General features: G+C 47.8%; 5 protein-coding genes across 5 annotated transcripts; 3 read left to right on the forward strand and 2 right to left on the reverse strand.

Annotated features, from left to right (window-relative positions):
• Nucleotides 1-7,056: 7,056 nt before the first annotated feature.
• Nucleotides 7,057-8,004, forward strand: LOC102455831 (olfactory receptor 52M1-like). The gene has a single exon (XM_006110500.2). It carries the CDS (start codon nucleotides 7,057-7,059, stop codon nucleotides 8,002-8,004), a length of 948 nt encoding a protein of 315 aa, XP_006110562.2.
• Nucleotides 8,005-19,959: 11,955 nt separating this feature from the next.
• On the forward strand, nucleotides 19,960-20,907 carry LOC102456315 (olfactory receptor 52E4-like). Its single transcript, XM_075899869.1, has one exon. The coding sequence runs from the start codon at nucleotides 19,960-19,962 to the stop codon at nucleotides 20,905-20,907; it is 948 nt and encodes a 315-aa protein (XP_075755984.1).
• A 9,568-nt stretch (nucleotides 20,908-30,475) lies between these two features.
• LOC142818650 (olfactory receptor 51E1-like) lies at nucleotides 30,476-33,732 on the forward strand. Its single transcript, XM_075899986.1, has 2 exons — nucleotides 30,476-30,608; nucleotides 32,792-33,732. The coding sequence occupies exons 1-2, from the start codon at nucleotides 30,476-30,478 to the stop codon at nucleotides 33,730-33,732; spliced, it is 1,074 nt and encodes a 357-aa protein (XP_075756101.1).
• A 7,386-nt stretch (nucleotides 33,733-41,118) lies between these two features.
• LOC142818688 (olfactory receptor 52E4-like) lies at nucleotides 41,119-42,153 on the reverse strand. Its single transcript, XM_075900042.1, has one exon. The coding sequence runs from the start codon at nucleotides 42,151-42,153 to the stop codon at nucleotides 41,119-41,121; it is 1,035 nt and encodes a 344-aa protein (XP_075756157.1).
• A 6,063-nt stretch (nucleotides 42,154-48,216) lies between these two features.
• On the reverse strand, nucleotides 48,217-49,274 carry LOC142818699 (olfactory receptor 52R1-like). The gene has a single exon (XM_075900144.1). The coding sequence runs from the start codon at nucleotides 49,162-49,164 to the stop codon at nucleotides 48,217-48,219; it is 948 nt and encodes a 315-aa protein (XP_075756259.1). The 5' UTR covers nucleotides 49,165-49,274.
• Between the last annotated feature and the right edge of the window lie 20,797 nt (nucleotides 49,275-70,071).

Consider the following 70,071-nt stretch of genomic DNA (forward strand, 5'->3'; position numbering starts at 1 on the left):
TTGTGTCATCCGCAAATTTTATCAGGACACTTCCACTTTTGGTGCCAAGGTCAGCAATAAAAATATTAAATAAAATTGGCCCCAAAACTGATCCCTGAGGAACTCCGCTAGTAACCTTCCTCCAGCCTGACAGTTCACCTTTCAATATAACCCGCTGTAGTCTCCCCTTTAACTAGTTGCTTATCCACCTCTCAACTTTCATATTAATCCCTATCTTTTCCAATTTAACCAATAATTCCCCATGTGGTACTGTATCAAATGCCTTACTAAAATCGAGTTAGATTAGATCCACTGCATTTCCTTTATCTAAAAAATCTGTTACTTTCTCAAAAAAGGAGAGCAGGTTGGTTTGGCACGATCTACCGTTTGTAAAACCATGTTGTAATTTGTCCCAATTGCCATTAGCCTCAATGTCTCTAACTACTTTCTCCTTCAAAATTTTTTCCAAGATCTTGCATACTACAGATGCCAAAATAACAGGCCTATAGTTACCTGGGTCGCTTTTTTTCCCTTTCTTAAAAATAGGAACTATATTAGAAATTCTCCAGTCAAATGGTAAAACCCCTGAGTTTAGAGATTTATTAAAAAATTTTGCTAATGGACTTGCAAGTTCATGTGCCAGTTCCCTTAATATTCTTGGATGAAGATTATCTGGCCCCCGATTTACTCCCATTAAGCTGTTCAAGTTTGGCTTTTACCTCGGATATGGTAATAGCTACCTCCACATGCTTAGTCCCATTTGTTATGTTACCATTATCCCTAAGCTCTTCATTAGCCTCATTAAAGACTGAAGCAAAGTATTTGTTTAGATATTGGGCCATTCCTAGATTATTCTTAACCTCCACTCCATCCTTAGTAATTAGTGGTCCTACTTCTTCTTTTTTTGTTTTTTTCTATTTATATCACTATAAAACCTTTTACTATTGGTTTTAATTCCCTTTGCAAGATCCAACTCTACCTGACATTTAGCCTCTCTCACTTTGTCCCTACATGCTCTAACCTTAATAAGGTAGCTTTCTTTACTGATCCCTCCAAATGTTCAGCAGGAGGCAACCCCATCTCAGGGAGGGGAGGAGGCGCAGCATCTGCCAGGGACATACCTGTCCCAGGTGTTGGCTGTGAGCCCGTCCTTTCTGAGCAGGGGACAGACACCACCTTAGAGCACAGGGGTTTGTGTCTGAGGGGGCAGGGAAGGAAATCGGGGGATTGCTGGAGCGCTACAATGTCTCCTCACTCATCACTCAGCAGAGGTTGCTCAGAACAAAATGGCTGATGCGGCCTCTGTGCAATCAGGCCCCCAAACCTGCTGGAGAGGAGCGATCACACCCTGGCCCCTTGGGGATGGGGAGTGCTATGGTGGAAGTACTCTAATCCAGGCCCTGATTTTCCATGAAATTTTTAAATACACTTTTGAAATAAACCCTCCGTCCCTTTAAGACAGGGTGCCTCTCATGCTGAGCAAGTGCCTGTCTGTGGAAACACTAAGGATCATCCAATAGAGGTGAGGACTATATTAGCCGGGCAGCTAGGCAGCATGGATGAGAGGGCTCAGAGGTAACCGCATTGGAGTTTGCACTCTGCCCAGTTGTGATGCTATTTCTCTCCTCTCATACATACAATGACCGAGAGAGAGGATAGTCAGGACTCCTGGGGTTGGGTTCTCATTCCCTGTGTGCTCTTCTGTGAGTCGCTCACTCTTTGCCTCAGGTCAACTTCCTTGTAATCTCAGTGTCTACACAGTGCTGTTCCCTTGACAGCTGCATTGAAGCTTCTTCAGTGAACTATTGATTTGTGATCCCTTAGCAACAGCCCCGAGTGCCTGTGGAAAGTGTTTGTGTCTCCCCTCAGCTGTCTGTCTGCAGATCTGTCTCTACTGTCTGCCCAGCCATCCTGGGTATTTCCCTGTCAGCAGATCAACTCTAGAGCACTAGGCATCAACCCTCCGTTCCTTGTTTCTTTTACTAATCGATTATAGTTTTGGACACAAACACACAGAGCAGCCAATTCCTTTGGGGCTCAGCAGAGATTCTGAATCATCCCATCTCCCGCTGGGAAGTCCCGTAATGACTGTTCAGAGCTAAACCTGGCTAATGAGCCCAGAGGCACAGACATGGAGACAGAGACCCTGTCCTGAGTGTCCCCAGTCTCCAGCCTGTTTACATCCAGCTGTCACTTCCCCTAGCGCTGAGCGATGCCCAATGGGATGGCCCAGAGCTGCCTTATAGACGTTTCATTCTCTGCTACAGCTCTTACTTGCTGCAGACGGTGCAGTGAGAGAGGTGCGGGACGTGGCTGCATGAGACAGATTCCCTGGGAAGAGACTTCCACCTCAGGATTCACAGGTACCATCCTCTCCTCCTAGATCCCCAATGCGCTATGCGTGTGCTGGGTGTGCTGGGAGGGGAAGTTAGTCTGGTCTTTTTTGCACTGCACAGACCCTGAACCTCTCAGGGCCCTTCCCATTCTTACGTAAGAACACAAGAACGGCCAGACTAGGTCAGACCAACAGTCCATCCAGCCCAGTGTCCTGTCTGCTGACCATGGCCAATCCAGGTGCCCCGGAGGGATGGAAAAGGATAGTTAAACCTCACATGATCCCTCCTCTGTCACCCAGCTGTAGAGAACAGAGCCCAGGGACACCATTTCCTGCTTCTGCATCCTGGCTGACACCTTCAGCTCTAAGGTTGGGGTATTTCTGTGGCCCAGGGGATCCGTCAGGAGGAAAGGTGTCAGTAGCTGTACGATACAAAACTCTCAGGCTGTGGCCCATGGGTTGCTCAGGCTCTACGGAGGGAAAACTCTCCTTGGAGGAAGAACAGAACAAAGCCCTAGGGGGCCAGAGGTGTGTTCATGCCCAGACACTGTCACCTCCTCCCCTCACATCTCAGGGCTCTGGCTGCTAACAGGGTGGCTGTTTCCTTACTTGTATCTGTTGCAAAGCCAGGAGGTGATGGGGCTCCTCACTGTTACAGATTGAAGGATTTTCCAATGTGGGCCACAAACCATCTCTCCTGTCTCATTAGAGGAGCAGGCTGAACTGTCATGTCTGAAACTTTCTAATAACTAGCCACACCGCAGCAGGCCTCTATTGGGGCAAAATTTCAGTCCAAATGATTAACAATAGTCAAAGTGATTAACAATTAAAATGAGACCTTCTAATTGACAGTGCCAGACTGTCTGCACTCAATGTGATACTCCCAGCAGCTTCCATGGTCAATCCATTGCTTGCAAACAGAGCGATTTCAAACAGGAGGAAGTTTTGCGAGGGGCGGTGTCCTGGTGAAGTAGGGCAATTTACAGAAGTTTGGGGTAAGTGGCTCTCTGGAGTGTGTGTGTTTGTGTTTGGGGGTTCTGGGCTTGTGTTCATTTGTTTGGAGATTCCTGTGCTGCGCTGTTGGTTTGTTTGAAAGGCCGTCTGCTCAGGCTGGCATATGGAAGCTTTGAGCCTTAATTAGGATTTGAAATCTAAAACTCTCTGCCCATTGGTCGAGCTGAAGCCAAAGGGAGGGGCTATCAGGAAGGCCAGAGCTTATACAGCCTGCTAGTAAGCAACTAGGGAATCTTGGGAACTGGGCGATGGCAAACAGGAGGGAATTTTGAGAGGGGAGTGTAGAAGGGGCGCTTAGAGGGAGCAAGCTTCTTTAGACACTCTTTGAAACTTGAGACTAAACTATATCCCAAACATTTAAATAACCCCCCATATAGAACCTTATTATTCATAGGAGAAAATTCAGGCAGAAGCCGAGCAGCAGAGTGGGGGCTATCCTCTTTATTGCATCTAGTGTAATATGTATTATTATCTGCCCGATGGTTGGGTGGTGTATGTGTGCACCAAATGCAAGGAGCTCCTAACCTTCAGAGACTGAATGCAGGCTCTGGAGGCCAGGGTGGCTGAACTGGAGGAGCTAAAGGAGGCAGAGAGGTATGCCGATGATGCTTTCTGGGAAAATGTAGAATTGTCCCACCTCCAGTCTGACAGCCCCTGTGCTATTTAGGAGGATGAAAGGCTCAGGGAAGGAGAGCAGTCAAGGAGAGCAGAGGAAAACCTTCCCATAGTTGAAACCCTCCTTCCAGATGATTTTGGGGTATCCTCTTGCAATGAGATTATGTTTCTGGGGGAGGGAACTCCAGTCATTAGGACAAGGCAGGTGTTAGTAATGGGGAGATTCTATCATGAGAAACGTAGATAGCTGTGTTTGTGATGACCGGAAGAACTGTGTGGTGACTTGCCCGCCTGGTGTGAAAGTTGCAGATCTCTCGAGGCATCTAGATTGACATATGTGTCATGCTGGGCAGGAGACAGTGGTCATGGTACATGTACGGAAAGGTAGGAGAGAGGTTGTGGAGACCAAATTTAGGCTTCTAGGAAAGTGACTGAAATCCAGGGCCTGTATGGTGGCATTCTCAGAAATGCTTCCAGGTCCACGTGCAGAGCCAGATAGGCAGGCAGAGCTTCAGAGTCTCAAAGCATGGATGAGACGATGCTATAGGGAGGAGGTGTTTAGTTTTATTAGGAACTGCGGACACTTTTGGGAGAGGGGGAGCCTTTTCAGGAAGGATGGGCTCCACCTAAACCAGGGTGGATGCAGACTGCTGGCCCTAAACATTAAAAAGGTCGTAGAACAGTCTTTAAACTAAGAGATGAAGGAAAGTCGGTTGGTGCGGAGGAGCACATGGCTCAGGTAGTGATTTCTCTAAGAGGAGAGTCTATTGACAGAGATTCTCTAGGTTTTAGGCAGAAGGAGTGTATGGAAGAGTATAAAGTATGGGCCAAATCATATGGGAAACAATTACATACAAATAGGAGGCTATTGACATAATAGGCATCAAAAAACCTGGTGGAATGAGGACAAACAGTGGGACACAATCATACTGGGATATAAAATATATTGGAAGGCTAGAATAGGCCATGTGGGTGGTGGAGAGGCACTATATGTGAAAGATGATGTGGAATCAAATGAAGTAAAAAATCATAAATGAATCAAAATGTTCTATAGAATCTCTATGTACAGTAATTCTATGCTCTAATCAGAGTATAGCAGTAGGGATCTATTATCGACCACCTGATCAGGACAGTGATCGTGACTATGAAATGCTAAGGGTGATTAGAGAGGCTATCAAAACAAAAAACTCAGTAATAGTGGGGGATTTCAATTATCCCGATATTGACTGCGTATACGTCACCTCAGGAAGAAATGCAAAGATAAAATTCCTGAATACCTTAAATGACTCTTTCTTGGAGTAGGCAGTACAGGAACCCACAAGGGGAGAGGCAATTCTTGATTTAGATCTGTGCGGAGTGCACGATCTTGTCCAAGGGGTAATTATAACAGCACCGCTTGGGAACAGTGACCTTATTATAATAACATTTAACATTCCTGTGGTGGGAAAAACACCTCAGCAGCCCAGCATCACGGAATTCAATTTCAGAAAGGGGAACTACACAACAATGAGGAGGTTAGATAAACAGAAAATAAAAGGTAGAGTGACTAAAGTAAAATCCCTGCAAGCTGCATGGACACTTTTGAAAGACACCATGATAGAGGCCCAACTTAAGTGTATACCCCAAATTAAAAAATACAGAAAAAGAGCTGAAAAAGAGCCACCATGGGTTAACAAGCATGTAAAAGAAGCAGTAAGAGATAAAAAGGTATCTTTTAAAAAGTGGAATTCTAAACCTAGTGAGGTAAATAATGAGTATAAACACGGCCAATTTAAGTGTACAAATGTAATAAGAAAAGCCCAAAAGGAGTTTGAAGAACAGCTAGTCAAAAACTCCAAAAGTAATAACAAAATGTTTTTAAGTACATCAGAAGTAACAAGCCTGCTAAACAACCGGGGGAGGGAGGGGCGGTGGAGGGCTGTATGATCCAGAGGCTAAACGAGTACTCAAAGATGTTAAAGCCATTGAGGATGTTAGGGAGGTTTCCAAATCTGAGCCATCCTTTGTAGGTGACAAATCGGAGGAACTATCCCAAACTGAAGTGTCATTAGCAGAAGTTTTGGTACAAACTGATAAACTTAACAGTAAGACGTCATTGGGACAAGATGGCATTTACCCAAGAGTTCTGACACGTAGATGGTATCGTGAGCTTTTGTGGGCACAACCCACGAATTCAGAAGACCGGAATTTTGAGTTTAGGTTGTGCAGAGCCAAAATAGAGGAGAAGGAAGAGGGGGGAAGGAAAAAAAAGGAATGGGGTGGGAAACAAGGACCAGAGGGTATGAAAATACCAAAGGGAAAAACAAGTAGGCAGAACTGGTAAACTATAAGCACCTGAAGATTGGATAGTGAAAAGGAAGCAGATAAGGATCAAAGGATATCAATTGAACTGTTCAGTCTGTCCATAGACGTCAGCCTCCGCATTTCTCACAGCCTGTCTCGTAAGCCTCCTTTACATCAGCTGTGTCCTTTGCAGAGACTGGGGGATGAAAACTGAGCAGATGTCCTGAGCAAATTCTTCTTCATCCCAGTCCTTTGGCATCCCACAACTGTCCTGGTTTAGGTCCTGGCTGTGACTGAGCAGGGGTTTCTGTGCAGTCGGTAGCTGTCACAAGCTTTTCACCGAGGGTTGTTCTAATTGGGATGGGTTTGGGTTTGGGTATATTTCCCACTCTCACATTTTCAGCAACCTGGCGAATGAGGGACTCTCTACAGCATGGAATATCTAGCCTAACATTCCAGGCATTGAGAACCAAAGGTGGGTAACAAGGGCCCCAACACCCTCTTTGCAGCTGGTGCCTATTAAGGTTTCCAAGGTGATGACACATTATTGAGCATGGAGCTCCATTAAATATGGAATTCACATTAGAAAATCCAGCTGTGTATCAATCATTTCTGTGAACAATTTAACTGTTACATTTCAGTGTGTGAATAGACCAATCTGACAAAACCATAACACCAGATGTGTTGTCTGAAATGAACATTGTCTCTCCTTCCAGGATTTCTCCTACAACCCTCATCCTAGGCCAAGAGCAATAGGAAGTCCGGAGAAATTACAGTGCACACAGGAGGCATTGCTCTAACTCACAGTTCAACCCATTCTCCTTTGTCGCATGTCGGATTTCAACTCAACCAAGGTCACCAACCCCTCCACCTTCATCCTGCAGGGCATTCCGGGCCTGGAGACAGCTCATGTCTGGATCGCCATCCCCTTCTGCACCATGTACATTGTAACCCTCTTCGGGAACTTCACCATCCTGTCTATCGTGAAGATGGAGTTGAGCATTCATGGGCCCATGTACTATTTCCTCTGCATGCTGGCCATGACTGACCTGGGTCTGTCCACATCCATCGTACCCAAAGCACTGAGCATCTTCTGGTTCAATTCCAGGGAGATCAATTTCAGTGCCTGCCTCACCCAGATGTTCTTCATTCACTGCTTCATAACAATAGAGTCTGGAATCCTTGTGGCCATGGCTGTGGATCGCTACGTGGCCATCTGCCATCCCCTGAGACACTCCACCCTCTTGACAAGTGCTACAGTAACCAAAATTGCCCTGGCCGTGGTGCTGCGTGGTGCCTTGATCACATTGCCCTATGTCCTCCTGGCAAGGCTGTGGTCATACTGCGGAACTAACATAGTCCCCCAGCTGCACTGTGCGCACATGAATGTAGTGTGGCTGGCGTGTGGTGACACCCGAGCCAGTAGTCACTACGGCTTATTTGTGCTTCTCTGTCTGAAGGGTCTGGATGTGTTTTTTATTGTTGTGTCCTATATTCAGATCCTCAGGGCCATCTTCAGCCTCCCCACAAAGGACGCCCGGCTCAAAACTTTTGGGACCTGCACCTCCCACCTCTGTTCCATTTTAGTGTTTCACATCCCAGGTCTCTACTTCTCCCTCTCGGGACGATTTGAGGAGAAGAAGCCTCCCCCTGTCCAAGTTCTTATTGCCAACATGTACTACGTGATGCCCCCCTCGCTAAACCCCATCATCTATGGTGTGATGACCAAACAGATCCGGAACCGGATGCTGCATTTCTTTGTTCACAAAGGTGCCTAAGTGCTCTGGCTCGCAGACCATGGCTTGTGCAGAACTGACTCGGGAGATGGTGCTTGGCCCTATTCACTGAGTTGGTCAGTCAGAGAGTCATTCAATCCTGTCCTGATCTTACTAGTGCTCTGTCAACGAGACTAACTGGGTTATTGGTCTGGGTGGAATTCGTTAACACTTCAGGTGTCCAAGTGTCCAATTTCTTGTAATTGTCTCCCTGCTTCCCTGATTAGTTCCTCAAATCCTTGCCCCTACACAACTTTAATCCCGTCAGGCACATTCATTTCTTCATTGTATCCCCCAGGTCTCCACCTCCGTTCTGACACTCCCATCAAAGTCCAGCACTTTTGTTCACTCTTCTCCTCCCCTTCTATCCCTCGCTGGAACATCCTGACCTCTGTCCTCACCAGCCGGGCTCTCTCTGAACCAGGGTTAGGACGGAAGCTGCTACAAACCGACAAGGAGACTTTCGCAAGGATACAGCTCTGGAGGCAGTAGGACAGACAAGAGTGGGGGGGTAAAATCATGCAAGTTTGGCTTCAAATGGTGTGGAAGAGGAGCTGGCTGCATCCATGATGACTGCAATTGGCAAAACAGAGATTGTTGGTTTGTGCGTATTGTTCTGTGATCCATGTGAAGGCAAATGTAGTTTAACCCGAGTGTAATTGTCTTACTGGTTTGCAGCCTTTCAGTGGATTTTCATTATCAATAATCGTACTGTTCCTTGGAAACAGGGGTCTGCACTCAAATGTTCCAGCGCTGATCTAGGTTCCTTTGCTGCCCTCTCATCTTTGAATTTGAACTTTTCACTCATCTCTGCATCATTGCGTTGAGGAACTGTTGTTTTATTTTTCAGATATCTTGTTTTGAACCACAATTCCATTTCTGGTTTTTCACAAGTATGCTACTTTCCGGACTGATACCTGATACATTTTTGAAAAAAGCACTAGATTCCGCTTCAATCCATACTTTTCTCCTGACAATAATGAGTAATAAATCCATCATAGATCGATTTGCTGTATTGTCACAAAACCATGCACTGGGCCTAATTCCCTAATTATAGGTGACTCCCAGCCCTTTAGTGAGCTGGTGTGGCCTCCCACATATGCAGAGGGGGAAGGACAGGCTCAAATCCACAACACTTGGTGAAGAACGTGGGCAGTGTACCAACCCTTATAATAACGGGTCCTGTACACACAGCACAGAAAGTGTGCCTAGTTGAAGATATGGAGGTTTGGTCCAAGCAGGCCAACCTCCAGGGAAGTTGTGAAGCCACTCCTTCCCCGTTGTCCATACGGTTTTCCAAGATAAGACGTCTTGATGACACTAAAGCCTTTTTTTTAATCTTTCAAGTGGGACACAGCAGTAGATGGGGTGGAGGACTGTAGCACTCAGCAACCCTCTTGATCCCTTACCTCATGGGAACCCACCATATGGTCTATGCATGGCTCCAAATTGTATTAAGAGGAGGCCTGAAACATTAGCCCATGTATCACAGGACTGCTCAGGGGCCTGAGGCCTCAACAGCAATTTTCAGACTGTGTTAATATAAAGTAGCCGTGGCCAACCCGCAGCTCCTGAGCCGCATGTGGCTCTTGCCACCCAACAGTGCAGCTCGTGAAGCCATTCCTGCACCCCCAATATCCCACACCCCACGCCAGTTCCCTCTGCCTGCAGCTTCCCTGTGCTTACCAGGTCAGAGCTGCGGGTCTCAAAAATGACATCCAAGATGGTGGCCTTCTTTCAATTTTTTCAGTTGTTTTTGTTTTTGCTCGGAAAATTCTGTTTGGGGGGGCACTTTTTTTTCTGCTTGACAATTCTGAAGCGGCTCTTCACATTTTTTCTGCCGTTTTGTCTCTCTTTGGTACATGGGTTGGCCACCCATGATATAAAGCAAAGTGAAGCTGTGAGCAAGAGGCAGGTTCCCGCTCACAGAAGCAAAGATTGAGGGGGTATTTGATAGCAGCTTTCAACTTCCTGAAGGGAGGTTTCAAAGAGGATGGAGAGAGGCTGTTCTCAGTAGTGACAGATGCAGAACAAGGAGCAATGGTCTCAAGTTGCGGTGGAAGAGGTCCAGGTTGGATATTAGGAAAAACTATTTCACTAGGAGGGTGTCTACACTTCACCCCTTTTCTGGAAAAGGGATGCAGATTACACACATCGTTATTGAAAATGAAGCAGGGCTTTAAATCTTCATTTGTATAAGCATGGCTGACCCTTTTCTCTGGCTCGGGGCTTTCCCATAATAAAGCGCCAGTCTAGACGGGGATCTTTCGTAAAATAAAGCTTTTTCCGAAAGATCCCTTATTCCTCTTAAAAAAGCGGCAGCCATGTTTATACAAATGAAGCAGGGGAGATTTAAATCCCCGCTTCATTTGCAATAACAATGTGTCTAATCTGCATCCCTTTTCCGTAAAAGTGGTGAAGTGTAGACACAGCCCTAGTGAAATAGTTTTTCCTAATATCCAACCTGGACCTCTTCCACCACAACTTGAGACCATTGCTCCTTGTTCTGCCATCTGTCACTACCGAGAACAGCCTTTCTCCATCCTCTTTGGAACCTCTCTTCAGGAAGTTGAAGGATGCTATCAAATCCCCCCTCTATCTTTGCTTCTGCAGACTAAACAAACTCAATTCCCTCAACTTCTCCTCCTAGGTCATGTGCTCCAGAAAAGGGGTGCAGTGTAGAAGTGTGGTGAAGCACTGGCTTGGGATAACTAGGCCAATAGTGGAGTCTCCATCCCTAGAGGTTTTGAAGTCTCGACTTGACAAAGCCCTGGCTGGGTTGATTTAGTTGAGATTGGTCCTGTCTAGAGCAGGGGGCTGGACTCAATGTCCTTCTGAGGTCTCTTCCAGTTCTATGGTCCTAGGATCTCTTTAATGAAGCACTTTTTGATTGCTGAGACCCTCTATGACCAGGAGCCCAAGTCCCTGCTTCCACACCCGGTTTGATGCTCCCAGCCTGGCAACGAAGCCTTGGCCCATGGCTGAACGATGCTCTGCAGTACAAATTCAGAACATCAAAGCCACTTATACCCATTGGCAGCCCGAGCCCACCTGGCACAGATATTCTGGTGGCTCTAACAGGGTCACGATTGACTCAACTCTTTGTCGCTCTTCTCCATATAGGAGTGTCCAATTCTTACCTTAACCAGGAGGACGACCCCACCCTCCCCTGGGTTTAGGAACAGGTTCACAGAGACGTGACACAAGCTCTCAGAATTTCACAGTGGCCCCGACATGAGCTGACAGGGGATCCCCACCATCACATGGATTGAAACCCCCAACTCAGGAAGCCAGGACCCAGCTGGTTCTCCCCTGCTGTCTTTGGCACACCCAGAAGTTCTCCCAGAATATTCCACCCGCTGGCTATTTAGGAGAATAGGAGACACCGATTGAAATCTCACTTCTTCTGTCTGGGAGTCCATTTTGAGGTGAGACATGATGGTAGTTCCTGCCCTAAGGACCAATTAGCTGCCCCATTGGTAGTGTCAGAAGCTGCTGAGGTCCCCTTGTCTGTAGTGAGAATCCTCATTCAGAGGGTTATACTGGATCTGGTGGGACCTCCTGAGCCAAACGGAACAAAAGGAGCAGACCTACCATGTCACTCCCTGGAAGCTTTAGTGAGCACGATAGACTTTTGAGTACTCTGTGTGCCCCTGCAAGGCCTGTCTCTATCTTCCTAATGTGCTTAGAACTGATGAGACACAAACAAATTGATGAAATAAAACATTATACTTTGTGAGCACCAGGTGACATTTACCTAAGAGTTTTGAAAGGACTGTAGTTTGTAACCCAGACCTTAGATCAACTTCTGTGCCTCTCCAGCATCATTAGCCACCAATCATGCTGCCTCCCTTCCCACTACTACCAGGCCTTCTAGGCCCAGAACTGCACCCGCACAGCAGGCTCCTTGTCAATCAATGGCAGCTCCTGTCCCAACCCTGGGGGTGGAGGGATCCGAGATGGTGAGAATGTGGCTGAGGATGGTCCAGTGAGGGATGGAGCAAGGGGAATGTCATAGCTTCCTAACAGTCAGGATGGCTAACTATTGGAAAAGATGCCCTGGGAGGTTCTGGAATCTCTATCACATGAGATATTTCATAGCAGGTTAGAAAGGCACCTGTCAGGGATAATCTAGATGATCCTGAGTCCTACCGCACAGGCAAGGACCTGGACTTGATGACCTCTCAAATTCTCTTCATGTTCTAGTGTTCTATGATTACATGAAAATGGCAGATGAATTGTAATATTAATAAATACAAAGTGTATCACTCTTAAAAGCACCTAATCAGAGATTCTGAGGATATGTTGAAGAAGGTAGAATTCCAAGTGACTAGGAGAGATTGTGAACTGTTCTTCTGCCAAAAAAAAAGTGATCCAACAGATGTTCACGACTGTTAACCCATCTTCCTTCTTTCTCATCTTTATAAGCTTTTATCAGAATGATCTTTGCTGACATTAAGGGTGTCCTTGAGGAAAACATAAGAATATAAGAGTGTAAGAATGGCCATACTGTGCATTTCCTCCTGCACAGCACTGAAGCCAATAGCCAGAGGGGAGAGAAGTGTTTGGGGCAGGGAGCTATTTCCCCACTCTGGAGGCAGTAAGATGGTAAGATCCAGCCCCATCTGGCCACTCTCCTGGTGGTGCATCTGCCCCAGATACTCACCCTGCAGGATAGCTCCCCTCTGCAGGATTGCAGCCCCAATGACAGCTTTCAGTATCACACCCCTACAAACAGCTCTTCCCTTTCCATGTTATAGGAAACAGTCCCACTCCCAGCTCCTCCCATTTTCCTGGCACAGTCTAAGCTTTGCTTTCATTTACAGTAAGAGGACTCTGTAAGACAAATGTTCAGCAGGAGGCAACCCCATCTCAGGGAGGGGGGGAGGTGCAGGGTCTGCCAGGGACATACCTGTTCCAGGTGTTGGCTGTGAGCCCGTCCCAGCTGAGCAGGGGACAGACCCCAGAGTTCTGCACTTGGGACACAAGAATCCCAAACATTGTTAAAGGCTGGGGACCAACCGGCTAAGTAGCAGTTCTGCAGAAAAGGACTCGGGGGTTTCAGTGGATGAGAAGCTGGGTATGAGTCAACACAGGGTGCCCTTGTAGCCAAGAAGGCTAATGGCATATTAGGTTGCATTAAGAGGAGCATTGCCAGCAGATTCAGCAGTAGTGGAGTCTCCGTCCCTAGACGTGTTTAAGTCTCGGCTTGACAAAGCCCTGGCCGGGTTGATTAAGTTGTGTTTGGACCTGCCTAGAGCAGGGGGCTGGACTTGATGACCTTCTGAGGTTTTTTCCAGCTCTCTGATTCTAGGATCTCTTTAATGAAACATTTTTTTATTGCTGAGACCCTCTAAGCCCAGGAACCAAAGTCCCTGCTTCCACACCCGGTTTGATGCTCCCAGCCTGGCAACGAAGCCTTGGCCCATGGCTGAACGATGCTCTGCAATATAAATTCAGGACACCAAACGCACTTATACCCACAGGCAGCCTGAGCCCACCTGGCACAGACCTTCTGGTGGCTCTAACAGGGTCAAGATTGACTCAACTCTTTGTCACTCTTCTCCATATATGAGTGTCCAATTTTTACCTTGGGTAGTAGGACGACCCCACCCTTCCCTGGGTTTATGAACAGGTGAGGATGTGGCTGAGGATGGTCCAGTGAGGGATGGAGCAAGGGGAGTGTCATAGCCAGGAGGGCTAACCAGCACCTGGGGACTAAAGGGTTGAGTGGGTCTCCTGTCCCTAGCCTGGTATCTGGTCAGCCAATAGGAATGCAGGCAGGGATTTCAAACTAGGACAAAGGATTTTTATTTTTCCCTGCTTTGTCTGGGTCAGAGCAGTTTCTTCCAAGTAACAGGGAGATGGGAGGCCCATCTCTCTCCAAGGACGGACTCAAGGTGTAAAAAGGGAAAAGTTCTCCTTGGCCTCGGATGATAGTCAAGAAGCAAAGGGCGTAAATTGCAGCAAAGGGAGGTTCAGACTGGACACTAGGAAAAGCTTCCTAACAGTCAGGATGGCGAACTATTGGAATAAGTTGCCCTGGGAGATTCTGGAATCTCTATCACTTGAGATGTTTCAAAGCAGGATAGATAGACACCAGTCAGGGATAATCTAGATGGTAATAAGTCCTACCGCACAGGCAGGGACCTGGACTTGATGACCTCTCAAATTCTCTTCATGTTCTAGTGTTCTACGGTTACATGAAAATGGGAGATGAATTGTAATATTAATAAATACAAAGCACCTCTTAAAAGCACCTAATCAGAGATTCAGAGGATATGTTGAAGAAGGGAGAATTCCAAGTGACTAGAAGAGATTGTGAACTGTTTTTCTGCCAAAAAAGTGATCAAACAGATGTTCACAACTGTTAACCCATCTTCCTTCTTTCTCAACTTTATAAGCTTTTATGAGAATGATCTTTGCTGATATTAAGGGTGTCTTTGAGGAAAACATAAGAGCATAAAACGTCCATACTGTGCCTTTCCTCCTGCACGGCACTGAAACCAATAGCCATAGGGGAAAGAAGTGTTTGGGGTAGGGAGCTATTTCCCCACTCTGGTGGCAGTAAGATGGTAAGATGCAGCCCCACCTACCCACTCTCCTGGTGGTGCATCTGTGACGGACCGGGCCGTGTCTGGGCACAGCTGAGGGCGTCCGCTCAGCGTGAATTGCTCAAATCCGGGGCTCCTTACAGCCCCCAGACTGATGACCTCTCCAAATAGGCCACAAACCAGCCCCACAGAGCGCTTCAGCTGCCTGCCTGAAGCCTCAGGAGCAAAACCCCTCCGACACCCCAGCAATATCCGTGCCCCAGATGGCCCCGGGCCTGTACAGAGGTGGGGGGTCCTAGCACCCAATCCCACCTACCCCGAACAAGTTCTGTCCGGTCCCAAGAAACCAGCCACAGATCCCTGGTCAATTTACCCTTTGGATCTTATCCACAAATCACCCTGGGCCAATCCTTTAGCATCTAACATCTAAAGCTTTATTATTACAATATAGAAACGCATGAGAGTAAGGTTGTTAAAGGAATAGTACATTACATTCATCGAATCACTCAGTTCTCGATGCAGGCTCTAGCAGAGATGTTACAGCTGTTGGTTTAAAAGTTCTCGTTGCACATGCTAGCATCAGGATGGGTTCACAGGTCTCCCGGGCTCTTCAATCCCTGCAATGCTGCCTCTGGGATGAAGTGCTGAGCTGAGAACAAGATGGCGTCAACCACATGGCCTCTTTATCCCTCCTTCCTGGTCCCTTCTTGACTGTAGCAGGTCACCTGGCCAGAGGCCAATCTCTGTGCTCCCTGCTGGCAGCTCTCAGGTGACAGCCCCCATTCTTTAGGTGTGTCCTTGGCCCATTGAGAGCCATTGTCCCAAAGGACCTCGCTAATTAGCATGTCCACGGTAATAATTGCATACACAGACATTACACAAACACATGAACAGCGTACATAGAATTATCAGACAGTAAGCTTCTATTCAAGACCTCACATGGCCCCCTTCTATACCATTTTTGGGGCCAACATCCCCACCTATGGGTGCATCAGTGATCTGGCTGCTTCCCTCAAGACCCAGTAACGTGACAGCATTTGCCCCAGGATAGCTCCACTCTGCAGGATTGCAGCCCCAATGACAGCTTTCAGTATCACACCCCGATGAACAGCTCTTCCCTTTCCATGTTATGGAAAACAGTCCCACTCCCATCTCCTCCCATTTTCCTGGCACAGTCTAAGCTTTGCTTTCAGTTACAGTAAGAGGAATCTGTAAGACAAATGTTCAGCAGGAGGCAACCTCATCTCAGGGAGGGGGGGAGACGCAGCGTCTGCCAGGGACATACCTAATACCTGTCCCAGGTGTTGGCTGTGAGCCACTCCTAGCTGAGCAGGGGACAGACCCCGCCATACAGCACTGGTGTTTGTGTCTGAGGGGGCAGAGGAGGAAATTGGGGGATGGAGGGAGAGCTGCAATGTCTCCTTACTGGTCAGTCGGCAGAGGTTGCCCAGGACAAAATGGCTGATGCGGCCTCTGTGCGATAAGGCCCCCAACTCTACTGGAGAGGAGCGATCACACCCCTGGGCTCTCGGGGATGGAGAGTGCGATGGTGGAAGTACCCCAATCCAGGTCCTGATTTTCCAGGAAATTTTTTAATACACTTTTGAAATAAACCCTCCGTCTCTTTAAGACAGGGTACCTCTCATGCTGAGCAAGTGCCTGTCTGTGGAAACACTAAGGACCAGCCGATAGAGGGGAGGACGATATTAGCCGGGCAGCTAGGCAGCATGGATGAGAGGGCTCAGAGGTAACCGCATTGGAGTTTGCTCTCTGCCCAGTTGTGATTCTATTTGTCTCCTCTCATACATACAATGACCGAGAGAGGGGAGAGTCAGGACTCCTGGGGTTGGTTTCCCTGTGTGCTCTTCTGTGAGTCGCTCACTCTTTGCCTCAGGTCAACTTCTTTATGATCTCAATGTGTTCACGGTGCCGTTCCCTTGACAGCTGCAGTGAAGCTTCTTCAGTGACAGGTGCTGCATGGTGGGATGATAAATACAGGCAAGAACTATTGATTTGTGATCCCTTAGCAACAGCCCTGAGTGCCTGTGGAAAGTGTTTGTCTCCCCTCAGCCACCTGTCTGCAGATCTGTCTCTACTGTCTGCCCAGCCATCCTGGGCATTTCCCTGTCAGCAGATCAACTCTAGAGCACTAGGCATCAACCCTCGGTTCCTTGTTTCTTTTACTAATTGATTATAGTTTTGGACACAAATACACAGAGCAGCCAATTCCCTTGTGGCTCAGCAGAGATTCTGAATCATCCCATATCCCCGTAATGACTGTTCAAAGCTAAACCTGGCTAATGAGCCCAGAGATATAGACATGGAGACAGAGACCCTGTCCTGAGTGTCCCCAGTCTCCAGCCTGTTTACATCCAGCTGTACCTTCCCCTAGGTGCTGAGCGATGCCCAATGGGATGACCCAGAGCTACCTTATAGACTTTGCATTCTCCACTACAGCTCTTACTTGCTGCAGACGGTGCGGTGAGAGAGGTGCAGGACAGATTCCCTGGGAAGAGACTTCCACCTCAGGATTCACAGGTACCGTCCTCTCCTCCTACATCCCCACTGCATTATGGGTGTGCTGGGAGTGCTGGAAGAGGGAGTTAGTCTGGTCTTTTTTGCACTGCACAGACCCTGAACCTCTCAGGGCCCTTCCCATTCTTACATAAGAACATAAGAACAGCCAGGCGGGGTCAGACCAACGGTCCATCCAGACCAGTGTCCTGTCCACTGACAGTGGCCAATGCCAGGTGCCCCAGAGGGAGGGAAAAGGACAGTGATCAAAACTCTAAAGCTGTGGCCCATGGGTTGCTCAGATTCTACGAAGGGAAAACTCTCCTTGGAGGAAGAATTGAACAAAGCCCTCGGTGGCCAGCTGTGTGTTCATGCCCAGACACTGTCACCTCCTCCCCTCACATCTCAGGGCTCTGGCTGCTAACAGGGTGGCTGTTTCATCACTTTTATCTCTTGCAAAGCCAGGAGGTGACGGGGCTCCTCACTGTTACAGATTGAAGGATTTTCCAATGTGGGCCACAAACCTTCTCTCCTGTTGCATTAGAGGAGGAGGCTGAACTGTCATGTCTGAAACGTTCTAATAACTATCTACACCGCAGCAAGCCTCCCTTGGGGCAAAATTTCCATCCAAATGATTAACAACAGTCAAAGTGATTAACAACTATAATGAGACCTTCTAATTGACAGTGCCAGACAGTCTGCACTCAGTGTGAAGTAGGGGAATTTACAGGAGTTTGGGGTAACTGGCTCTCTGGAGTGTGTGTGTTTGTGTTTGGGGGTTCTGGGCTTGTGTTCGTTTGTTTGGAGTTTCATGTGCTGCGCTGTGGAGAAACATAGATAGCTGGTTTGTGATGACTGGAAGAACTGTCTGGTGACTTGCCCGCCTGGTGCTAATGTTGCTGATCTCTCAAGGCATCTAGATCGACATATGTGTCATGCTGTGCAGGAGACAGTGGACATGATACATGTATGGAAAGGTAGGAGAGAGGTTGTAGAAACCAAATTTAGGCTGCTAGGAAAGTGACTGAAATCCAGGGCCTATATGGTGGAATTCTCAGAAATGCTTCCAGGTTCGCGTGCATGGCCAGGTAGGCAGGCAGAGCTTCAGAGTCTCAAAACATGGATGAGATGGTGCTGTAGGGAGGAGGGGTTTAGATTTATTAGGAAGTGAGGACACTTTCGGGAGAGGGGGAGACTATTGAGGAAGGATGGGCTCCACCTAAACGAGGGTGGATCCAGACTGCTGGCACTAAACATTAAAAAGGTCGTAGAACAGTCTTTTAATTAATTGATGAAGGAAAGCCGGTTGGTGTGGAGGAGCACATGGCTCAGGTCGTGATTTCTGTAAGAGGAGAGTCTATTGACAGAAATTCTCTAGGTTTTAGGCAGGAGGAGTGTATGGAAGAGGATAAAGTATGTGCCAAATCATATGGAAAACAATCACATAAAAAAAGGAGGCTATTGACATAATAGGCATCAAAAGAACCTGGTGGAACGAGGACAATCAGTGGGACACAATCATACCGGGATATAAAATATATCGGAAGGCTAGAATAGGCCATGAGGGTGATGGAGTGGCACTATATGGGTACGTCTACACTACATGCCTCTGTCGGCAGAGGCATGTAGATTTGTTTGTTCAGCAAAGGCCAATGAAGCCGCGATTTAAATGATCGCGGCTTTATTTACATTTACATGGCTGCCGCACTGAGCCGACAAACAGCTGATCAGCTGTTTCTCGGCTCGCGCGCTAGTCTGGACGTTCCCCCTGTCGACATCAAAGCCCTTTGTCGGCAGCCCCGGTAAACCTCATTCCACGAGGAATAACAGGGCTGCCAACAAAGGGCTTTGATGTCGACAGGGGGAACGTCCACACTAGCACGTGAGCCGACAACCAGCTCATCAGCTGTTTGTCAGCTCAGCGCGGCAGCCATGTAAATGTAAATGAAGCTGCGATCATTTAAATCTCGGCTTCATTTGCCTTTGCCTATGTGTCTAATCTACATGCCTCTGCCGACAGAGACATGTAGTCTAGACACAGCCTATGTGAAATATCATGGAGAATCAAAGGAAGTAAAAAACTGGTAATCTATAAGCACCTGAAAATTGGATAGTTACGAAGAAGCAGATAAGGATCAAAGGATATCAATTGGATAGGATTGAATTGTTCAGTCTATCCAGAGAAGTCAGCCTCCGCTTTTCTCACAGCCGCTCTCACAAGCCCCCTTTACATCAGCTGTGTCTTTTCTAGAGACTGGGGGATGAAAACTGAGCAGATGTCCTGAGCAAGTTCTTCTTCATCCCAGTCCTTTGGCATCCCACAACTGTCCTGGCTTAGGTCCTGACTGTGACTGAGCAGGGGTTTCTGTGCAGTCGATCGCTGTCACCCCCATTGCTTTTCACCGAGGGTTGTTCTAATTAGGATGGGTTTGCGTTTGGGTATTTTCCTACTCACATTTTCATCAACCTGGCGAACGAGGGACTCTCTACAGCATGGAATATCTAGCCTAACGTTCCAGGCATTAAGAACCAAAGGTGGGTAACAAGGGCCAAAACACCCTCTTTCCAGATGGTGCCTATTAAGGTTTCCAAGGTGATGACACATTATTGAGCATGGAGCTCCATTAAATATGGAATTCACGTTAGAAAATCCAGCTGTGCATCAATCATTTATCTGAACAGTGAAATTGTCATATTTCAGTGTGTGAATAAACCAGTCTGACCCAACCATAACACCAGCTGTGTTGTCTGATATGAACATTGTCTCTCCTTTCAGGATTTCTCCGACAACCCTCATCCTAGGCAAAGAGCAACAAGAAGTCCGGAGAGCGTACAGTGCACACAGGAGGCATTGCACTAACTCACAGTTCAACCCATTCTCCTTTGTCCCATGTCGGATTTCAACTCAACCAAGGTCACCAACCCCTCCACCTTCATCCTGCAGGGCATTCCGGGCCTGGAGACAGCTCATGTCTGGATCGCCATCCCCTTCTGCACCATGTACCTTGTAACCCTCTTTGGGAACTTCACCATCCTGTGTATCGTGAAGATGGAGTTGAGCCTTCATGGGCCCATGTACTATTTCCTCTGCATGCTGGCCATGACTGACCTGGGTCTGTCCACATCCATCGTGCCGAAAGCACTGAGCATCTTCTGGTTCAATTCCAGGGAGATCAATTTCAGTGCCTGCCTCACCCAGATGTTCTTCATTCACTGCTTCATAACAATAGAGTCTGGAATCCTTGTGGCCATGGCTGTGGATCGCTACGTGGCCATCTGCCATCCCCTGAGACATTCCACCATCTTGACAAACGCTACAGTAACCAAAATTGCCCTGGCCGTGGTGCTGCGTGGTGCCTTGATCACATTGCCCTATGTCCTCCTGGCAAGACAGTGGTCTTACTGCAGAACTAACATAGTCCCCCAGCTGTACTGTGCACACATGAATGTAGTGTGGCTGGCGTGTGGTGACACCCGAGCCAGTAGTCACTATGGCTTATTTGTGCTACTCTGTCTGAAGGGTCTGGATGTGTTTTTTATTGTTGTGTCCTATATTCAGATCCTCAGGGCCATCTTCAGCCTCCCCACAAAGGACGCCCGGCTCAAAACTTTTGGGACCTGCACCTCCCACCTCTGTTCCATTTTAGTGTTTCACATCCCAGGTCTCTACTTCTCCCTCTCGGGACGATTTGAGGAGAAGAAGCCGCACCCTGTCCAAGTTCTTATTGCCAACATGTACTACGTGATGCCCCCCATGCTAAACCCCATCATCTATGGTGTGATGACCAAACAGATCCGGAACCAGATGCTGCATTTCTTTGTTTACAAAGGTGCCTAATTGCTGTGGCTCACAGATCTTGGTTTGTGCAGAGTTGGCTGGGGAGATGGTGCTCAGCCCTCTTCACTGAGTTGGTCAGTCAGAGAGTCATTCAATCCTGTCCTGATCTTACTCTGCTCTGTCAACAAGAATAACTGGGCTATTGCTCTGGGTGGAACTCGTTAACTCTTCAGGTGTCCAAGTGTCTAATTTCTTTTAATTGTCTCCCTGCTTCCCTGGCTAGTCCCTCAAACCCTGGCGCCTACACCACTTTAATCCCATCGGGCTCATTCCCTTCTTCATTGTATCCCCCAGGTCTCCACTTCTGTTCTGACACTTCCATCAAAGTCCAGCACTTTTGCTCACTCCTCTCCTCCCCTTCTATCCCTCTCTGGAACATCCTGATCTCTGTCCTCACCAGCCAGGCTCTCTCTCTACCAGGGTTGGGATGGAAGCTGCTACAAACCGACAAGGAGTCAGTCAGAAGGATACAGCTCTGGAGCCAGCAGGACAGCCAGGAGTGGGGGATAAAATCATGCAAATTTGGCTTATTGTGGTGTGGAAGAGGTGCAGGCTACATCCATGACCACTGCAATTGGCAAAACAGAGATTGTGGCTTTGTGCATCTTGTTCACTGATCTATGTGAAGGTTAATGTAGTTTAACCTGAGTGTAATTGTCCTAGTGGTTTGCAGTCTTTCAGTGAATTTTCATTATCAATAATTGTACTGTTCCTTGGAGACAGAGGTCTGCACTCAAACATTCCAGTGCTGATCGATGTTCCTTTGCTGCACTCTCATCTTTGAATTTGAGGGGAAGCTCAGGGAGTTGGTTTTGTTTAGTCTGCGGAAGCAAAGAGTAAGGGGTGATTTGATAGCAGCCTTCAACTTCCCGAAGGGAGGGTCCAAAGAGGATGGAGAGAGGCTGTTCTCAGTGGTGGCAGATGGCAGAACAAGGAGCAATGGTCTCAAGTTTTGGTGGAAAAGGTCCAGGTTGGATATTAGGAAAAACTATTTCCCTAGGAGGATGGTGAAGCCCTGGGATGGGTTACCTAGAGAAGTAGTGGAGTCTCCATCCCTAGAGGTGTTTAAGTCTTGGCTTGACAAAGCCCTGGCCGGGTTGATTTAGTTGGGATTGGTCCTGCCTAGAGCAGGGAGCTGGACTTGACGACCTTCTGAGGTCTCTTCCAGCTCTACGATTCTAGGATCTCTTTAATGAAGCATTTTTTCATTGCTGAGACCCTCTAAGTCCTGGAGCCCAAGTCCCTGCTTCCACACTCGGTTTGATGCTCCCAGCCTGGGTATGAAGCCTTGGCCCATGAGTGAACAATGCTCTGCAGTACAAATTCAGTACACCAAAGTCACCTTTACCCATTGGCAGCCTGAGCCCATGTGGCACAGACATTCCGGTGGCTCTAACAGGGTCAAGATTGACTCGACTCTTTGTCACTCTTCTTCATATAGGACTGTCCAATTTTTACCCTGGCCAGGAGGACGACCCCACCCTCCCCTGGGTTTAGGAACAGGTTCACAGAGACGTGACACAAGCTCTCAGAATTTCACAGTGCCCCCGACATGAGCCGACAGGGGATCCCCACCATCACATGGATTGAACCCCCCAACTCAGGAAGCCAGGACCCAGCTGGTTCTCCCCTGCTGTCTTTGGCACACCCAGAAGCTCTCCAAGAACATTCCACCCGCTGGCTATTTAGGAGAATAGGAGACTCCGATTGATGTCTCACTTCTTCTGTCTGGGAGTCCATTTTGAGGTGAGACATGATGGTAGTTCCTGCCCAAGCACCAGCTAGCTGCCCCATTGGGAGTGTCATCAGTTCCTGAGGTCCCCTTGTCTGTAGTGAGAATCCTCATTCAGAGGGTTATACTGGATCTGGTGGGACCTCCTGAGCCAAACGGAACAAAAGGAGCAGACCTACCATGTCACTCCCTGGAAGCTTTAGTGAGCACGATAGACTTTTGAGTACTCTGTGTGCCCCTGCAAGGCCTGTCTCTATCTTCCTAATGTGCTTAGAACTGATGAGACACAAACAAATTGATGAAATAAAACATTATACTTTGTGAGCACCAGGTGACATTTACCTAAGAGTTTTGAAAGGACTGTAGTTTGTAACCCAGACCTTAGATCAACTTCTCTGCTTCTCCAGCATCATTAGCCACCAATCATGCTGCCTCCCTTCCCACTCCTACCAGGCCGGCTGGGCCCAGAACTGCACCTTCACAGCAGGCTCCTTGTCAATCAATGGCAGCTCCTATCCCAACCCGGGGAGTGGAGGGAGCCGAGACGGTGAGGATGTGGCTGAGGATGGTCCAGTGAGGGATGGAGCAAGGGGAATGTCATAGCTTCCTAACAGTCAGGATGGCTAACTATTGGAAAAAGTTGACCTGGGAGGTTCTGGAATCTCTATCACATGAAATATTTCATAAAAGGTTAGATAGACATCTGTCAGGGATTATCTAGATGGTAGTGAGTCCTACGACACAGGCAGGGACCTGGATTTGATGACCTCTCAAATTCTCTTCATGTTCTAGTGTTCTATGATTACATGAAAATGGCAAATGAATTGTAATATTAATAAATACAAAGTGTATCACTCCTGAAAGCACCTAGTCAGAGATTCTGAGGATACGTTGAAGAAGGGAGAATTCCAAGTGACTAGAAGAGATTGTTCTTCTGCCAAACAAAAGTGATCAAAGAGATGTTCACAACTATTAACCCATCTGCCTTCTTCCTCATCTTTATAAGCTTTTATGAGAATGATCTGTGCTGACATTAAGGGTGTCCTTGAGGAAAACCTAAGAACATAAGAACAGCCATACTGTGCCTTTCCTCCTGCACAGCACTGAAGCCAATAGGCAGAGGGGAGGGAAGTGTTTGGGGCAGGGAGCTATTTCCCCACTCTGGCGGCAGTAAGATGGTAAGATCCAGCCCCATCTAGCCACTCTCCTGGTGGTGCATCTGCCCCAGGTAGTCGCTCTGTAGGATATCTCCCCTCTGCAGGATTGCAGTCCCACTGACAGCTTTCAGTATCACACCCCTACCAACAGCTCATCCCTTTCCATGTTATGGGAAACAGTTCCACTCTCAACTCCTCCCATTTTCCTGGCACAGTCTAAGCTTTGCTTTCAGTTACAGTAAGAGGACTCTGTAAGACAAATGTTCAGCAGGTAGCAACCCCATCTCAGGGACGGGGGGAGGCGCAGCGTCTGCCAGGGACACTTGTTCCAGGTGTTGGCTGTGAGCCCGTCTTATCGACAAAGAGCATCCAGACACATTGAGTTCTATCGACAAAGGAACCCTGTAGTCTAGACACAACCCTACAGTCTAGACGCAACCCTACAGGCAATAACACCTTCTGTCAACAGAACTCTGTCGACAGAAGGTGTTATGCCTCGTAAAATGAGGTATACCAGCGTTGACAAAACTGCTGAGTTCTGTCGACGTTATGTATAGTATATTTTTGTCGACAAAAGTCCACTTTTGTCGACAAAACTCAGTAGTCTAGACACACCCTATGAGTCGCTCACTCTTTGCCTCAAGTCAACTCTTTTATAATCTCAGTGTGTTCATGGTACTGTTTCCTTGACAGCTGCATTTACGCTTCTTCAGTGACAGGTGCTGCACAATGGGATGATAAACACAGGCAAGAACTATTGATTTGTGATCCCTTAGAAACAGCCCCGAGTGCTTGTGGAAAGTGTTTCTGTCTCCCCTCAGCTGTCTGTCTGCAGATCTGTCTCTACTGGCTGACCTGCCCTCCTCGGTATTTATCTGTTAGGAGATCAATTCTAAATCACTAGGCATCAACCCTCGGTTCCTTGTTTCTTTTACTAACCTACTATAGTTTTGGACACAAATACACAGAGCAGCCAATTCCCTTGTGGCTCAGCAGAGATTCTGAATTGTCCCATCTCCCACTGGGAAGTCCCGTAATGACTATTCAGAGCTAAACCTGGCTAACGAGCCCAGAGGTATAGACATGGAGACAGAGACCCTGTCCTGAGTGTCCCCAGTCTCCAGCCTGTTTACATCCAGCTGTCACTTCCCCTGGGTGCTGAGCGATGCCCAATGGGATGGCCCAGACCTGCCTTATAGATGGAGCAATTCCTGCGATGGCTCTTTGCACGGGCCGCTGCTGCAGACGGTGCGGTATGAGAGTTGTGGGACGTGGCTGCGTGCGCTAGATTCCCTGGGAAGAAACTTTCACCTCAATATTCACAGGTACCCTCATCTCCTCCTAGATCCCCAATGCATTGTGGGTGAGCTGGGTGTGCTGGGAGTGGGAGTTAATCTGTGGTCTTTTTTGCACTGCACAGACCCTGAACCTCTCAGAGCCCTTCCCATTATTCTTCATAAGAACACAAGAACAGCCAGACTGGGTCAGACCAACGGTCCATCCCGTTCAGTGTCCTGTCTGCTGACAGTGGCCAATGCCAGGTGCCCCAGAGGGACGGAACAGGACAGTTAAACCTCATGGCTACGTCTATTCTGGCATGATTTTCTGGAAATGTTTTTAACGGAAAAGTTTTCCGTTAAAAGCATTTTCAGAAAATTTCGCCTAGATTGGCAGGACGCTTTTCCACAAAATCACTTTTTTCAGAAAAGCATCCGTGCCACTGTAGATGCGCTTTTCTGCAAAAAAGCCCCGATCGCCATTTGTGCCATCTGGGCTTTTTTGTGGAAAAGAAATCTCTGCTGTCTACTCTGGCCCTTTTGCGCAAAAGTCTTTCAGAAAAAGACTTTTGCCCAAACGGGAGCAGCATAGTATTTCCGCAAAACCACGGACAATCTTACATGAGAGCGTTAGTGCTTTTGCGGAAATTCAAGCGGCCAGTGTAGACAGCTGGCAAGTTTATAGAGCCAGAGTTTATAGAGCCTGCTAGTAAGCAACCAGGGAATTTTGTGAACTGGGCGATGGCAAACAGGAGGGAATTTTGAGAGGGGAGTGTAGAAGGGGCGCTTAGAGGGAGCTAGCTTCTTTAGACACTCTTTGAAACTTGAGATTAAACTATATCCCAAACAATAAATATCTCCCCCATATAGAGCCTTATTATTCATAGGAGAAAATGCAGGCAGAAGCCGAGCAGCAGAGTGGGGGCTATCCTGTTTATTGCATCTAGTGTAATATGTATTATTATCTGCCCGATGGTTGGGTGGTGTATGTGTGCACTCAATGCAAGGAGCTCCTAAGTTTCAGAGACTGAATGCAGGCTCTGGAGGCCAGGGTGGCTGAACTGGAGGAGCTGAGGGAGGCAGAGAGGTATGTAGATGACACTTTCTGGGACACTGTAGAACTGTCCCCCCTACAGTCTGACAGCCCCTGTGCTATTAAGGAGGATGAAAGGCTCAGGGAAGGAGAGCAGTCAAGGAGAGCAGAGGGAGATACCTTCCCATAGTTGGAACCCTCCTTCTAGATGATGTTCGGGTATCCTCTTGCACTGAGATTATGTCTCTGGGGGAAGGAACTCCAGTCATTAGCACAAGGCGGGTGTTAGTAATGGGGAGATTAATCATGAGAAACGTAGATAGCTGGGTTTGTGATGACCAGGAGAACTGTGTGGTGACTTGCCTGCCTGGTGCAAAGGTTGCAGATCTCTCGAGGTATCTAGATTGACATATGTGTCATGCTGGGCAGGAGACAGTGGTCATGGTACATGTACGGAAAGGTAGGAGAGAGGTTGTGGAGACCAAATTTAGGCTGCTAGGAAAGTGACTGAAATCCATGGCCTGTATGGTGGCATTCTCAGAAATGCTTCCAGGCCTGCGTGCAGAGCCAGGTAGGCAGGCAGAGCTTCAGAGTCTCAATGCGTGGATGAGACGATGGTGTGGAGAGGAGAGGTTTGGATTTATTAGGAGCTGGGGAAACTTTTGAGGGGGGGGGCTATACAGGAAGGATGGACTCCACCTAACCCAAGATGGATCCAAACTGCTAGCACTAAACATTAAAAAGGTCATAGAAGAATCTTTAAACTAAGAGATGGGGGAAAGCCGGTTGGTGTGGAGGAGCACATGGCTCAGACAATCATAGAATCATAGAATACTAGGAATGGAAGGGACCTCGAGAGGTCATCGAGTCCAGTCCCCTGCCCTCATGGCAGGACCAAGTACTGTCCAGACCATCCCTGATAGACATTTATCCAACCTGCTCTTAAATATCTCCAGAGATGGGGATTCCACAACCTCCCTGGGCAAATTATTCCAGTGTTTGACCACCCTGACAGTTAGGAACTTTTTCCTAATGTCCAACCTAAACCTCCCTTGCTGCAGTGTAAGCCCATTGCTTCTTGTTCTATCCTCAGAGGCCAAGATGAACAAATTTTCTCCCTCCTCCTTATGACACCCTTTTAGATACCTGAAAACTGCTTTCATGCCCCCCTCCCCCAATCTTCTCTTTTTTAAACTAAAGAAACCCAATTCCTTCAGCCTTCCCTCATAGGTCATGTTCTCTAGACCTTTAATCATTCTCATTGCTCTTCTTTGGACCCTTTCCAATTTCTCTACATCTTTCTTGAAATGCGGTGCTGAAAACTGGACACAGTACTCCAATTGAGGCCTAACCAGAGCAGAGTAGAGCGGAAGAATGACTTCTCGTGTCTTGCTCACAACACACCTGTTAATACATCCCTGAATCATGTTTGCTTTCTTTGCAACAGCATCACACTGCTGACTCATAGTTAACTTGTGGTCCACTATAACCCCTAGATTCCTTTCTGCCTTACTCCTTCCCAGACCATCGCTTTCCATTCTGTGTGTGTGAAACTGATTGTTCCTTCCTAAGTGGGACACTTTGCATTTGCCTTTATTAAACTTCATCCTATTTATCTCAGACCATTTCACCAGTTTGTCCAGGTCATTTTGAATTATGACCCTATCCTCCAGAGCAGTCGCAACCTCTCCCAGCTTGGTATCATCTGCAAAATTAGTAAGCGTACTTTCTATACCAATAGCTAAATCGTTGATGAAGATATTGAACAGGGTCGGTCCCAAAACAGACCCCTGCGGAACCCCACTTGTTATGCCTTTTCAGCAGGATTGTGATCCATTAATAACTACTCTCTGAGTATGGTTATCCAGCCAGTTATGCACCCACCTTATAGTAGCCCCATCTAAGTTGTATTTACCAAGTTTATTGATAAGAATATCATGCAAGACCGTATCAATTGACTTACAAAAGTCTAGGTATACCACATCCACCGCTTCTCCTTTATCCACAAGACTCGTTATCCTATCAAAGAAAGCTATCAGATTGGTTTCATGTGATTTGTTTTTTACAAATCCATGCTGTCTGTTCCCTATCACCTTGGCACTTTCCAAGTGTTTACAGATGATTTCCTTAATTACTTGCTCCATTATCTTCCCTGGCATAGAAGTTAAACTAACTGGTCTGTAGTTTCCTGGGATGTTCCTATTTCCCTTTTTATAGATGGGCACTATATTTGCCCTTTTCCAGTCCTCTGGAATCTCTCCTGTCTCCCGTGATTTTCCAAACATGATAGCTAGAGGCTCAGATACCTCCTCTATCAGCTCTTTTTGTATTCTAGCATGCAATTTATTAGGCCTTGGTGACTTACAGGTATCTAACTTTTCTAGGTGATTTTTAACTTGTTCTTTTTTTATTTTAGCTTCTAAAATTACCCCCTTTCCACTAGCATTCACTATGTTAGGCATTTCTTCAGACTTCTCGGTAAAGACCGAAACAAAGAAGTCATTGAGCATCTCTGCCATTTCCAAGTTTCCTGTTACTGTTTCTCCCTCTTCACAGACCAGTGGGCCTACCCTCTCCTTGGTCTTCCTCTTGCTTCTAATGTATTTATAAAACGTCTTCTTGTTTTCCGTTATTCCCGTAGCTAGTTTGAGCTCATTCTGTGCTTTTGCCTTTCTAATCTTGCCCCTGAATTCCTGTGCAGTTTGCCTATATTCATCCTTTGTAATTTGTCCTACTTTCCATTTTTATCAGACTTCTTTTGTTATGTTTAGATCATTCAAGATCTCGTGGTTAAGCCAACACGGTCTTTTGCCATATTTTCTATCTTTCCGACACATTGGAATAACTTGCTTTTGGGCCCTTAACAATGTCCCTTTGAAAAACTGCCAACTCTCCTCAGTTGTTTTTCCTCTCAGTCTCGATTCCCATGGGACCTTACCTATCAGCTCTCTGAGCTTATCAAAATCCGCCTTCCCGAAATCCATTGTCTCTATTTTGCTGTTCTCCCTTCCACCCTTCCTTAGAATTGTGAACTCTATGATTTCATGATCACTTTCACCCAGGCTGCCTTCCACTTTCAAATTCTCAACCAGTTCCTCCCTAATTATTAGGCTCAAATCTAGAACAACTTCCCTCCTAGTAGCTTTTTCAATCTTCTGAAATAAAAAGTTGTCTCCAATGCAGTCCAAGAACTTATTGGATAGTCTGTGCCCCACAGTGTTATTTTCCCAACGTATATCTGGATAGTTGAAGTCCCCCATTACCACCAAATCTTGGGTTTTGGTTGATCTTTTTAGTTGTTTAAAAAAGCCTCATCCACTTCTTCCACCTGGGGAGGTGGCCTGTAGTAGACTCCTAGCATGACATCACCTTTGTTTTTAATCCCTTTTAGGCTAACCCAGAGACTCAACACTTCCGTCTCCTATGCCCACCTCCACCTCACTCCAAGTGTGTTCATTTTTAACGTATAAGGTAACACCTTCTCCCTTTTTTCCCTGTCTATCCTTCCTGAGCAAGCTGTACCCTCCTATACAAACATTCCAATCATGTGTATTATCCCACCAAGTTTCTGTGATAGCAACAATGTCCTAATTGTACTTATTTATTAGCACTTCCAGTTCTTCCTGTTTATTACCCATACTTCTCACATTTGAATATAGGCACCTAAGATCCTGATTTGACCTTGCCTCCCAGTTTTGCCCTGACCCTCCTTTCTCTCTGCCATTGTAGCCCATGCTCCCTCCTATTTCTGACCCATCTCCCAGATCTCCATGTTCTCCACTTACCCATGGACTTTGCTTACCTGTCCTAATCGAACCTAGTTTAAAGCTTTTCTGGAATAGCAGCCCATGGTCAAGGAATCCAAAGCCCTCCTGGTGGCACCATCTTCGCAGCCAGGCATTCACCTCCAGGATGCACCTGTCTCTGCCCGGGCCCCTACCTGCGACAGGAAGGATCGAAGAGAATACCACCTGTGCTCCTAACTCCTTCACCCGTACTCCCAGAGCCCTGTAGTCACTCTTGATCTGCTCAGTGTCACACCTCGCAGTATCATTTGTGCCCACAGGGATGAGTAGCGTGGAGTAATAGTCAGAGGGCCGGATGTTCCTCAACAATGCCTCCATAACATCTCGGATATGGGCCCCGGCAGACAGCATAACTCACAGTTTCTGTAAGAGGAGAGTCTATTGACAGAGATTCTGTAGGTTTTAGTCAGGAGGAGAGGATGGAAGACTTTAAAGTATGGGCCAAATCATATGGGAAAGAATCACATAAAAAAAGGAGGCTATTGACATAATGACCCAGAGGCTAAATGAGCACTCAAAGATGTTAAAGCCATAGTGGAGAAACCAAGGCTGTGTCAAGAGGAATGCCCCAAAATTCAGTTCTGCGGCCAGTTTTGTTGAACATCTGTATTAATGACCTGGATGAAGAGCTAGATTACACCCTCGGCAAGTTGGCAGATAATGCAACCCTAGTGCAAGAGGAGGATATGCTGGAGGGTAGGAATAGGATCCACACTGACCTACACAAACTGGAGGATTCGGCCACAAGAAAGATGATGAGTTTCAACAGGGCCAAGTGGTATGCTTTGGTTATGTGCTCAGTTTCGCCAGGGAATAGCAGGTAGAATGGGAATTGTGAGGCAGGCTCTGAGATCAAGCGAGGTGTCATATACAGCTAGACTGAGAAGTCTTAGGAAGACAGAGGAGAGGAAAGAAAATGGAACCTGTTACATTCCATTCTTATCGAGAAACTGAGAAGAGTTGCCAATCAGTAATATCTATAGTGACTAACTGATATGAAAGTGATGGGGGACATTATAGATATGAGGGAAAAGCCTTGGTAGGGTTACGAATCGAAAGAGGCTTGCAGTCTAGACATAGCCTATGTGTGAAACTGATTGTTCCTTCCTAAGTGGAGTATTTTGCATTTTTCTTTATTGAATTTCATCCTATTTCCCTCAGACCATTTCTCCAGTTTGTCCAGACCATTTTGAATTAGGACCCTGTCCTTCAAAGTAATTGCAACTCCTCCCAGCTTGGTATCATCCACATCATCCATAAACTTTATAAGCATACTCTCTATGCCAATATCTAAATCATTGATGAAGATATTGAAAAGAGCCAATCACAAAACGGATTCCTGCAGAACCCACTTCCTATGCCCTCTTTGAGAGCGGTTATCCAACCAGTCATACACCCATTGTATACTAGGGAGCTGTGTCTACATTGGCACCCCTTTCCGGAAAAGGGATGCTAATGAGACACTTCGGAATTGCAAAAGCCGCGGGGGATTTAAATATCCCCTGCAGCATTTGCATGAACATGGCTGCCGCTCTTTTCCGGCTCAGGGTTTTGCCGGAGAAAAGCGCCAGTCTAGAAGGGATCTTGTGGAAAATAAGCCCTTTTCTGGAAGATCCCTTATTCCTACTTTCAAGGAATGACGCAAACAATTCATTGACTTAATGTCCATAGATATAAGAAGTTGGGAATTTTCCCTCTTTTCTTCATGTTAGTGCAATGATATTATTTATCATCCTCTCCTCTATTGTATTCCCCTGGTTTGTCTCCTCCCTAAACTAAACAGTCCCTGATACCTCAGAGGGTAGCCCACTTAGTCTGTACAGGATAATCTTAAAAAACAACAAATGGTCTGGTAGCACTTTGTAGACTAACAAAACATGTAAATGGTATCGTGAGCTTTCGTGGGCACAACCCACGTCTTCAGATGACGGGAGTTTTGAGTTTAGGATGTGCAGAGCCACAATAAATAGAGGAGAAGGAAGAGGGGGGAAGGAAAAAAAGGAATGGGGTGGGAAACAAGGACCAGAGGATATGAAAATATCAAAGGGAAAAACAAGCAGGCAGAACTGGTAATCTATAAGCACCTGAAGACTGGATAGTTACAAAGAAGCAGATAAGAATCAAAGAATATAAATTGGAAAGGATTGAACTGTTCAGTCTGTTCATAGAAGGCAGCTTCTGCTTTTCTCACAGCCTCTCTCACAAGCCTCCTTTACATCCGCCGTGTCCTTTGCAGAGACTGGGGGATGAAAACTGAGCAGATGTCCTGAGCAAATTCTTCTTCATCCCAGTCCTTTGGCATCCCACAATTGTCCTGGTTTAGGTCCTGGCTGTGACTGAGCAGGGGTTTCTGTGCAGTCGGTAGCTGTCACAAGCTTTTCACTGAGGGTTGTTCTAATTGAGATGGGTTTGCGTTTGGGTTTTTTCCTACTCTCACATTTTCCGCAACCTGGCGAATGAGGGACTCTCTACAGCATGGAATATCTAGCCTAACGTTCCAGGTATTAAGAACCAAAGGTGGGTAACAAGGGCCCCAACACCCTCTTTCCAGCTGGTGACTATTAGAGTTTCCAAGGTGATGAAACATTATTGACCAGAGAGCTCTATTAAATATGGAATTCACATTAGAAAATCCAGCTGTTCATCAATCATTTATCTGAACAGTGAAACTGTCACATTTCAGTGAGTGAAGAGACCAATCTGATCTTACCATGACACCAGCTGTGTTGTCTGATATGAACATTGTCTCTCCTTTCAGGATTTCTCCGACAACCCTCATCCTAGGCCAAGAGCAACAGGAAGTCTGGAGAACATAGAGTGCACACAGGAGGCATTGCTCTAACTCACAGTTCAACCCATTCTCCTCTGTCCCATGTCAGATTTCAACTCAACCAAGGTCACCAACCCCTCCACCTTCATCCTGCAGGGCATTCCGGGCCTGGAGACAGCTCATGTCTGGATCGCCATCCCCTTCTGCACCATGTACATTATAACCCTCTTGGGGAACTTCACCAACCTGTTCATTGTGAAGACGGAGTCAAAGCTCCATGAGCCCATGTACTATTTCCTCTGCATGCTCTGCGTCACCGACCTGGGTCTCTCCACATCCATCATGCCCAAAGCAATGAGCATCTTCTGGTTCAATGCCAGAGAGATCGATTTCAATGCCTGTCTCACCCAGATGTTCTTCATTCACTGCTTCATAGCAATCGAGTCTGGGATCCTCGTGGCCATGGCGATGGATCGCTACGTGGCCATCTGCCATCCCCTGAGACATTCCACCATCTTGACAAATGCTACAGTAACCAAAATTGCCCTGGCCATGGTGCTGCGTGGGGCCTTGATCACATTGCCCTTTGTCCTCCTGGCGAGGCAGTGGTCATACTGCAGAACTAACATAGTCCCCCAGCCGTACTGTGTGCACTTGCCAGTGGTGGGACTAGCATGTGGTGACACCCGAGCCAGTAGTCACTACGGCTTATTTGTGCTACTCTGTCTGAAGGGTCTGGATTTGATTTTTATTCTTGTGTCCTATATTCAGATCCTCAGGGCCATCTTCAGTCTCCCCACAAAGGACGCCCGGCTCAAAACTTTTGAGACCTGCAGCTCCCACCTCTGTTCCATTTTAGTGTTTCACATCCCAACTCTCTACTTCTCCCTCTCAGGACGATTTGAGGAGAAGAAGCCTCCCCCTGTCCAAGTTCTAATTGCCATCATGTACTACGTGATGCCCCCCATGCTAAACCCCATCATCTATGGTGTGATGACCAAACAGATCCGGAACCGGATTCTGCATTTCTTTGCCCACAAAGGTGCCTAAGTGCTCTGGCTCGCAGACCATGGTTTGTGCAGAGCTGGCTGGGGAGATGGTGTTTGGCCCTGTTCACTGAGTGGGTCAGTCAGAGAGTCATGCAATCCTGTCCCGATCTTACTGTGCTCTGTCAATGAGAATAACTGGGCTATTGCTCTGGGTGGAACTCGTTAACACTTCAGGTTTCCAAGTGTCTAATTACTTGTAATTGTCTCCCTGCTTCCCTCACTAGTCCCTCAAACCCTGGCGCCTACACCACTTTAATCCCACCGGGCACATTCCGTTCTTCCTTTGTATCCCCCAGGTCTCCACCTCTGTTCTGACACTTCCATCAAAGCCCCAGGACTTTTGCTCACTCCTCCCCTCTCCTTCTATCCCTCGCGGGAACATCCTGACCTCTGTCCTCACCAGCCGGGCTCTCTCTGAACCAGGGTTGGACCAGGAGCTGCTACAAACTGTCACGGAGACTGTCGTTAGGATACAGCTCTGGAGCCAGCAGGACAAACAAGAGTGGGGGGTAAAATCATGCAAATTTGGCTTCAAATGGTGTGGAAGAGGAGCTGGCTGCATCCATGATCACTGCAATTGGCAAAACAGAGATTGTTGGTTTGTGCGTATTGTTCGCTGATCCCTGTGAAGGCTAATGAAATTTAACCCTAATGTAATTGTCTTACTGGTTTGCAGACTTTCAGTGGATTTTCATTATCAATAATCGTACTGTTCCTTGGACACAGAGGTCTGCACTCAAACGTTACAACGCTGATCGATGTTCCCTTCATGCCCTCTCATCTTTGAATTTGAACTTTTCACACATCTCTGCATCATTGGGTTGAGGAACTGTTGTTTTATTTTTCAGATATCCTGTTTTGAACCACAATTCCATTTCTGGTTTTGCACAACTATGCTACTTTCCGGACTGATACCTGATACATTTTTGAAAAAGCACTAGATTCTGCTTCAATCCATACTTGTCTCCTGACAATAATGAGTAATAAAACCATGCACTGGGCCTAATTCCCTAACTGTAGGGGTACGTCTAAACTACATGCCTCCGTCGACGGAGGCATGTAGATTAGCCAGATCGGCAGAGGGAAATGAAGCCGCGATTAAAATAATCGCGGCTTCATTTAAATTTAAATGGCTGCCCCGCTCTGCAGATCAGCTGTTTGTCGGCAGATCGGGGCAGTCTGGACGCGACACGCCGACAAAGAAGCCTTTCTTGATCGGCACAGGTATGCCTCGTGTGGTATATGCCTTATTCTTTGATAAGATAACGAGCCTTGTGGATAAGGGAGAAGCGGTGGATGTCATATACCTAGACTTTAGTAAGGCATTTGATACGGTCTCGCATGATATTCTTATTGATAAACTAGGCAAATATAACTTAGATAGGGCCACGATAAGGTGGGTGCATAATTGGCTGGATAACCGTAGTCAGAGAGTTGTTGTTAACGGTTCTAAATCCTGCTGGAAAGGGATAACAAGTGGAGTTCCTCAAGGGTCTGTTTTGGGACCCGTACTGTTCAATATCTTCATCAATGATGTAGATATTGGGATAGAGAGTACTCTTATTAAGTTTGCAGATGATACCAAACTGGGTGGGGTTGCGACTTCTTTGGAGGATAGGGACATAATTCAAAATGACCTTAGCAAGTTAGAGAAATGGTCAGAGGTAAACAGGATGAGGTTTAATAAAGAGAAATGCAAAGTGCTCCACTTAGGAAGGAACAATCAGTTCCATACATACAAGATGGGAAGCGACTGTCTAGGAAGGAGCATGGCGGAAAGGGATCTAGGGGTCATAGTGGACCACAAGTTGAATATGAGTCAACAGTGTGATGCTGTTGCAAAAAAAGCAAATATGATTCTAGGTTGTATCAACAGGTGTGTTGTAAGCAAAACTCGTGAAGTCATTCTGCCGCTCTATTCTGCACTAGTTAGGCCTCAGCTGGAGTACTGTGTCCAGTTCTGGGCGCCACATTTCAAGAAAGATGTGGAGAAATTGGAAAGGGTACAGAGAAGAGCGACAAGAATGATTAAAGGTCTAGAGAACATGACCTATGAAGCCAGGCTTCATGAACTGGGCTTGTTTAGTTTGGAAAAAAGAAGATTAAGGGGGGACATGATAGCGGTTTTCAAATATCTAAAAGGGTGTCACAAGGAGGAAGGCGAAAATTTGTTCCTCTTGGTTTCTGAGGACAGGACAAGGAGTAATGGGCTTAAAGTGCAGCAGGGGAGGTTTAGATTGGACATTAGGAAAAAATTCCTAACTGTCAGGGTGGTCAAATATTGGAATAAATTGCCAAGGGAGGTGGTGGAATCTCCCTCTCTGGAGATATTTAAGAACAGGTTAGATAGACATCTGTCAGGGATGGTGTAGACGGAGCTTGATCCTGCCTTGAGGGCGGGGGGCTGGACTCGATGACCTCTCGAGGTCCCTTCCAGTCCTATTATTCTATGATTCTATGACACTAAAGCCCTTTTTTAATCTTTCAAGTGGGACACAGCAGTAGATGGGGTGGAGGAGTGTATCACTCAGTAACCCTCTTGATCCCCTACCTTATGAGAGCACATCATATGGTCTATGCATGGCTCCAAATTGTAGTAAGAGGAGGGCCTGAAACATTAGCCTGCTCAGGGGCCTGAGGCTTCAACAGCAATTTTCAGACTGTGTTAATATAAAGCAGCTTTGGCCAACCTGTGGCTCAAGAGCCGCACGTGGCTCTTGCCACCCACAAGTGCAGCTTGCGAAGCAACTCCTGCACACCCAACATCCCACACCCCATGCCAGCAACTCCCTGCCCCGGGCTTCCCTGTGCTTACCAGGTCAGAGCTGCGGGTTTCAAAAATGGCACCCAAGATGGTGGCCTTCTTAAAGGGGCGGCCTCCTTTAAATTTTTTTAAATTTTTTTTGTTTGGCAATTCTGTTCGGGGGGAGCACTTTTTTTTCTGATGCGGCTCTTCACATTTTTTCTGCCATTTTGTCTCTCTTTGTTACATAGGTTGGCCAACCGTGATCTAAAGCAAAGTGAAGCTGTGAGCAAGGGGCATGTCCCCTTTGTAGCCAGACATGAACATCACCTTGTCTCCTCCCCCCCAGAGAGCAAAAGAAAGGCAGACAGCCTTTGATGCCCTGGGAACGCAGGTGTGCTGCTTGTCCCTGACTCTACCATAAACAGAAACTAGACAGTAAATGGGCCAGCTGACGACCCGAGGCCTCCCGTCGCCCTGGTGGCTAGTACCAGTAACTGACATGCCTGCACTGTCCCAGGAGAGGAATCTTCGCCCATCACATACCAGAGGTGCCCATTGTCTGCATTTTGCCAGGTGTGAACTATGATTTGCACCCTTTGTGGGAAACTTGGCGTTCAAAGCCATTTTTCCTAATTGGCCACTTGAGACCAGGAAGAAGCCTACGTGACCCAAGAGGTATAAACAGGGGTTTAGTAGCCTACCCCATTTGAGCTCCAATCATCTACACCTGCTGGCAGGTATTGATTGTCTCCCGAGGTCCGTGGGACGCCAAACCTCACCCTACTTTTTCCCGAGGGATTGAGAGAAAGACGCTGGCCACGCAAAGACTGGAACGCAGGGATACCTGCTAGGTGTCTATTTTGCATGCATTTAATAAGAGCTCAGTGAACCAAAAGGGTTTCATGGTACCTGTAAGTGACTTCTTAGTGTAATTTCTGTCCTGTCCTTTGTAGTGGCTGTGTTATCTGTAACACAGTATTAGCATTTAACAGGTAAGTTTACCCTGTAACAATAAAATAACTGTTTAAGCTGTGACCTGACTCCTTCAGTTGCTGTAACAGAACCAAGCACAATTTTAAAAAGAACTCCAGCTGGTCATAAGGGACAGTTATAAGGATAGCTTGAGCATTGGATCGTGTCGCTTCCAGGGAACAGATCCGTTGGGGCATCTCTCAGCCTCCCCAGGCTGCCCGCTGCGAAGGGATCGTGTATCCTAGCAGTCAAAATATAAGGTATAATAAGCTCTCCCTGTAAACTTCTTGGGGCACCCGTCAGTCTCACCTAGACTGCCCACTGAGACAGGGCCTTGTGTCTCAGCAGTTGAAGACTCGGGTGTAACACACACACATGCACTGCCCTGACCATCGGCTGACACCCACTCACAAAAATGGGCAAGAACAGGGCTGGTATTATATAAACACTCAGACATAAGAGGCCCTAGGCCCAGGCTGTGACCACATTCCAGGGAGGTTGTAACAGAACACCTCGCTAAGAAACATCTTGGTACCAATACCCCCAACACATATATATGCAAACACAGAAAACAAGAACACACAGACGGTGTAAACTGATGGCAAGTTAGATAGTGGTTGAACCCCCATGTACAAGGTAATGGGTATATCTAGGTAAAATCAGACGATGCCAACTCAATACGTCAGGAGCGATGGGTAACTTGTTGATGCCTGTGTATAAAAGCGTATTCCAAAGAGTTGTCTTTGTCAAGCTAAGAGGGCAATATTGCATTCCTAGCACTGTCTGAGCTAAGTCCGTTTTCAGTGGGTAAATATACATAGTAGTTCAATAGAATCCGCTGACAATTATTATTGTACTTTGTTTGAAAATAAATCTGGTGGAGCACCTTCAATCCTTCCCTGGTTTTGTGGTCTTCAGGGGCTCTCACAGAGTCTGCTCTATTGGCTATTTGTGCAAGCCAAGAGGACACGCAGAGGAGCACACACACATACACACACAGACAAATGGTTATCACCATTGACGGAGCAGGAGACCTGTCGGGACAACACATCAGTGAATCCTAATGACTTTAACTGCACCAATCGCCAAGGCATGAGATTACAGGGTCTGAAAGTCAGCCATTTTAGATGCTTTAGACACCAGCCTGGAAAACTTCTGCCAGCGATTTTAGGTAAAAGCAACATACCCAGGAAGGGCTTCAGGTCACCACCCTGGATATCAAAGACCTCATCTGCAACAGCCACATCCCAAGCAATACACGAAATGCATCCTAGAATACTCAAGGAGCTGATAGAGGAGGTATCTGAGCCCCTAGCTATCATCTTTGGAAAATCATGGCAGACAGGAGAGATTTCAGAGGACTGGAAAAGGGAAATATAGTGTCCATCTCTAAAAAGGGAAATAAAAACAACCCTGGAAACTACAGACCAGTTAGTTTAACTTCTGTGCCAGGGAAGACACTGGAGCAAGTAATTAAGGAAATCATCTGTAAACACTTGGAAAGTGGCAAGGTGATAGGGAACAGCCAGCATGGATTTGTAAAGAACCAATCATGTCAAACTAATCTGATAGCTTTCTTTAATAGGATATCGAGTCTTGAGGATAAGGGAGAAGCGGTGGATGTGGTATGCCTAGACTTTAGTAAGGTGTTTGGTATGGTCTTGCATGATATTCTTATCAATAAACTAGATAAATAGAACTAAGATGGGGCTACTATAAAGTGGGTGCATAACTGGCTGGATAACCGTACTCAGAGAGTAGTTATTAATGGTTCACAATCCTGCTGGAAAGGTATAACAAGTGGGGTTCTGCAGGGGTCTGTTTTGGGACCAGCTCTGCTAAATATTTTAATCAATGATTTAGGTATTGGCATAGAAAGTATCCTTATTAAGTTTGCAGACGATACCAAGCTTGGAGAGGTTGCGACTAATCTGGAGGATAGGGTCATAATTCAAAATGACCTGGACAAATTGGAGAAATGGTCTGAGATAAATAGGATGAAGTTTAATAAAGACAAATGCAAAGGGCTCCACTTGGGAAGGAACAATCATTTCACACATACAGAATGGGAAGCGACTGTCTGGGAAGGAGAATGGCAGAAAGGGATCTAGGGGTTATAGTGGACCACAAGTTAAATATGAGTCAGCAGTGTGATGCTGTTGCAAAGAAAGCAAACATGATTCTGGGATGCATTAACAGGTGTTGTGAGCAAGACACAGGAAGTCATTCTTCTACTCTACTCTGCGCTGGTTAGGCCTCAATTGGAGTTTTGCATTCAGTTCTGGGCATCGCATTTCAAGAAAGATGTGGAAAAACTGGTGAGGGTCCAGAGAAGAGCAACGGGAATGATTAAAGGTCTAGAGAACATGACCTATGAGGGAAGGCTGAAGGAACTGGGTTTGTTTAGTTTAAAAAAGAGAAGATGGAGGGGGGACATGATTGCAGTTTTCAGATATCTAAAAGGGTGTCTAAGGAGGAGGGAGAAAACTTTTTCATCTTGGCCTCTGAGGATAGAACAAGAAGCAATGGGCTTAAACTGCAGCAAGGGAGGTTTAGGATGGACATTAGGAAAAAGTTCATACCTGTCAGGGTGGTCAAACACTGGAATAAATTGCCCAGGGAGGTTGTGGAATCTCCATCTCTGGAGATATTTAAGAGTAGGTTAGATAAATGTCTATCAGGGATGGTCCTGTCATGAGGTCAGGGGACTGGACTCGATGACTCTCGAGGTTCTTCCAGTCCTAGTATTCTATGATTCTATGATTCCCCAGAAATGCATTTGTTGCTGGACACAGGATATTTGAAAAAGACAACAACAAACAATCAAACCAGTGAGGCAGAGGTGGGTGCAAAGTTCAAATTTGATCATGAGAGGGTAGCAAGGGAACATACATCAGCAATGGGATGTCTGAGTGCAGACCCCTGTGTACCAGGCCCAGTACAATTATTAGAAATGAAAACCCACTGAAAGGCTGTGGGGGGAATCTCGTTCCCCTGGGGTACAGAGCCCCCAGAAGGGTCCAAGGCCGGAGGTCAAATCAGTGAGGCAGGAGAGAAACCTAGAAGGAAAAACTTTATGATGCATGCATGCAGGCTGTCACTTCCAAAAGTGAAAGCAGCCCTGAGAGACAGATTCAGGGATCCTTTATACAGTATGTTCAGACAGTTCAGTTGTTGATTGTTTTTCTTTAACATATCAAAGTCTCAGCAGAAGCACTCTGAGATGTTTCTGTTCACACCAGGAGTGCTAGAAGTAAGTTTTACAAAACAAAGCCACATCAGAACCTGAGTGAGCAGTCTACAAGGCAAACTGTGACAAAGATAAGGGTTTACATGACAAATTGTGACAGACTAGGTGTATCCATGAACTTGAGATAGGCATTGTAAGGGTCTTTGATTAGAGTTAATTTGATTTCGCTCTGTTACAGGGAGAGAGGCCTGGAAAACTTTTTAACCCTTACAGCAGTTTTCTTTTAGAGAGTTTTGATTTCCTGCACAGTCCCCCCTTTAGACACAATTGGAGTTATTTGATTTTTCTCCCACAGGCTGCAAACCAGTCAGACAATCCCACTCAATCCAGAATACTGCAGCCGTCATTTGGACCAGTGAACCAAATGCACCTAAGTCACAACTTCTGTTGTGAGTGAGACCTGAAGCTTTGGGGAAGTGTCAGAAGAGAGGTGGAGACTTGAAGGATGCAGCGGGACCATGGGGGAAAAGATTGGGCAAGAGGCTTTTCTTTGAGGGAATAGGCAGGGAGGCACCCTTATGAATAAAGAGACGCAGCAGCCTATCCCGTATCTGCTTGGTCCTCACCCCATAGATGATGGGGTTGAGCATGGGGGGCATCAAGTAGTACATGTGGTTGATGAGAGCATGGAAATGGTGAGGCCCATTCTGGGTATATCGAGATGTGAGGGAGAAGAAAAGACCTGGTATGTAAAACACTAAAATGGAACAGAGGTGGGAGCTGCAGGTCCTGAATGTCTTGAGGCGGGCGTCCTTGGTGGGGAGTCTGAAGATGGCCCTGAGGATCTGGGTGTAGGACACAGCAATGAACATCATATCCAGACCCATCACACAGAAGAGCACAAAGAGGCCGTAATAACTACTGGCTCTAGTGTCACCACAGGCCAGCCCCACCACCGGCATGTGTGCGCAATAAGGCTGGGGGATGATATTAGTCCTGCAGTATGACCACTGTGTTGCCAAGAGGACCATGGGCAGTGTGACCAAGCTACTGCGCAGCAACACAGCCAGGCAGACCTTGCCCACCACAGGGTTTGTCAGGATGGTAGAATGTCTCAGGGGATGGCAGATGGCCACGTAGCGATCCAACGCCATGGCCACGAAGATCCCAGACTCCATCACTAAAAAACAGTGAAAGAATAAGAGCTGGGTGAAGCAGGCACTGAAATCAATCTCTCTGGAATTGAACCAGAAAATACTCAGCATTTTGGGCAGGATGGACGTGGAGAGGACCAGGTCGGTGACAGCCAGCATGCAGAGGAAATAGTACATGGGCACATGGAGGCTCGGCTCCTTCTTGATGATGAACATGACGGTGAAGTTCCCCAAGAGGGCTATGACGTACATGGTGCAGAAGGGGATGGAGATCCAGACATGGGCCATTTCTAGACCCGGAATGCCCAGCAGGATAAAGATGGAGGGGTTGGTGAAATTGGTGTTGTTGGACTCTGACATGCAATGAATTTGAATGGTTTGAACTGAGGAAGAAAAATGTCTCCTGTATGCACTGTAGGTTCTGCTGACTTCCTGTTCTGTACTCCAGGACTAGGATGATGGTCTCAGGACAAATGCCTGGAAGGAGACATAAAGTTCATATCAGACAACACATACACGATTGGTAAAGGCTGTTGTAGTTGGAACAGATTGGTCTGTTCACACACAGAAATGTAACATTTTCCGTATTTGGATTGATGAACAACCGGCCTTTCTAATGTGAATTCCATATTTGATGGAGCTCCATGCTCACTAATGTGCCGTGATCTGGGAAACTTTAATAGGCACCAGCAGGACAAATTGAGTTGGGGTCCTTGTTACCCATTCCTGTTCCTCAATGCACTGAAAGTCAGGATTGAGATTCTGTGCTGTCGGGAGTCCCCAATTTGAGAGTGGGGAAACCCTGCAACCTTTGTCAAAACCTGGGCCAGAGGGAGCCATCCCAGTTAGAACAGCCCTCGGTGAAAAGTCCTGGAGGTCACAGCCAGCAACTGCACAGAAACCCCTGCTCAAATCACAGTCGTGGCCCAAGCCAGGACAATCTTAGGATGCCAAAGGAGTGGAATGGAAAAGAACTTGCTCAGGACATATGCTCAGTTATTATGACCCAGTCTCTGGAAAGGACACGGCTGATGTAAAGGGGGCTTCTGTGACAGGCTACAAGAATGCAGTAGGCTGCCCTAGATGGACAAACTAAAAAGTCAGAGACAGTTTAGTTTAGGGAGGAGACAAACAAGGGGACATGGTACAGGAGAAGTTGATAAAATGTTGACATGATTGCACTGAAATGAAAAAAAAAAAGAGGGAAACATCCCAACCAGGAATATCTATAGATAATAAAGGCTAAAAGCCATAATTCTGCAGTGATTGCTGGTGAAAAATGTGAGCTAAAGACTCAGCAGAGTGAAAAATGGAAGCAAGGAATTGAGTTGGAGGGAGCAATAGATAACACCGAGGCAAAACAAATAATACAAAATGGAAGTTTGGAACATGAATGAGAGATTTTAAAATGAGCATGGAAATGGCCATGACTATCAGAGCGAAGGATGACAGAAAGGAGGCTATTTAGCATATTAAGAACAAAAGAAATCTCAGAAAAGATTTACCCCATCCCAACATGGAGAGAGGAAATTTTTTTCAGTTGGATTTGCCAGGATCCTGTCTATTTCCAAAGCCATTCACAATGTCACCAAAGATCTAGAAGCAAATAGAAAATCCCTGCAGAGAAATGTTTGGTTGAGGGGTTTCAAGGAGGAGCCTTGGGCTCCCATAATGATGGTTTGAAGCACTCGGTGAGCAGGGCCCATGAATACAAAAAGTTTTAACAAAGTGAGATGCAAAGTGATCCTCTTCTGGCAGAGAATGCAGGCCCAGCCCACAGACTAGGGGAACATGTAACGATTTAATAGGGTGGAGGGAGCAGTACACGATGAAGTGGGGAATATGGGAAAATAGCAAGCAATCCACATTGGGAGTAATTAAAATGAACGGGAGATGTAAAAAACATCTTAGGAATAGAACGATGATTTGAAAGGGGAGGGGCCACGAAAAGGAGACTATAGAGCACATGAAGAAGAAAAGAGGAAATCCCACTGCAATACTATGGCTAAAGGGGGTCTTGTGACCCTTGGAGGCACACACAGGGCAGTGGTGAGTTGGGACATGGGAAGGATTTTATCTCTGCCCTTGGCACTGGCAGAACTCTCTGTGTCCAGCCCTGGAGTCCACATTTAAGAAAAAAAGATGCTGAATAATTAGAGCATGTGCAGAAAAGAGCCACCCAATGATTGGAAGCTGGAGAACATGCTGGACAGTGAGAGAATTCAGGAACTTCATCCATTCATTTTACCTAGTTCCATTTGTCCTAGGACAAATTACAAATTACAAAGGACGAATGTAGGCAAAGAATACAGCAATGCAAGGGCAAGATTAGAAAGGCAAAGGCACAAAATGAGCTCAGACTAGCTACAGGCATAAAGAGAAGACATTCTATACATACAAGGACAGGGTAGGCCCATAGCTCAGTGAGGAGAAAGAAACTTTGGAGGACAGGATCATAATTCAAAAAGATCTGGACAAATTGGAGAAATGGTCAGAGGTAAACAGGATGAGATTTAATAAATACAAATGCAAAGTGCTCCACTTAGGCAGGAATAATCAGTTTCACACATACAGAATGGGAAGTGACTGTCAGGAAAGGAGCACAACACAAAGGGATCTAGGGGTTATAGTGGACCACAAGCTAAATATGAGTCAACAGTGTGACGCTTTTACGAAAAAAAGCAAACATGATTCTAGGATGCATTAACAGGTGTGTTGTGAGCAAGACAAGAGAAGTCATTCTTCCGCTCTGCTCTGCGCTGGTTAGGCCTCAGTTGGAGTATTGTGTCCAGTTCTGGGCACCACATTTCAAGAGAGATGTGGGGAAATTGGAGAAAGTCCAGAGAAGAGCAACAAGAATGATTAAAGGTCTAGAGAACATGACCTATGAGGAAAGGCTGAAAGAATTGGGTTTGTTTAGTTTAGAAAAGAGAAGACTGAGAGGGGACATGAGAGCAGTTTTCAGGTATCTAAAAGGGTGTCACAAAGAGAAGGGAGAAAACGTGTTCATCTTGGCCTCTGAGGATAGAACAAGAAGCAATGGGCTTTAACTGCAGCAAGGGAGGTTTACGTTGGACATTAGGGAAAAGTTCCTGTCACGGTGGTTTAAACATTGTAATAAATTGTGTGGAATCTCCATCACTGGAGATATTTAAGAGTAAGTTAGACAAATATCTATCAGGGATGGTCTAGACAGTACTGAGTCTTGCCATGAGGGCAGGGAACTGGACTTGATGACCTCTCGAGGTCCCTTCCAGTCCTAGTATTCTATGATTCTGTTTGTTGCTCCTGAGGTCATTATTCAGCTCTTCCACTAAGGAGTGTTTTGCCAGCATGGAGCCTGAACTATCCCTGGACCACAGCTTCAGACTTTTGCTTTGTATTGTACATTAGCTGCCCCCTTTCATCCTGACGGATCCTCTGTGCTTATGAAATGCAGCAACCGCAGAGCTGGAGGTATCAGCCAGGGTGCAGATATAGAACAAAGTGTGGCCCGTTTAACTTTGGTAATCGAGAAAATCCATCCCCTACAGTGAGGGACCTAGGAGGCTGAAGGTCTGTGCAGTGCAAAAAAGGACCAGAGACTGACTCCCTCTCCCATCCGACCCATGATGTACTAGGGTCTCAAGCAGGAGAGCTCCTCAGCAGTGGATGGTACCTGTGAATCCTGGGATGGAAATGTCTTCTCTGGGAATCCCCTTCAGGCATCTGCGTCCCACACATTTCTCACTGCACTATCCAGAGAAACACCCCAGGCTGAAAACCGACACAGGGATTGTCACATAACTCTGGGCTACACACAGCATCTACAGGTGATGTGGCACCTGGATGTAAACTGTCTGGCAGCTGGAGACTCTCAGGACAGCGACTCTGTCCCATGTCTGCCTCTGGGCTCTTTATCTAGGTGTAGCAGTAAACACTAATTGAGGGACCTTCCCAGTGGGAGATGAGACGATTCAGAGTCTCTGCTGTGTCCGAAGGGAATTGGCTGCTCTGTGTATTTGTCTTTATTTTAAAATTATAGTTGATCAGTTAAAAAAAAAACTAGGGCTAATGCTGAGGGCTCCACAGGAGATCTGCTAACAGGTAAATGCCCAGGAGGGCTGGGCAGACATCAAAGGGACTGGTGACCTACAAGGAGAGGCTGAGTGATTTGGGTTTATTAAGTCTGGAGAAGAGAAGAGTGAGGGGGGATTTGAGAGCAGCTTTCAACTTCCTGAAGGGAGGTTCCAAAGAGGATGGAGAGAGGCTGTTCTCAGTAGTGACAGATGGCAGAACAAGGAGCAATGGTCTCAAGTTGCAGTGGGGGAGGTCTAGGTTGGAGATTAGGAAAAACTATTTAACTAGGCGGGTGGGGAAGCGCTGGGATGGGTTCCCTAGAGAGGGGGTGGAATCCCCTTCCCTAGAGGTGTTTAAGTCTCGGATTGACAGATCCCTGGCTGGGATGAGTTAATTGGGGTCGGTTCTGCTTTCGGCTGGGGATAGGACTTGATGATTCATGAGATCTCAGCTAGCACAGGGATTCTCTGATTCTAAGTTGATCAGGACAATTAAAAGGATTAGAGGTATGGAGTAAAACAGAGCCTGGCTTCCAACTAAGTTTAAATCCCTCTTTCTTATTCACCACAGATTTTTTTTTCATTTTCCCAATGCATCAGCCAGAGAGGCCCTCTCATGGACAGCTGTCACCTTTTTGCCCCACAGACACTGTGGGTATGTCTAAACTACATGGCTCTGTCAACGGAGCCATGTAGATTTGTTGTTTTGGCAAAGGCAAATGAAGCCGTGATTTAAATGATCGCGGCTTCATTTACATTTACATGGCTGCCGCGCTGAGCCGACAAACAGCTTCATTTGCCTTTGCCTATAATCCTAATCTACATGTAGTCTAGACACAGCCTGTGTGACGGCATGTTTGTGTATGTTTAAGAAATGCTTCTGAGGAAAAAGAGCCAATATTCGATGAAAGCGTGAAACACCTTTGTCCTTCCCACTTTCCCATCAGATCTTTCATTTTCACATTTCTCACACCAGCACCCCCTTACGGCTCCTGGCAGTGGATTCGTAGGGGTCCTTCCCACTCTGGGTCAGAGGGAGGCCGCCCCAACTTGGTACACCTCAGTAAGGGAGTTACCTGTCAACCACAGCCCATGGCCTGGCCGGCCATGCAGAGCTGCAGCCAGTTGGGGTCTTTGTTCTGCAATCAGGGCAAAGCAGCAGATACGAGTCCAGGCCATCTGTCAGGGCAGGACACCGGCAAAACCCTGGTTCAGGCCTGTGTCCAGGGCCGAGCAGCCAACAGCCAGTTCTGGGACCCAGGCCCTCGGCCAGGGTGGGCGGTGCAGGGTCTGTGGCTCAGGCTGTCCCCAAGTCAAGCAGCAAACAACAGTTAGTGGCCCTAAGGCCTTATTGAGAATAGGCCAGCAATAACGTCTGGGCTCAGGTGCATACTCATGGTGGAGAAGCAAGGGGGCTGGGCATCCCAGCTCCAGCTCCAGTGGATGGCCAACAATCACAGCCACGTTGGCCTGGAATCGGGGACCACTGTATAAGGGGTGGGGTGATGGGCTAGAGGAGTGTGGGTCCTCCCTGCACCACCGGGCCTCAGAGAGGAGCCCTAATTCTAAGGGGACTGTGGAAAGTATATGGAAAGTGGTCATAGATCAGCAAAAGGATGTTTGAGCGCAGACCCCTGTGTACCTGGCTCAGTACGATACTCGGTAATGAAAATCCACTGAAAGGCTGCAAACCTGTCAGACAATCCCTGTCTAGCTAAATTACTTAAGGCTTCACATGGGCCAGTGAACAAGATGCACCAACACCACAACCTCTGCTCTGCCACACCTGGCGCTTGCTAGCAAAGCCAGCCCCGCTCCAGTGTCGTTTGGAGACAAATTGCACTGCCTCCCTCCCCACTCCTGCTGGCCTGCTGATCCCAGAGCTGCACCCTCCCAGCAGGTTCCTTGTCAGTCTGTGGAAACTCCTGTTCCAATCTTAGGACAGAGGGAGCCCGGCTGGTGAGGACAGAGGTGGGGATATTCCAGTGAGTGCTGGAAGAAGGGGAGGAGAGGAGTGAATGAGAGGTCTGGGGAAAGTGTCAAAACAGAGGTGGCGACATGGGGGATGCAATGGAGAAGGGAGAGGGACCCATGAGGAAAGGGTGGGTGAGAGGCACATCTTTGAGGGAATAGGCAGGGAGGGCACAGGGACTCCGAGATGTAATTGCTCAATGTTTGAAAGGTGGAGAACCCTCTGGTTTGAGTTGTGCTCAGATCAAATCTCCAGTTATTCACACGACAGACAAAATAAGAATAGGACACGGTTTAATGACTTCCTGAGTGCTCGGTAAGTGACTAAGTGAACAGAGCACAGCACCATGTCACCAGCTAGCTCAACACAGACCTTGATCTAAGCCAGGAAAACTCAGGTGCCATTATGAATAAACGGATGGAGCAGCCTGTCCCGGATCTGTTTGGTCCTCAGCCCATAGATGATGGGGTTGAGCATGGCGGGCATTGAGTAGTACACGTTGTTAATGAGAGCATGGAAATACTGAGGCATCTTCTGGTCAAATCGGGACGTGAGGGAGAGGAAGAGCCCTGGGATGTAAAACACTATAATGGAACAGAGGTGGGAGATGCAAGTCCCAAAGGTTTTGAGCCGGGCGTCCTTTGTGGGGAGGCTGAAGATGGCCCTGAGGATCTGGGTGTAGGACACAACAATGAAAATCGCATCCAGACCCATCACACAGAATAGCAAAAAGAGGCCGTAGTGACTACTTACCCTGGTGTCACCACAGGCCAGTTTCACCACAGCGATGTGCACACAGTACGGCTGGGGGATGATGTTGGTTCTGCAGTAATGCCACTGCCTCGCCAGGAGGATGGTGGGCAGTTCAATTATAGTGCCACGCAACAATATGGCCAGGCCAATCTTGCCCACCATGAGGTTTGTCACAATGGTGGTATGTCTCAGGGGATGGCAGATGGCCACGTAGCGATCAAAGGCCATGACCATGAAGATCCCAGACTCTATCACTGAAAAGCAGTGAAAGAAATAGAGCTGGGCAAAGCAGGCATGAAAATTGATCTCCCTGGAATTGAACCAGAAGATGCTCAGCATTTTGGGCATAAGACAGGTGGACATGAAGAGGTCGGTGATGGCCAGCATGCAGAGGAAATAGTACATGGGCTCATGGAGGCTTGGTTCCATCTTCACTATGAACAGGATGGTGAAGTTCCCCAAAACAGCGATGGTGTATATGATACAGGAGGGGATGGAGATCCAGACATAAACTGGTTCTAGCCCAGGAATGCCAAGCAGGATGAAGACAGAGGGGTTGGTGAAGTCCGTTGTGTTGGAATCTGACATTGAGAAGAGTAGAATGGGTGGAACTATCAGGAAGAAAGATGTCTCCTGCCTGTATCGTATGGTCTCCTTACTTCTTATGTGACTGGTGTCTGGGATGATGGTCGCAGGATAAATACCTGTAAGGACAGACAATGTTTGTATCAGGCAACACATGCACGACTGGTAAACGGTGTAATGGTGGAAACAGATTGGTCTATTCCCACAGGGTACATGCCTTTTTCGAAAGAGGCTTTTTCGAAAGATACTTCTGAAAAATCCTCCTTCGAAAAAGAGCAACTAGACTACAACCAGTACTTTTGAACCAGCAATCTGCTTTTTCGAAAGGGAGCACCCAGGCAGTCCTGATACTCTCTTTTGAAAAGCACAGTTTGCATTACATAGCGCCTTCTTTCAAAAGTGCACTTTCAAAACAAGGCATTCTTCCTCGTAAAACGAGGTTTTCCGCAGTCGATTTACTTTCAAAAGAATGTGGCAGCAGTCTAGACGCAGGAGAAGTTTTTCTGAAAAAAACCTGTTGTCTAGACACACCCACACTGGAAAGCGACATTTTCATTGTTTGTATAAATGACAGATGAACAGCCAGCCTTTCTAATGTGAATTCCATAGTTGATGAAGCTCCATGCTCACTAATGTGTGTGGTTTGGGAAACTTTAATAGGCCCCATCAGGAAAAAAATGAGTTGGGACGCTTGTTACCCATGTGTGTCTCTTACAGCACTGATAGTGAGGCTGGAGATTCTGTACTGTAGAGAGTCTCTCATTCACCTGGTTACTCAAAATTTCAGAGTGGAGAAAATATATATTTGCTAAGACTTGTGCCAGAGGAACCATCCCAGTTAGAACAGCCCTCAGTGAAAAGCCCTGGGGGTCATAGTCAACAACTGCACAGAAACAGTCACAGCAGTGGCCAAAGCCAGGACAATCTTGGGATACCAAAGGAATGGGATGGAGAACATAAGAACATAAGAATGGCCACACTGGGTCAAACCAAAGGTCCATCTAGCCCAGTAGCCTGTCTGCTGACAGTGGACAGTGCCAGGTGCCCCAGATGGGGTGGACTGAAGACAATGATCAAGCAATTTGTCTCCTGCCATCCTTCTCCAGCCTCTGACAAACAGAGGCCGGGGCACCATTTCTATTCTTTTGGCTAATAGCCTTTTATGGACCTAACCTCCATGAAATTATCTAGTTCTTTTTTAGACTCTGTTATAGTCCTAGCCTTCACAGCCTCCTCTGGCAAGGAGTTCCACAGGTTAACTGTGTGTTGTGTGAAGAAGAACTTTCTTTATTAGTTTTAAACCTGCTACCCTTTAATTTCATTTGGTGTCCTCTTGTTTTTATATTATGGGAACAAGTACAGTAAACTTCCGATAATCCGGCACCTTTGGGACCCAGGGGGTGCCGGATTATCAGATATGCCGGACTATCAGAAGGAGAAGCTATGAGGGGTCTGGCTCCAGACCCCTCATAGCCCCCCCTTCCAATAGTCCGGCTCTGCCCCAGGCATCCCTGATTCAGCCGCTGCTGGTCAGTTTCAGCAGCGGCTGAATCGGGGATGCCTGCAGCAGAGCAGCTGAAGTGCTGCCGGTTTGGTCCGGTAGCGCCGACCCTTGGCGTGGCGAGACCAACCTGGCAGCACCCCAGCTGATCTGCCCCCGGCTTCCCGGATTCAGCTGCTGGTCAGTTTTAGCAGCGGCTGAATCCGGGAAGCTGGGGGCAGAGCAACTCCAATGGTCTGGCTGCCCAGAGCACTTCCGGGTTCCTGATGGTGCCGGACCATCAGGAGTGCTGGACCATCAAATGCTGGACCATCGGAGTTTTACTGTAAATAACTTTTCTTTATTCATCCTCTCCACACCACTCATGATTTGATATACCTCTATCATATCCTTCCTCAGTCTCCTCTTTTCTAAACCGAAAAGTCCCAGTCATTTTAACCTCTCTTCCATGAGGTGTAACAGTTAACTTGAATTAAGGCCCATGTAGCCACGGGCAGTTAGTTCAGACTAGGGAGATTTAAAAATGGCGCCCAGATGGGAAGATGCAAGTAAAGCCCGGGATATTTAAATCCCAGTTTTCATTTGCAACTTCGAATGCCTACATTAGCCTCCCTACTTTGAACTATGGGGCTAGTGTAGACATACCCTAATAGAGTAGTAAGTCATGATTTCCCTTTACAGAAACCATGTTGACTTTTGCCCAACAAATTGTGTTCTTCTACGTGTCTGACAATTTTATTCTTTACTGAGGGCATCCGCTCAGGGCGAATTGCTCAAATCCGGGGCTCCTTACAGCCCCCCCTGACTGGCGACCTCTCCAAATAGGCCACAAACCAGTCTCACAGAGCGCTTCAGCTGCCTACCTGAAGCCTCCCGAGCAAAACCCCTCCTACACCCCAGCAATATCCGTGCCCCAGATGGCCCCGGGCCTATACACAGGTGGGGGGTCCTAGCACCCAATCCCACCTACCCCGAACAAGTTCTGTCCGGTTCCAAGAAACCAGCAACAGATCCCTGGTCAATTTACCCTCTGGACCTTACCCACAAATCACGCTGGGCCAATCCTTTAGAATCTACATCTAAAGGTTTATTATTACAAGAAAGAAAAGCCTGAGAGTAAGGTTATTAAAGTACAGTACGTTACATGCACCGAATCTCCCAGTCCTCGATGCAGGCTCTAGCAGAGATGTTGCAGCTGCTGGTTTAAAAGTTCTTATTGCACATCCTACGATCAGGATGGGTTCACAGGTCTTCCGGGCCCTTCAACCCCTGCAGTGCTGCCTCTGGGATGAAGTGCTGAGCTGAGAACAAAATGGCATCGACCACATGGCCTTTTTTATCCCCTTCCTGGCCTCTTCTGGTCTCAGCCGGTCACCTGGTCCTCAGCCTCTGTGTGTTCCCTGCTGGCTGCCCTCAGGTGACAAATCCCATTCTTTGGGTGTGTCCATAGCCTATTGAGAGTCATTGTTCCACAGGGCTTTGCTACTCAGCCTGTCCATAGCCATGCTTAAGCACATTCACAGAAATATTCAGCTTCCACACAGATTACAGATTCCTACCTACACACACAGACATTATACACTCACATCAATAGCGTACATAAGATCAACAAACAATAATCTCCCATTCAATACTAATTTCTGGGGCCAACACCCCCACCTAGGGGTGCAGCAGCGATCTGGCTGCTTCTCTCCAATTCGGTAATGTGACACCCCCTCTGCCAAGGAAGGAAGAGGAGGTAGTGGCAGGAAGGCAGCAGGCCCAGCCCTGACAGGGATTCCACTTTCTCTCCCAGAAAAGCAGTCACCCCTCCTATGTTAAGCCCAAAGGCCTGGGGCTGGAGAGCCAGGCCTCTTTGAGCAGTGGCAGGAGCTGCTGTGCCAGGGGCTCTCAGACAGTTGTGATAAATGGTCCCCTTAAGACGGCAGAGAACCGAGGGAATGAACTCCAGGCAGTCAAAGGCAGCTGGCTCTTGTGAAGAGCTCATGGCAGCATAGCACCTACTAGGGCAGGCATTCTATTAGTGAATCCCAAGAGAGGGTCTCTCACCCCTATGCATGGCTCTGGGACCAGGCAAAAGACAGAGCAATGTAGGGTGCCTAAACTTTAATAAGTACACATTCAGGTAGTGGCTAGGCAGGCAGCAAAAGGAGCCCCCCACATGGAGCTGGCTGCTATTGAAAGAAGGGAGGATAAGGCAGGGTGATGGGTTCTAGTCTCCCCCTGTCCCCTGACACCCACCCACACCCAGCCTACTCAGATAGGGGTAGGGAAGCCAACACAAGCTACCCCAGGGATGGAGCTGAATCAAGGCAGGATAAAGTACCAGCTAAAGCTCTGACAAATGCCATGCCTTGAGCACAGAAGTTAAGTCGACTTAACCTCCAGTGTAGACACGGCTAGGTCAATAGAAGGATTCATCTAGCTGCCACCTCTTGGAAAGGTAGATTAGATATGTTCAAGGAAATCTCCTTCTGCTGATGTGCACTCCAGCGTGTAGCTGTGCCACTGTGGAGCAGACGTTATCGAAACACGGCTGTTAACATGCAAATCAGTGGTGGGCAACCTGCACGTCTTCTGTCTTCCCCCCTTCCCTATGCACCTCTCGTGCACTGTGGCATTCAAGTCCTGCACTGCCTATTCCTCCTTCCTGCCCCCCAGCACTGGGAGAGCACTGTGAATCTCCATCCCTGCTTCTCCCCCTCCTTTCCACACCTGGACAGTGTAAATACTTTTTGCCTTGGTCCTTGCAACCCAGCACTCCTGCACTGCAAGCCCCTCCCTGGTCTCCATGGCAAAGTGGCACCTCCTGTGATGGGGCAGTCCTGGCCCCTCTGAGCCTGGAAATGGGATACATACATAGTGCTCCATACAGGCAGCCTCCAGAGAGACCACCCTGCCCTGGGGGTTGCTCGTTTGACTCCCAGCCAGGGACCCAAGCCCTGAGCAATCAGGATGTTCCTTTAGCTCTCGGATATGCCTGCTGCACAAGGACCCCCTCCTGCACCCCCCCATGCACTGGATTGTTGACAGTCCCCCTATATTTTGCCCTCCTCATACACTGGGCTACACTCAGTTCCCCTCCCCTGCCATCCCTTGCACCAGAGGTCAGGTGGCCCCCACCTTACCCCCTTCACTGCTCTTCTCAGATACCAGGGAATGCTCAGTTTCCCTCCCCTGCACTGGGGTCAGCCTATCTCCCAACTTGCCTGTCCTCCTCATACACCGAACCACGCTCGGCCCTCCCTCCCGTGCTCACGGGGCTGTCCTTACAAATCATGGGGACCTATGCAACTGAGCCCTCCCCCCAGGCTCTGCTTTCCTTCCTCTCCCACTGTGTGTGGTTCTGGCTTGGGGCCTAGGGCTTCCCTGCAGCTCCCCCACCCCAGCATCTGTCGAGATCCACGTGCTTCCCCCAGCATCTGCTGCCTGTGGCTCCTGCCTACCGCATGCGGCTCCTGCTGGGGCACTGGGACTTCCCTCGGCCCACCCTTTACTATCACTCGGGGGCTTTCTTGTGTCTGGAGATTGGGGGGCTCCTCTCTGCTGCCATCTGGCAGCAGGGGGCCCTCTTCTGTCTGAGAGGAGCATGTGTGGGAGGTGTGACAGTGTGCCAGGGAGCCCCCAACCCTGCACTCCCATCCACAGCCAGATGCGACTCTCAGGCAGCAGGTGGAACAGAAGAAGGTTTATTGGTTCACAGAGACACAATGTAGCTTAGGATCGATGTTAGCACAGGAGCTAGGGTAGGCAGCCTTATTCCTCTTGGGGGGAAGGGCTCTGAACCCCCTTTTCCTGCTCCCAGTCTGCTCTCCTCATCCTACCCAGCTGAGACTGCCTCACCTTCACAGCCACTGCTCACTCATCCCAGGCAGCCCAGCCTCCTCCACTGTCCTCCTTCCAGGCCCAAGGTACTGTGTGCTGTCACCTGGGCCTCAGGATGTAAGAGACTGCACATACTTCCCCAGTGAGTCACACCCACCCTCCCCTTCCTCATGCAGCTAGTGCTGCAGGGCCTGGGGAAACTGAGGCACACACACAGAGAGTATCACTACAGAATAGCATAGGACAGCAGGATCACATATGACCCCATAAGACAAACAGTGAATGCAACACCAGAGCGAATGCAGGATTACAAAAGTAGACAGCACCCCCACTAGGTCACAGGAGGGTGCAGGAAGAAGGCCTGCAGCAGCCATGCACATAGAATCACACAGGGGTGCAGAGAGGCAGGTGCCCCTAAGGAGCTGTATATTTTGGAGGACCCTGCCTGCTTGCCCTTGCAGTGGGAGGGGGACAGCTGGTGCCCCCTTTTCTGTTGTCCCATTCACTGGGGGCAGCTGGTCCCCCTTCCCTGCTCTCATACACTGGGACAAACGGAGTCCCTCCTCCCCTACTAGCCCATGCAACAGCTGCAGTGTCTTCAACTCTCTCCCATACTACACAGTGCACTGAGGGGCTCAGACCCCCTCCCCATTGCTACTCTGTGCAGCTGGTGCAGCAGATCCCCCCCCCTTTACTATCCCATGCAAGGGGGCACAGCCAGTCTCCACTTCCCCAGCACCCCATGCACTGGGGCATGGTGGATCCCATGCCTCTTACCACCCAGAGTCTAAGCCCAGGTCTTACCTGATGTACCTTGTACATCAGGGCATGCTCAATTTCCCTCCTCCCCCCTGCAGCGGGCTGTCCCTCTCCCATCATAGCCTGTGCACCAGAGTGTGGCAAATCCACCCCCCCTGCTATTCTGTGCAGCAGGCGTGGCAGGTGCACCCTCCCATATTCGCCTGTGCATCTGAGTGCAGGGGATTCCCCCCATGCTCTCTTCTGCTGTAGGGCATGTCTGCTCCCAGAATCGGGGCATTATAATGTACCACACATAGCATCTCTCTGCCTCTATCCAGTAGCAGCAACAGTGCCCACCCCCTAAATGCCTTGATAGGATGTGCAGCTCTCTGGCTGTCAGAACCAGAGGCCGTGTCCAGACTCAGGGGTTTTTTCGGGAAAAGTAAGCTTTTCCCGAAAAAACTTCCCCTGCGTCCAGACTCAAGCCGCGTTCTTTCGAAATTATTTCGAAAGAACGCGGCTTTTCTTTCGATGGTGGTAAACCTCAATTTACGAGGAAGAACGCCTTCTTTCGAAAGTTCCTCTTTCGAAAGAAGGCGTTCTTCAATGTAAAGAGGCCGTCTTCGAAAGAGAGCATCCAGACTCGCTGGGTGCTCTCTTTCGAAAAAGCGGATTTCTCTTTCAAAAGATCCGCTTGCAGTCTAGACGCGATCTTTCAAAAGAGGCTCTTTTGAAAGAAGCCTGCAGTCTAGACATAGCCAGAGATTGCAGACTCCTGGTCTGCATGGCTTCCAGCACAGGAAGGGGAAAGGGAGATTGAGAAGGAGGGAAGGTTGTTCCTTAGGCCTCTGCTACCATGGCAACAGTATCCAGGAGACAGGGAATGCCAGAACTTCATTGTCGGGGCAACAGTATCCATGAAACAGTCCGTCTGGAAACTGTGTATTTGGGGAACTCCAGTTAGGCTACAAAAGATGCTGGAATGTGCTTACCATGGCAACACAGGAATAGAACATAAGACCATGGGAACACAAGGGCCATACTGGTCAGACCAAAGGTCCAGCTAGCCCAGAATCCTGTCCTCTGGCAGTGGTCAATGGCAGGGGCTTCAGAGGGAATGACCAGACCAGGTAAACGTCAAGGTATTCCTCCCCGGTTGTCCATTCCCAGCTTCTGACAGAGGCTAGGGGCATCATCCCTGTCCATGCTGGCTAATGTTGATGGATCCACATTATAAGAATTTCGGGGCGGAGGGGGTTTACATTTTAAAAATTCTATTTAAATATGAAAATGCGTGTTATTCATTAACTGCATAACTGCTAAAAAATTCCAAGGGAGCAGGACAGGTTGTAGGTGACTCCCCAGGAACCGGATGGAGATCTAAGTGCAGCCATGTAGCAGTTTGGATAACCAATAAACTTACTTACATGGCTTCACACTTACATTCCCACCTATTACTGTGTCAGACTTAAAGGCAACCTCTGGCAAGGAACAAAAGGCTCCTAGCAGGGTCCCCAATTCATAATACATTTCTGCTGCTCCCCCATCATTGACTCATCCACAGTTTATGACTCTGCAGTTCTACCAGTCCAATTAGATTTCCTTGTGGCCTGGAAAAATTTCAGATAGCCCTGGACTTCAGTCTCTTACCTAGCAATCTAAATTTAGCCTTCAGGGCCTATTCCCTATATCATTAATCCTACCTGCAAATGGCAAAAGGCTCCTACCCACACATAAGCCTGGCTACATGTGTAAAGACAACTTCAACCTTCAAAATGGAACCTCTCTATCCCTACTCCCAATTTAAGGAGAATGCATGACCCCATTTCCTCAAAATTCTAGCCATTGCAATTGAAGCATTAATACATATTTTAGAAGCAATATGCAGTGTAAAATACACATACAGGATACTGCAAAAGTTTGAAATATATGTTCAAAGATCAGCTTCTTCACACAGCTGTTGCTTTTTATGATAATATTGGTAGAAATATGTCAGTAATATTGTCCAACCTAATACTTTCAAATTATAATTTATAAGGAAGGTCTGAGTGAGCTCTCCTGTGAAAGCTAGTGATAAAACAAAGGGAGAGAGGAAAGTTATAGGACCAGGCTGTATTTAAAGGAACACACCTACTCTGGGTAGGTGTCCAGCAGACAGATCTTTGTTGCCCAAGAGATCACTTTTGGCCAATACTGAGTTACAAATCTCTTTACTGAGAGCAGGGGTAATAAAACGTTCCACTTATAGTATAAGTAGAGGGCAGCAGAACTGTACTTAGCCTGTTCTGATTGATGGGCCAGTCCCAACACTTAACTGCTACTGGGGATGAGCCTTTGTACATCTATAATGTAGTCAGGGAAAAGAGCACCTGAGCAAACTGTACTTTTGCTTCCCTGTGGGTCCCTGTCACTGCAGATCTACCTAGATATATTCATGGAGAGTAGGTCAATCAAGGGCTATCAACCAGGATGGGTAGGAACAGTGTCACTAGCATCTGTTTGTCAAATGCTAGGAATGGGTGACAGAAGAGGACTCACTTGATGACTATCTCTTCTTTTCATTCCCTCTGGGGCTCCCGGCTTTGGGGCCACTGTCAGAAGACAGGATCCAGTGCTAGATAGACCTTTGGTTTGTCTCAATATGGCCAATCTTATGTTCTTATCCTTGTGCTGCTGCAAGTTTACCCTGGCCACTGGCTTCCCTGGGCAGTCACCCAGGTAGGTGGCCCACCCCTAAGGTCAGCCCTGCTTCAAGAGACCAATTTACACAGAACACAGTAGCAGGTAGCTTCAGAAGTTGATGATGCTGGGCTATTGGTGATGGAGGAAACGGCAAACAGCGGGAGGAATGAATGAAAGACCTTCTGCCCCCATGATCTCACATGAAAGCACCTCTGAATTCTTCATCTCCACTGACGATTCCAACAACTGTGAGTGGGCTATGGTGGAGGGAGAAGGGAGGGACATGTTTAAGGAATATTTCTTTGTTGGACTATGTTTTATTGTCTTGGCTCCAGAATGCTAGTTTTGTGACTGGGAAATCTAGACTAGTAGGCCCAATTTTTGAAAATGCATCATTTGTGAAGGTCATAATGTCACATTCTCACAATCTGGAGAAGGGAGTTCCCGTAGTAAATATTTCTATTATTGTAATTAATTATTTTATAAGAAACCTTCCTTCCCATGCTAGCCCGTGTACTGGGATACAGGGGATGCCCCCAGGCTCTCTCACGCCATGGTGCACAGCTGCTCCCCACACTGGGGTATTCCAATCTCTCACATCCAGTGTCTCTCTGCCTCTCTCTGGCGGGGACTCGCCAAGCACTGATTGGCAGCAGCAGCACCACCTGCCCCGTAAATGCCAAGATGGGAAGTGTAAAGCCCTGGCTCCAGGGGCCAGAGGTTGCGAACTTCCGGTCTGACTGGGTCCCAGCACAGAAAGGGGAGAAGAGGTTGAGGAGGAGGGAAGGTTGCTGCTCAGGCCTTGGCCACCAGGGCAACCGTGTCCAGTAGACAGGATCTTTATTGTGGGGGCAACAGTATCCATGGCACAATGTGGTTGGAGCCTGTGTATTTGGGGAATTTCAGTTAGGGTACAAGAGATGCTAGAACATGCTCACCATGGCAACACAATAATAGAACATAAGCTCATTGGAACACAAGGGCCATATTTGTCATGCCAAGGGTCCAGCTATCCAGCATCGTGTCATCTGGCAGTGGTCAATGGCAGGTCCGTGTCATCTGGCAGGTGGTTCAGAGTGCATGCTCATACTGGGTAGTGCCATGTGCTTCCGAGAGAATGACCAGACCAGGTAATCATTAAGTTTTCCCTCCCTGTTGCCCATTCCCATCTTCTGACAAACAGAGGCTAAGGGCTTCATCCCTGCCCATCCTAGATAACATGGGTGGATCCACTCTCCCAGAATTTAGGGGTTTTAAAAAATTCTTAGTGCCTTGGCTTTCACAGCAACCTCTGGCAAGGAAGAAAAACTCCCACCAGGGTCCCCAGTTCCTGTTCAGTTGAAACCCCTTCTCCCTACATCTTTGTCTCAGCTACAGTTTAAGACCCTGCAGTTCTACCTACCTAACTGGCCCAGAGTGTGGAACTGGAAATATTTCAGAGAATGCTACCATGAAAGTCATGGATTTCGATCTTCTACCTAGCAGCCTAAATTTGGACTCCAGGAACTCTCTCCTACCATTCCCTATATCATTGGTACCTACCTGTACAGAGCTACTGGCTTGTCCTCAGCCTACACATAAGCCTGGCTAGATGTGTGAAGACATCTGTCGAGATCCACGTGCTTCCCCCAGCATCTGCTGCCTGTGGCTCCTGCCTCCCGCATGCGGCTCCTGCTGGGGCACTGGGACTTCCCTTGCCCCACCCTTTACTATCACTCGGGGGCTTTCTTGTGTCTGGAGATTGGGGGGCTCCTCTCTGCTGCCATCTGGCAGCAGGGGGCCCTCTTCTGTCTGAGAGGGGCATGTGTGGGAGGTGTGACAGTGTGCCAGGGAGCCCCTAACCCTGCACTCCCATCCACAGCCAGATGTGACTCTCAGGCAGCAGGTGGAACAGAAGAAGGTTTATTGGTTCACAGAGACACAATGTAGCTTAGGATTGATGTTAGCACAGGAGCTAGGGTAGGCAGCCTTATTCCTCTTGGGGGGAAGGGCCCTGAACCCCCTTTTCCTGCTCCCAGTCTGCTCTCCTCATCCTACCCAGCTGAGACTGCCTCACCTTCACAGCCACTGCTCACTCATCCCAGGCAGCCCAGCCTCCTCCATTGTCCTCCTTCCAGGCCCAAGGTACTGTGTGCTGTCACCTGGGCCTCAGGATGTGAGAGACTGCACATACTTCCCCAGTGAGTCACACCCACCCTCCCCTTCCTCATGCAGCCAGTGCTGCAGGGCCTGGGGAAACTGAGGCACACACAGAGAGTATCACTACAGAATAGCATAGGACAGCAGGATCACATATGACCCCATAAGACAAACAGTGAATGCAACACCAGAGCGAATGCAGGATTACAAAAGTAGACAGCACCCCCACTCGGTCACAGGAGGGTGCAGGAAGAAGGCCTGTAGTAGCCATGCACATAGAATCACACAGGGGTGCAGAGAGGCAGGTGCCCCTAAGGAGCTGTATATTCTGGAGGACCCTGCCTGCTTGCCCTTGCAGTGGGAGGGGGACAGCTGGCCCCCCTTCCCTGCTCTCATACGCTGGGACAAACGGAGTCCCTCCTCCCCTACTAGCCCATGCAGCAGCTGCAGTGTCTTCAACTCTCTCCGGGTATGTCTACACTAGAAAGTTAGTTCGAACTAACGGACGTTAGTTCGAACTAACTTTCCTATGCGCTACACTAGCGCTCCGCTAGTTCGAATTTGAATCGAACTAGCGGAGCGCTTAGTTCGAACTAGGTAAACCTCATTTTACGAGGACTAACGCCTAGTTCGAACTAGCTAGTTCGAACTAAGGGCTGTGTAGCCCTTTAGTTCGAACTAGTGGGAGGCTAGCCCTCCCCAGGTTTCCCTGGTGGCCACTCTGGCCAACACCAGGGAAACTCTATGCCCCCCTCCCGGCCCCGGACCCCTTAAAGGGGCACGGGCTGGCTACGGTGCCCGTGCCAGGTGCAAGCCTGCCAGCACCCAGCTAGCAGACCCTGCACCTGGCACGGCACAGAGCCACCCACCCGATGCCCCCCAGCCCACCCCCTCTTGCCGGGACCAGGCTGGCGGCTCCCGGGAGCTTGCCCTGGACCGCAAGAGGCGGGCACCTTCCTGGGCTAGTGCGGACATCGTGGACCTCGTCCACGATCTCCGCACTAGGCACAGGAAAGTGGCCGTCTAGGGCAGGAGAGCTGCCAGCCTGGCCACCCAGGACCAGGTGTGCATGAAAATCAAGGGGGTCCACTGAGACCCCCGACACTGAGCCCTGAGCTTACAATGGCCGTCCTGGGTCAGACCAAAGGTCCATCTAGCCCAGTAGCCTGTCTGCCCACAGCGGCCAACCCTAGGGACCCTGGAGGGGATGGACCGAAGACAATGACCAAGCCATTTGTCTCGTGCCATCCCTCTCCAGCCTTCCACAAACTTTGGGCAGGGACACCACTCCTACCCTCTGGCTAATAGGACTCCATGGACCCAACCTCCATGACTTGATCTCACTTCCCTTTAAACTCTGTTCTAGTTGTAGCCTTCACAGCCTCCTGCAGCAAGGAGTTCCACAGGTTAACTATTTGCTTTGTCAAGAACAACTTTCTCTTACTAGTTTCAAGCCTGCTACCCATTCCTTTCCTTTGGTGTCCTCTAGTCCTTCTTTATGGGATCTCAGGAAGAACTTTTCTGAATGCACCCTCTCCACCCAACCCCTGCTTTTACAGACCTCTATCCTGTCCCCCCTCCGTCTCCTCTTTTCTAAGCTGAACAGTCCCAGTCTCTGTAGCCTCTCTTCATCTGGGACCTGTTCCCAACCCCTGATCATGTTAGTTGCCCTCCCCTCTCCCAGCCTTTCTCTTCCCCTCTCCCACCTCCTTTTCCCAGTCTCCCCCAGTTTTTTTCAATAAAGACAGAGTCAATGTTGGAAGAAACGTTATCTTTATTTTGTACATCAATAAGAAGGGGGGCTAAGGAAGGGTAAGTGGAAGGAGGTGAGGGAGGAATGGGGTACGAGCCCCCGATGGGGAGGACTGGGCTGGCTCTGCGGGCTTCTGGGGGTGGAAGCTCTCCTGCAGCCCCCCAATTACTCCCTCTCCCCAGATGGCAGCCTGCGGCAAGTGCAGCCGGGCTGATGGCCGAGTGGTGTGATGTGCCCAGTGTGGGCACTCAGGGCACTCCAAGCCAGAACTTCTTTGCAAGCGGGGCACCCCTTAGAACTGTGTGTCCGGGGTGGGGGTCGGGACCCTTTAAGCGCAGCCCTCGGCTAGCCTGAGACAGTATCTCCATGCTCTAAGTCCTCCTTTTATGCCCTGCCGGCACTGCTTCCGGCCATCCTTAAGCCCTGTTCAGAGTCCACTCAATGTGGACTTACTAGTTCGAACTAGCAAAACGCTAGTTCGAACTAGTTTTTAGTTCTAGATGCGTTAGTTCGAACTAGCTTAGTTCGAATTAACTAATTCGAACTAAGTTAGTTCGAACTAGCGCTGTAGTGTAGACGTACCCTCCCATACTACACAGTGCACTGAGGGGCTCAGACCCCCTCCCCATTGCTACTCTGTGCAGCTGCTGCAGCAGATCCCCCCCTTTACTATCCCATGCAAGGGGGCACAGCCAGTCTCCACTTCCCCAGTACCCCATGCACTGGGGCATGGTGGATCCCATGCCTCTTACCACCCAGAGTCTAAGCCCAGGTCTTACCTGATGTACCTTGTACATCAGGGCATGCTCAATTTCCCTCCTCCCCCCTGCAGCGGGCTGTCCCTCTCCCATCATAGCCTGTGCACCAGAGTGTGGCAAATCCACCCTCCCCTGCTATTCTGTGCAGCAGGCGTGGCAGGTGCACCCTCCCATATTCGCCTGTGCATCTGAGTGCAGGGGATTCCCCCATGCTCTCTTCTGCTGTAGGGCATGTCTGCTCCCAGAATCGGGGCATTATAATGTACCACACATAGCATCTCTCTGCCTCTATCCAGTAGCAGCAACAGAGCCCACCCCCTAAATGCCTTGAGAGGATGTGCAGCTCTCTGGCTGTCAGAACCAGAGAACGTGTCCAGACTCAGGGGGTTTTTCAGGAAAAGTAAGCTTTTCCCGAAAAAACTTCCCCTGCGTCCAGACTCAAGCCGCGTTCTTTCGAAATTATTTCGAAAGAACGCAGCTTTACTTTCGATGGCGGTAAACCTCAATTTACGAGGAAGAACGCCTTCTTTCGAAAGTTCCTCTTTCGAACGAAGGCGTTCTTCAATGTAAAGAGGCCGTCTTCGAAAGAGAGCATCCAGACTCGCTGGGTCTCTCTTTCAAAAAAGCGGATTTCTCTTTCGAAAGATCCGCCTGCTGTCTAGACGCGATCTTTCGAAAGAGCCTCTTTCGAACGAAGCCTGCAGTCTAGACATAGCCAGAGATTGCAGACTCCTGGTCTGCATGGCTTCCAGCACAGGAAGGGGAAAGGGAGATTGAGAAGGAGGGAAGGTTGTTCCTTAGGCCTCTGCTACCATGGCAACAGTATCCAGGAGACAGAGAATGCCAGAACTTCACTGTCGGGGCAACAGTATCCATGAAACAGTCCTTCTGGAAACTGTGTATTTGGGGAACTCCAGTTAGGCTGCAAAAGATGCTGGAAGGTGCTTACCATGGCAACACAGGAATAGAACATACGACCATGGGAACACAAGGGCCATACTGGTCAGACCAAAGGTCCAGCTAGCCCAGAATCCTGTCATCTGGCAGTGGTCAATGGCAGGGGCTTCAGAGGGAATGACCAGACCAGGTAAACGACAAGGTATTCCTCCCCGGTTGTCCATTCCCAGCTTCTGACAGAAGCTAGGGGCATCATCCCTGTCCATGCTGGCTAATGTTGATGGATCCACATTATAAGAATTTCGGAGGGGAGGGGGTTTAAATTTTAAAAATTCTATTTAAATATTAAAATGCGTGTTATTCATTAACTGCATAACTGCTAAAAAAATTCCAAGGGAGCAGGACAGGTTGGTAGGTGACTCCCCAGGAACCGGATGGAGATCTAAGTGCAGCCATGTAGCAGTTTGGATAACCAATAAACTTACTTACATGGCTTCACACTTACATTCCCACCTATTAATGTGTCAGACTTAAAGGCAACCTCTGGCAAGGAACAAAAGGCTCCTAGCAGGGTCCCCAATTCATAATACATTTCTGCTGCTAGACATCTTTAACCTACACAATGGGATTTCTCTGTCTATGCTCCCTCTTTGGGGAAAATGTAAGACCTCATCTCCCTGAATTTCCCCATTAAAATTGGAGCATTATTACACTTTAAAAGCATGTGCAGGGTAAAATACACATGCCTGAAAATACATACGTTTGAAATGTACGATGAAAGATTAGCTTCTTCACACAGCTGTTGCTTTTTATGATAATATTGGCACAATTATTTCAGTGATATTGTCCTACCTAATACTTTCAAATTATGATTTATAAGGAGCTCTCCTGTGACAGCTAGTGATAAACCAAAGGGCCGGAGCAAGGTTTTAGGACCAGGCTGTATTTAGAGGAACACACCTACTCTGGTAGGTGTCCAGCAGACAGATCTTTGTTGCCCAAGAGATCACTTTTGGCCAATACTGAGTTACAAATCTCTTTACTGAGAGCAGGGGTAATGAAATGTTCTGCTTATTATATGAGTAGAAGGAAGCAGAACTGTACTTAGCCTGTTCTGATTCAAGGGTCAGTCCCAACTCTTAACTTCTACTGGGGATGAGCCTTCGTACATCTAAAATGTAGTCAGGGAAAAGAGCACCTGAGCAAACTGTATTTTTGCTTCCCTTTGGGTCCCTGTCACTGCAGATCTAACTAGATATATTCATGGAGAGTAGGTCAATCAAGGGCTATCAACCAGGATGGGTAGGAACAATGTCACTAGCATCTGTTTGTCAAATGCTAGGAATGGGTGACAGAAGAGGACTCACTTGATGACTATCTCTTCTTTTCATTCCCTCTGGGGCTCCCGGCTTTGGGGCCACTGTCAGAAGACAGGATCCAGTGCTAGACAGACCTTTGGTTTGTCTCAGTATGGCCACTCTTATGTTCTTATCCTTGTGCTGCTGCAAGTTTACCCTGCCACTGGCTTCCCTGGGCAGTCACCCAGGTAGGTGGCCCACCCCTAAGGTCAGCCCTGCTTCAAGAGACCAACTTACACAGAACACAGTAGCAGGTAGCTTCAGAAGTTGATGATGCTGGGCTATTGGTGATGGAGGAAACGGCAAACAGCGGGAGGAATGAATGAAAGACCTTCTGCCCCCATGATCTCACATGAAAGCACCTCTGAATTCTTCATCTCCACTGACGATTCCAACAACTGTGAGTGGGCTATGGTGGAGGGAGAAGGGAGGGACATGTTTAAGGAATATTTCTTTGTTGGACTATGTTTTATTGTCTTGGCTCCAGAATGCTAGTTTTGTGACTGGGAAATCTAGACTAGTAGGCCCAATTTTTGAAAATGTATCATTTGTGAAGGTCATAATGTCACATTCTCACAATCTGGAGAAGGGAGTTCCCATAGCAAATATTTCTATTATTGTAATTAATTATTTTATAAGAAACCTTCCTTCCCATGCTAGCCCGTGTACTGGGATACAGGGGATGCCCCCAGGCTCTCTCACGCCATGGTGCACAGCTGCTCCCCACACTGGGGTATTCTAATCTCTCACATCCAGTGTCTCTCTGCCTCTCTCTGGCGGGGACTCGCCAAGCACTGATTGGCAGCAGCAGCACCACCTGCCCCCTAAATGCCAAGATGGGAAGTGTAAAGCCCTGGCTCCAGGGGCCAGAGGTTGCGAACTTCCGGTCTGACTGGGTCCCAGCACAGAAAGGGGAGAAGAGGTTGAGGAGGAGGGAAGGTTGCTGCTCAGGCCTTGGCCACCAGGGCAACCGTGTCCAGTAGACAGGATCTTTATTGTGGGGGCAACAGTATCCATGGCACAATGTTGTTGGAGCCTGTGTATTTGGGGAATTTCAGTTAGGGTACAAGAGATGCTAGAACATGCTCACCATGGCAACACAATAATAGAACATAAGCTCATTGGAACACAAGGGCCATATTTGTCATGCCAAGGGTCCAGCTATCCAGCATCGTGTCATCTGGCAGTGGTCAATGGCAGGTCCGTGTCATCTGGCAGGTGGCTCAGAGTGCATGCTCATACTGGGTAGTGCCATGTGCTTCCGAGAGAATGACCAGAGCAGGTAATCATTAAGTTTTCCCTCCCTGTTGCCCATTCCCATCTTCTGACAAACAGAGGCTAAGGGCTTCATCCCTGCCCATCCTAGATAACATGGGTGGATCCACTCTCCCAGAATTTAGGGGTTTTAAAAAATTCTTAGTGCCTTGGCTTTCACAGCAACCTCTGGCAAGGAAGAAAAACTCCCACCAGGGTCCCCAGTTCCTGTTCAGTTGAAACCCCTTCTCCCTACATCTTTGTCTCAGCTACAGTTTAAGACCCTGCAGTTCTACCTACCTAACTGGCCCAGAGTGTGGAACTGGAAATATTTCAGAGAATGCTACCATGAAAGTCATGGATTTCGATCTTCTACCTAGCAGCCTAAATTTGGACTCCAGGAACTCTCTCCTACCATTCCCTATATCATTGGTACCTACCTGTACAGAGCTACTGGCTTGTCCTCAGCCTACACGTAAGCCTGGCTAGATGTGTGAAGACATCTTTAACCTACACAATGGGATTTCTCTGTCTATGCTCCCTCTTTGGGGAAAATGTAAGACCTCATATTCCTGAATTTCCCCATTAAAATTGGAGCATTATTACACTTTTAAAGCATGTGCAGGGTAAAATACACATGCCTGAAAATACATAAGTTTGAAATGTACAATGAAAGATTAGCTTCTTCACACAGCTGTTGCTTTTTATGATAATATTGGCACAATTATTTCAGTGATATTGTCTAACCGAATACTTTCAAATTATGATTTATAAGGAGCTCTCCTGTGACAGCTAGTGATAAACCAAGGGGCCGGAAAAAGGTTTTAGGACCAGGCTGTATTTAGAGGAACACACCTACTCTGGGTAGGTGTCCAGCAGACAGATCTTTGTTGCCCAAGAGATCACTTTTGGCCAATACTGAGTTACAAATCTCTTTACTGAGAGCAGGGGTAATGAAATGTTCTGCTTATTGTATGAGTAGAAGGCAGCAGAACTGTACTTAGCCTGTTCTGATTCAAGGGTCAGTCCCAACTCTTAACTTCTACTGGGGATGAGCCTTCGTACATCTAAAATGTGGTTAGGGAAAAGAGCACCTAAGGAAACTGTACTTTTGCTTCCCTGTGGGTCCCTGTCACTGCAGATCTAACTAGATATATTCATGGAGAGTAGGTCAATCAAGGGCTATCAACCAGGATGGGTAGGAACAATGTCACTAGCATCTGTTTGTCAAATGCTAGGAATGGGTGACAGAAGAGGACTCACTTGATGACTATCTCTTCTTTTCATTCCCTCTGGGGCTCCCGGCTTTGGGGCCACTGTCAGAAGACAGGATCCAGTGCTAGATAGACCTTTGGTTTGTCTCAGTATGGCCATTCTTATGTTCGTATCCTTGTGCTGCTGCAAGTTTACCCTGCCACTGGCTTCCCTGGGCAGTCACCCAGGTAGGTGGCCCAGCCCTAAGGTCAGCCCTGCTTCAAGAGACCAACTTACACAGAACACAGTAGCAGGTGGCTTCAGAAGTTGATGATGCTGGGCTATTGGTGATGGAGGAAACGGCAAACAGCGGTAGGAATGAATGAAAGACCTTCTGCCCCCATGATCTCACATGAAAGCACCTCTGAATTCTTCATCTCCACTGACGATTCCAACAACTGTGAGTGGGCTATGGTGGAGGGAGAAGGGAGGGACATGTTTAAGGAATATTTGTTTGTTGGACTATGTTTTATTGTCTTGGCTCCAGAATGCTAGTTTTGTGACTGGGAAATCTAGACTAGTAGGCCCAATTTTTGAAAATGCATCATTTGTGAAGGTCATAATGTCACATTCTCACAATCTGGAGAAGGGAGTTCCCGTAGTAAATATTTCTATTATTGTAATTAATTCTTTTATAAGAAACCTTCCTTCCCATGCTAGCCCGTGCACTGGGATACAGGGGATGCCCCCAGGCTCTCTCACGCCATGGTGCACAGCTGCTCCCCACACTGGGGTATTCTAATCTCTCACATCCAGGGTCTCTCTGCCTCTCTCTGGCGGGGACTCGCCAAGCACTGATTGGCAGCAGCAGCACCACCTGCCCCCTAAATGCCAAGATGGGAAGTGTAAAGCCCTGGCTCCAGGGGCCAGAGGTTGCGAACTTCCGGTCTGACTGGGTCCCAGCACAGAAAGGGGAGAAGAGATTGAGGAGGAGGGAAGGTTGCTGCTCAGGCCTTGGCCACCAGGGCAACCGTGTCCAGTAGACAGGATCTTTATTGTGGGGGCAACAGTATCCATGGCACAATGTAGTTGGAGCCTGTGTATTTGGGGAATTTCAGTTAGGGTACAAGAGATGCTAGAACATGCTCACCATGGCAACACAATAATAGAACATAAGCTCATTGGAACACAAGGGCCATATTTGTCATACCAAGGGTCCAGCTATCCAGCATCGTGTCATCTGGCAGTGGCCAATGGCAGGTCCGTGTCATCTGGCAGGTGGCTCAGAGTGCATGCTCATACTGGGTAGTGCCATGTGCTTCCGAGAGAATGACCAGACCAGGTAATCATTAAGTTTTCCCTCCCTGTTGCCCATTCCCATCTTCTGACAAACAGAGGCTAAGGGCTTCATCCCTGCCCATCCTAGATATCATGGGTGGATCCACTCTCCCAGAATTTAGGGGTTTTAAAAAATTCTTAGTGCCTTGGCTTTCACAGCAACCTCTGGCAAGGAAGAAAAACTCCCACCAGGGTCCCCAGTTCCTGTTCAGTTGAAACCCCTTCTCCCTACATCTTTGTCTCAGCTACAGTTTAAGACCCTGCAGTTCTACCTACCTAACTGGCCCAGAGCGTGGAACTGGAAATATTTCAGAGAATGCTACCATGAAAGTCATGGATTTCGATCTTCTACCTAGCAGCCTAAATTGGGACTCCAGGAACTCTCTCCTACCATTCCCTATATCATTGGTACCTACCTGTACAGAGCTACTGGCTTGTCCTCAGCCTACACATAAGCCTGGCTATATGTGTGAAGCCATCTTTAACCTACACAATGGGATTTCTCTGTCTATGCTCCCTCTTTGGGGAAAATGTAAGACCTCATCTCCCTGAATTTCCCCATTAAAATTGGAGCATTATTACACTTTAAAAGCATGTGCAGGGTAAAATACACATGGCTGAAAATACATAAGTTTGAAATGTACGATGAAAGATTAGCTTCTTCACACAGCTGTTGCTTTTTATGATAATATTGGCACAATTATTTCAGTGATATTGTCTAACCGAATACTTTCAAATTATGATTTATAAGGAGCTCTCCTGTGACAGCTAGTGATAAACCAAAGGGCCGGAGCAAGGTTTTAGGATGAGGCTGTATATAGAGGAACACACCTATTCTGGGTAGGTGTCCAGCAGACAGATCTTTGTTGCCCAAGAGATCACTTTTTGCCAATACTGAGTTACAAATCTCTTTACTGAGAGCAGGGGTAATGAAATGTTCTGCTTATTGTATGAGTAGAAGGAAGCAGAACTGTACTTAGCCTGTTCTGATTCAAGGGTCAGTCCCAACTCTTAACTTCTACTGGGGATGAGCCTTCGTACATCTAAAATGTGGTTAGGGAAAAGAGCACGTGAGCAAACTGTACTTTTAATTCCCTTTGGGACCCTGTTACTGCAGAACTAACTAGATATATTCATGGAGAGTAGGTCAATCAAGAGCTATCAACCAGGATGGGTAGGAACAATGTCACTAGCATCTGTTTGTCAAATGCTAGGAATGGGTGACAGAAAGGACTCACTTGATGACTATCTCTTCTTTTCATTCCCTCTGGGGCTCCCGGCTTTGGGGCCACTGTCAGAAGACAGGATCCAGTGCTAGACAGACCTTTGGTTTGTCTCAGTATGGCCACTCTTATGTTCTTATCCTTGTACTGCTGCAAGTTTACCCTGCCACTTGCTTCCCTGGGCAGTCACCCAGGTAGGTGGCCCACCCCTAAGGTCAGCCCTGCTGCAAGAGACCAACTTACACAG

This window comes from Pelodiscus sinensis, chromosome 1 (genome assembly GCF_049634645.1).
Source record: "Pelodiscus sinensis isolate JC-2024 chromosome 1, ASM4963464v1, whole genome shotgun sequence".
In the NCBI taxonomy this organism is placed as follows: Eukaryota; Metazoa; Chordata; order Testudines; family Trionychidae; genus Pelodiscus; species Pelodiscus sinensis.

Coding starts and splice junctions, on each gene's coding strand:
- LOC142818650 (XM_075899986.1), top strand. CDS start 30,476: ATGCCCCAAAATTCAGTTCTGCGGCCAGTTTTGTTGAACATCTGTATT. Junction 30,609..32,791: donor AGAGGAGGATATGCTGGAGG/GTAGGAATAGGA, acceptor GTCCCATGTCAG/ATTTCAACTCAACCAAGGTC.
- LOC142818688 (XM_075900042.1), bottom strand. CDS start 42,153: ATGTCAGAGTCCAACAACACCAATTTCACCAACCCCTCCATCTTTATC.
- LOC102455831 (XM_006110500.2), top strand. CDS start 7,057: ATGTCGGATTTCAACTCAACCAAGGTCACCAACCCCTCCACCTTCATC.
- LOC102456315 (XM_075899869.1), top strand. CDS start 19,960: ATGTCGGATTTCAACTCAACCAAGGTCACCAACCCCTCCACCTTCATC.
- LOC142818699 (XM_075900144.1), bottom strand. CDS start 49,164: ATGTCAGATTCCAACACAACGGACTTCACCAACCCCTCTGTCTTCATC.